Genomic DNA, 66028 nt, shown 5'->3' with positions numbered 1-66028 from the left:
ATGCCTCCCTGCAAACTGGAGTCGCATAGAGCATGATTGAGGTCACCACTCTGGCTATAAGCAACCTAGAGATATGCCGTGGCCCTCCTACGTTCGGCATCGTCCTCGCCAGGGCCATACAAGCAGTGGACAATCTATCGCAAACATACTGAACGTGTTGCTTATAGCTGAGCTTCCTGTCTATCACCACCCCCAAGTATTTGATGGTCGGCTTTGAAGTGATGATATGATTCCCGATGCTTGGCGTATTTTTTTCTTCCGGTGCTTAGTGATGAGGACCGCTTCCGTGTTTTCCTCCGCCAGTGTCAGACTTGAGCTCTCTAGCCAACTTTTAAAAGCACTGATTACTGCGCTTGAGTATAACTCAGCATCTTCGAGATGCTTTGCGACAATAACCAGTGCTATGTCGTCAGCGTGACCCACCACTGTGGCTTCCTCCGGAAGAGGAAGATTAAGTACATCGTTGTACATGATGTTCCACAGTAGTGGGCCCAATACGGAACTCTGCCGGACACCCGCGGAAACAACGTACTCCTGGGTCCGTCATCAGTGTCGTACCAGACCCTCCTTTCAGTTAAATAACTATCCACAGTTGCAGCGAGATAGGCGGGAATACCAACCTTCGCTAGGGATTTGCGTATTAGATTCCAATTAGCCGAATTGAATGCATTCTTCACGTCCAGGGTTACTACCACGCAATATTTGCTGGTACTACCCTTTCCGTGGATTGCATCTTCGGCCAAGCAAGTAACCAATTTGATGGCATCAATGGTTGATCTGGCTTTTCGGAATCCATACTACCGACCTGAAAGGCCACCTTGGCTCTCCTACCGGGAGTAATCTATTTTAGATTTCCCGCTCTAACATTTTTCCCACCGTGTCCAAAAGAGATATGCGTCTGTATGAGGATGGTTCACCTGGAGGTTTGCCAGGCTTAGGCAGAAGTACCAACTTCTGCCGCTTCCATACCGCTGGAAATATTCGCTCGGACATGGACGCTTCAAACAACTCAGCGAACATATCTGGCCTGGATTTCACGGCAAACTTAAGGGCCTTATTCGGTACACCGTCCAGGCTCGGTGCTTTATTGCCTCCTATTCAGCCGCAGATCTCCAGCAGTTCGTCTCTGGTGACCGGAGGAATTGCCGTCACATTCAGAGGTGGTTGGAATATTTCGTGCCCTCCTCTTTCTGGGGGAATAATCCCTGGATGATTTTCAGCAATCACCTTTGGACTTCGTCCCCTTGCGGCGAGAACAAGATTATCAAGCATTTGCTCGAATTAAGACAGTGTCAAACTTAATGGGGCGTAGCAGCTGTATACATATACACCACTTATTTTTATTGCAATGATTCAGGTTTATTTGAATAAACCTCATTTTCTCATTGCAGTGAGCGCAATCCTAAATTCCGGACATTTGCCACTTCCGGCAATGTGCCGGTTATCCTGTCCCTCTTTTATTTCGCACAATAGGCATTTGGGGTCTCCCCCATCCTTCTGCATCGATCGGTTCGAAGTGCCCAAACATAAGGCATTGAAAGCACCTCTTTAGTGAAGTTTTTTCTCTAAAACAGCAGAGAACCCATCCACTCCTAACCCTTCCGGCAGCTAACAGCATCTGCGCTGCCTTCGCTGGTATTCGTATTGTGGCCGTTTGAGTGCCACCATAGGCTTTTCGTAGGCCCACAACAGACTCCTCTGTAAGTCCTTTCAACTTGAATTGCTCCTTCAGAACGGTATAAATTTCTCCTTTCGATGTCACTTCATCGAGATGAGTAGATCTCATGCTTTCGGGCACGCACTGCGGCATTCTCTGAAAGTGCGTTTTTCACTTGAGTGCGAAAGTCATCAGTTTTGCCCACGCTGGATCTTTTCAGCTCGAACATGAGATCTCCTTTCTGGGTTCTTCGGATTTTGTTCAGATTTCCGCTCAGATCTTTTAGGTCGGGATCAGCTTTGATCTTTTTGAGTATATCCGCGTAGGACAGATTGCCCTTACTGGAGAGAACAATCGCATCTGAACGAGTTCGCACTTTTGCTTTTTTGTTGGTAACTTTAGTCCATCCATCGTTTTCGTTCGTCTAGGGCTTCGCAACGCTGCTCGAGTTTCCTACATTCGCTGTACGCTTTCCTCCTTCTGCGCTGTTGGTGTTGGTTTTCAGGATGTCCTGTCCGCCTTTTTTTCTCTGAGGCGCCTGCTGATTATTTATAGGATCCCCCTCTTTTTCACATACTCTTTTATTTCGCAATGATTCGATAATAGTACGGTTAGGCGTCGCTTGGGTCGCTTGTGATACTGTTGGCACAGCGGGGTTCGGCGTGGTCTTATTATTCTTTTCCTTCATCTGCGATCTATTATAGAGGACTCTAATAGCCCTAACCATATTCTTTGTGGCTTTGTGCATATTGTGCTTGTCCTTGATAAACTCGGACAGCTCAAATATTTTTGCCCCAAGCTGGGTGAAGGGTAATTCCCCCGGATCGGGACTCTGCTCCCTATAAGACCTGGCAGGATTACTCCTTTTATACGTTCCTTCACTTCTGGCATTTATTTGCCTTGCCTGTACTTTATCCTTCATCGTCTTTGGCATTGGTGGAGAGTTGACGAGCTTCTTTTGTTGTTCCTGGAGCACCTCCTGCTGTCGAGCATCTTGAACATATTCGGTGGGCGTTATTACGGTTTTTGTCGTCCAAAAATCTGCCTTCAGTTCATCTTTGTTTGGTGTTGTTACTGGTGTTCTCGGTAAGGTCGTACTTCGCTTGAACACTTCCTTCTCCAAATCCAAATCACCTGTAACATTATATGCCAAGGTGGCCAAGTTGTCCACCACCGAGGGATATCAGGATGACTACTTCGGTTTTTTCCAGTGCAAGGTTGAAACCATGAGTAGTCATCCATCTGCTTACCAGTCGCATCAATATCCCGAGTCTGCTTTGCGCCTGTTCGACAGTGCGTCCAACAACAAGCGCCGCGACATCATCTGCATAGTCCACCAAGCGCGACTCTTCTGGCATCTCGAATTTAAGTAGACTACCATAGTTGGTGTTCCAGAGGTCCGGACCTATGATGGATCCCTGCGCTACCAACGACGTGACCTCCATCCTCCTTTGACCCTCTAGTGTTTCATAGAGCAGGGAATGATTCCTCAGATAGTCCTTCGATATCCGTAACAGATAGTTCGGCACATGGAAAGTATTGTCTAGTGTGCATAGAATGTCTTTCCATCTTTCGGAATTGAAGGCATTTCTGACGTCAAGCGTTACGAGGACCAACACTCGCAGAGTTCGGCGGCTATGTGTCTCCGCTCGTGGAACGACATCCACGACTTGCATGATGGTATCAACTGTGGAACTCCCTGCTCTAAAACTAAACTGCCGGGAGGATAAACCTCCGGCAGCGTATATCGCTTCAGCGAGTCTACTTCTGATGAACTTTCCTTTTCCTTTGTGGATCAATGCAAGCCTCGCCGCCTTCCAACGAGCAGGGAAAATGCCCTCTTTCAGGCAAGCATTGAATATGTCGAGCAGTGGGTCTGGCCGATGTTGGAATATCAGTTTGTATACCTCTGCTTGAACACCATCGGGTCCTTGCGCCTTCTTGCTCTTCATAGAAAGCTGCTGTCTGCTCCAATTCTTTTATAGAGAAAAGTGGACACTCCTCTGTGCTCTCCGCGCCGAAGTCATCATCCTATACGGGGTGCGCACGGAATAGTGCCCTCACAGTACGGTTCATCTGTTCAGCCTTAAGTGATCAGGATTTACGCAGAGCCCCGATTTTTGCCGTCCGATTTTAAGATTACCAGTTTGTAACCGAGTCCGCACAGGTCCCCATTCACCTCGTCGACCAGATCCTACCAGCAGCAAGTTTTGCTCGTGTCTATTCCGCTACGAAGTCTCGTTTTGGATGATTTGTACTCCGTCACTATGGTACATGCCTCCTCTCGGTCGCTTAGATGTTGTGTTAAGCGGCGGAGCCTGTGGTACTCCTTTCGGAGCTCTGCGATTTCCGCTGTCCACCAATACATAGAAGGTTTGCCAGGTCTCGATGCTCTCCTGCGCATGGAAGCAGGCCGTCGTTGTCAGGTTCATAACTGAATTTACCACAGTGTCGGCTGCACCGCCACCGCTCCCAGGAATACCCTCCAGCGTGGCGCTACCTGTTCCAAGAGAATCGGCAAACCCGGTGTTCACTTTCGCGATATTCCGTGCACAGAAAGAGCGCCGGGCACACTGAAAGTTTGTGTCCACCACTTCGAAAGCAATGTATTGATGGTCGCTTGCCGAGAAGTTTTCCAGAACTCGCCACCCGTCCACCAATGATTCCGACCTGTTCTCGTCATGTCATTACCAGAATTCATTTCCCTCTGGAGTCTGTGTGAGGCAAGGACCCTAGCATTGAACTCACCCTCGACCAGGAACCACCCATCTGTGTCTAAGATAGCGTTGAAAGTTCAGCATCGTCTCATTCAGCGTAAGATAGACACTAAGAAACGTTATCCCAGAACACCGAATCCAGACAAAGCCATCCCCTCGGCCTTGGGTAAGAACTCTAAGGAGGGTGCCGTCTCGAACCCTGAAAGGTAAGATTATAATTAATTTCACCGTGCCGTCTCTCTAACCACTCCTTGATGGCAGGGATGAGCCTGTATGTCGACCGACCCTTTCCCGAGCATTCCAAAGCATCTTGCCATTTATGTAGAGATATCTCCCTTTCGGCGTTCTTTGTTTGCGAGAAAGGAGAGGTAGACTTGGCATTGCATATATTCGTGATCTCCTCTGCCAGACCGTCCTGAATGCCGAGCACACTCTTAGGGTTGTTCTTCTGTAGACGGAACTCAGTTTGTTAGCGTTAGATGTAACCTGCAATGCCTTTCCCCCAACTGGAACTGCATAGAGCGGGATCGGACTCACTACCCTAGCTATAAGCAACTTGGGAGCATGTCGTGGTCCTCTCACGTTCGGCATCATCCTTGCCAGGGCCAAACTTCCAGTGGGTGCTTTGTCATAAGCATACTGTACGTGCTGCTTATAGCTGAGCTTCCCGTCTATCATCACTTTCAAGTATTTGATGACAGGCTTAAAAGTGATGATATGATTCCCAAGTTGAATACGGACAAAATTTTCTTTTAAGGCGCTTGGTTATGAGGATCGCTTCCGTTTTTTTCCTCCTAAAGTGTCAGAGCAAAACTCTCTAGCCAATTCTTATGCTTTTCGACCACAACCAGCGCTATATCATCGGCGTAACCCACCACTGTGGCTTCCTCCGGAACGGGGAGAAGCTTTAGTAGACCAGCCTGACATCTTTCTCGGCTTTGAACATAATGGTCTTCTGCCAGTCTGGTAATCACTGTTGGTGTAGTCCTTGCTGATGTGCCAGGACATACCACGTGCCAGTGCAGGGCTGACAAAAGTTAGGTCTATGATTGAGGCAGACCCCTTTTTCTGAAAGGTGTTTACATAATCTTCGCTGACCAGAATTATATCCAACTGTGCAAAAGCGTCTAATAGACTGCGGCCCCTTGCATTGAAGTCACAAGCAATCACCCTTGGGCTACGACCCCTTGCGTCGAGAACAAGACTGTCTAGCGTTTCTTCGAATTCGGCTTGAGGCTTGGTGGGGCATAACAGCTGCACACATGTACCCTGTTTATTTTGGCCCAAACAAAGCCATATCGCCATTCCACCTGTCGAATCTCTAACCCATACGCCATTGTGGTGGTTTGTCTAGGGTCCGCTAATCATGGTGATTTCCACCACGGATTCCTAGGCGGTCTGCTAAGTAAATTTTAAGCGACCCTACAATGATTGAGGTTTATTTGAATAAACATGATTTCTTAAATTCCTGTCATTTAGTACATTCGGCAATATGTCGGTAATCCCGTCCCTCACTTCCTTCGCATAATAAGCATTTGGGGTCCCTACTGCACTCTTTGACAATATGGCCTTTCTTCCCACACCTTCAGCATCGATCGGACCGATCAATGCCGCAGGTGCATGCCTTTGCGAAATGACCAAACGCGAGCCACTTGAAGCACCTCTTTTGAAACATCTGCTCTCTCAGACGACAAACAACCCATCCGCTTCGAACCTTCCCGGCGGCCAATAACTTTTGCGCTGCGTCCTTTGGTAATCGTAATGTGTATTGCCATAGGCTTTTCGCGAAATCACAATGGACTCCTCGGTAAATTCCTCCAACTTGAACTGGCCCATCAAGGCAGTGCAAAAAGTTACTTCTTCGAGATCCTTACACTGTATATAGACCTCATGTTTTTGGGTCTGAGATTCTCTCCAGGTGGGTTCTTAACTTGAGTTCGGAAGTCATCAGTTTTTCCCAAGCTGGTTTGTTTCTTTCAGCTCAAACATGAGTTCACCCTCCTGGGTCCTTCAAATCTTGCTGACATTTGCGTCTAAGTCTTTTAAGTTGGGGTCAGCTTTGACCTTTTTAGGCATTTCCGCGTAGGACAAACTTCCAGTGCTGGAGATCACAATTGCTTCTGGGAGAATTCGCACTTTTGCCCTTTTCTTCGCCTTTTTATTAACTACTTTGGTCCATCCCCCATTTTCATTCCCCTTGAATTTTGCCGATTCGATTGCCGGGCTCTCCGTACTTTCTTATTTGGTGGCAGGTTGATACAATTAGGTGTCCCTTGGGTTGCCTGTGACACCGTTGGGGCAACAGATTTCGACTTGTCCTTGGAATTTCGTTCTTCGAGCTGTGATTTGTTGTAGAGGACTCGAATAGCTCTCACCATATTGTTTATGGCTTGGTGCACATTGTGCTTGTCCTTGATGAACTCACACAGCTCAACTATTTTTACATCAAGCTGTGTGAAGAGTATTTCCTCTGCTTCAGGGCTCTGCTTTTCATGAGTCCTAATCAGATTACTACTTTTAAATGGTCCTTTATATTTGGCATTGATTGACCTTCCTTCCGTTTTATCTTTTTTGATGTTTGGCATTGGCGGAGATCTCAAAGTCGACGAACTTCTTCTGAATAGGTCCTTTTCCTGGTCTCGGAGTACCTCCTGCTCTCGAATATGTGCGATCAGTGTTGTTGTTGCTTTTATGGTCCAGCGATCTGCTTTCAGTTCCCCTCCTTCGATTTTGTTACTGATGTTCTTGGCAGAGCGGTACTTCGTTTGGAGACCTCCTTTTCCAAATCTAAAACACTTGTAGCATTAGATGCCACGGTGGCCAAGTTGTCCTCCACTGAGGCACTGCGGCCGAGGGATATCGATGACTGGTTACTCCCAAAAGCCGCCGGTACTGGCGTTCCGAGACACCAGAGATGAGCAAACACTAGCCCATGCACAGTCAGAAAAGAAGGGTGCATGAACACAAATTTGCACATTAATGGGTATGCTTCAATCCGCCAGCTGGGGTCGTGCCTGATGGAAGATCGACTCGATCCTAATAAGGTTTTGTGCTTACAGTAACAAACACCAAACCCCACTTGAAACCTTCGCGGAGCTGGAAATCTTACTAGCCAACTTTGGATGCAGGCAAGGCAGAGGGTTGGGCTCAATCATCGCTCTGACTTACCACAGTTCTACGTTGGCGAAAGGGATGGTCTGGCGGGCGAGTGAACAGTACACCCCCAGTGACCACCAGGCCATCTTTCGCGACATCAGGAATGGAGGGGCATCCAGTGAGCAACAGAAGCGGAAAAACCAGGAGAGCTGGGTGGTTCATTGCAGCTTTCGAAGGAGGTTACGACCCGAAGGGGAACGGCGCTGGAAAAAGTGAGCCATCTATGTAAACGATTAACTGAAGTATGCGACTCTACAATGCCGCGTCGAAAGTTTCACCACAGTAAGAAATCAAGCAATTGGTGGAACCAATAAATCGCGCTGTTGAGGGCATCGTGTCTCCGAGCGAGGAGACTTTGCCAAAGGGCCAGAGGGAAGCCAGAACATTGGCAGACTGACAAGGAATATCGCGATCTTGGAAGTAGCTTTAAGGTGGCTATACAGGAAAGTAACCGGAATTGCTACAAGCAATTGTGCCTTGAGGCAAATACGAACTTGTGGGGGGAGAAACTACGGGAGATCTGCATACGAATTGGAGATAATAAGGCTCCGGGGTTGGGTGGGATTCCGAACAAAGTCTTACAGTCGGCGTGAGTACTTTTGAATCGTGTATAATGATAAGAGGACACTATGGGGGAAGATGTTGGAGAGGGTGATATACAACAGGCTGCTTCCGTTCGTCGTGCTAGCGGGTGGTATATTGGAGCGCCAGTACTGGTTTCGTAGAGCACGGTCCACAGTTGATGCCAATGCAACGGTCTAGACCTGGCCCGGGAGACCTGGCTAAACTAAATGTCCCTGGTTACTTAGTTCGGATAATCGGGAGTTACCTTTCGGTGAGACTACTTTCGTACGAGCAGACGACGGGCCGAAGAAATATGTTGTGACAGCAGGTGTTGCCCAACGCTCCGTACTGGGGCCCTTGCTGTGGAACATAATGTACAACGGACTGCTCGGCCTTCGCGTGCCAAAGAAAGCAACATTGATTGGTTTTGCAGACGATCGGAAGCGGAAAGTGTCATTCATAAATTTCGAACTACGAATCTTTTATTATGAGTAATTAAAGACTATTTCATTAATAAGAGTAATACTCAATTTGGTGATTCGCGGAAAAAAGGTTTTGATAAAAATGAGAAATCGAATTTCGATTTAATCTATAGTATTAATTTTGGCTAAAATACTGATACCCATGAGCAGTCATTCATTCACTTGCCCGTAGTAACAATATGCCACCACAACCAGTTGAGTCAGATTTTATGCACAACCAGACGGTCGTGGTATCGCTCATAGATTTCGTCGTTGCGTAGGCTACGGAATCGTCCAGCCTCATGTAGGAGACAAAAATTCTTCGGACGATTCTTCTCTCGAACGCGGCCAAGAGTTTGCAATTTTTCTTCTTAAGAATCCAGGTCTCCAAGGAATACATGAGGACTAGCAAGATCATAGTTTTGTATAGTAAGACCTACGATGAAACGTTCCGAGGGAAACAATGTTTGTAAGTTGAAATAGACTTTGCTGGCACGCAACTACCGTTCACGGATTTCATCGTCATAGTTGTTATCGGTTATGATTTTGGACTCTAGATAGTAGAAATTTTCAACCGTCTCAAAGTTGTAGTCGCATATCCTTACTTACTTTGATACCAAGGGCGAAATCGATGAAGTTAGATACGTTTTAGTTTTGGAGTTCTTGCAAGCGTACTTAGAACGGTGTACACTCAACGTAAGAACACAATGTAAGAGCTGTATATTTAATAGATCTGAGCTGTATATTTAATAGATCTAGAGCTGTATATTTAACCTGTTAACACCTGAGGCTCTCATCTATTTGCCGGCTTCGTTTCAAATACAGTGCGCGACAAAAATATATATCTCATGATGTCCAAAAGTTCTGGATGCAGGTCAGTAAGATATTCTACAAAGTGCGCAGGCAGAGTAAAATACACATTCCCACCTAGGTTTTTCCCAAAAATTAAATTTGTAGGAGGAATTTTATGATTTTTAGTACACATATATATATACATATACTGATTTTACATATATTAATTTTGTCTTCGCTTCTACATTAATACTTTGTTGAACCTCCTATATTTTCAGCGACATCACATGTTCTTGTTAGACAGCTTTTTTTGAAATTTTGTATTATATTTTCGGATTTCCCCATTTTTTATAATAGTTATTATAGTTTTCAAGTCCTTTACTGTTGTATACTGTTTCCACGGTGTAAAAAAGTCCAGCCAGCTGTCCCAAACAATTTTCCATGATGTAGAGATGTTTTTGTTTCTCTTAGAGGAAAGATTTTACCTCCCTGATGTTGTCCTGTTGACAAATCAGCCGAGCTTCTGATTTTTAATAAACGGTGACTTTTAACTACCCTCTATATGTTGCGGATATCCATTCTTACGCCTGTTCGTTGGTTCATATCCCCCGTAATAAGATTTGAGTTAGTGGCCTCTCAAAATTCTCGGCTCGTAGCTTGGTGTTATCACTCGTGGTCGACCAGGTGACTTTCTTTTTCCGTAGTTCGCCGAATCCGCAACCAAACTCATCACTACCTTTCGCCTCCTACCAATAGTCACACTGTAACACTTTTATGCTCTTACGGTAATTCTGAAATCTTTTCAATTTCAGCATTTTTCCACTTTATAGGAGATCTTACTGACCTGCATCCAGTAATAGGAAATCATGAGTAGTCTTCAGGTATATGATTCTATTCATAGTTGATGATTCATCATTATAGTATTTCCTGACTACGAGCTATTCCTGTTACCGCTGACAAATTAGAAGTGAAAAATTTAAGCTGTGCAGGAATTCTCAGTTTGTTTAGCCTAACATTCTGTCTGGAACACATATTTATTATATAATAATATCCTACAAGTCCTTCAAGTAGCTTCTTAAACAGAAAACACAATTTTCAACTCTTCCATTCAAATAATAAGTACATAAATGAAATGTTAAAGACTGTAATATATTTTTATTTTCAGAGTGGATATACATATGCATATTTGTTGCCTGTGCTCAAGTAATGGACGCTTCAACAGTAAGTAATTGAATATAACCGTTCTGCAAATATTACACAATACCCGACAAATGTTTAGTTTTAATTCGTTTTGCAGAATGATCAAAACTGATTATTGGTTTTAATTTTTTTGTTTTATACAATATGCCTATATATTTATATAGCGATTTAAGGATGCGTTGAAGCCAACGTGCAAAGCCTCACTTTACTACAATACGATTGCCACAAACACTTGAAAAACCGTGACGCAGAAGATTAAATCCTCAGAAACAGTTGGAAAGCATATTGTAAACAATACAAAGCACAAATTGAAAATATAGCCCGCTAGGCCAGACTGTTCGCAAAAAAAGCTTTTCGGGACTATGGCACAAGTTGCAAGCATGCTAGCCCTTCGCATTTCTCTGTATAATCCAGCCTTTAAATGGAGCGTGTTCACCGTTTTATGTAAATCGTTCGGGACTAATCCCGTCGCTGAGTATTATGTAGTCTCCATGTCTGCTTTATATGGTCCACTAAGACGTGTTGTCAACATTTTCTTGCTGCTATTAAATAATACTACGTTCCAAAAGCACGGCTACTTCGTTTTTCCCCGACATTATGACAGTGGCACTGTTATCGGTGGCAATGGCGTGGTCCCATAGTAACTTCATTCGATCACTTTCCAAGTTCTCTGCGGAGTGCAATAATACTGAGGATGGTAGTTTACCACTAAGTCACAGTTCAATCGAAGACCTGGTGTACTCGGTGTCCTGCATACGGCGCGTATCCTGCATACAGATCGTAATTATTTATTCATTCCAGCTTCATTGCTCTTTTAATTAGTATTATATAATATTAGATCTATAGTATTTAGATCTTTCGATGACAATAATTCAACTATTATTTCAATGCAGTCTATACAAACCCAATATGAGAGTATATTGTATGTGTTTCTAATACAACTTTTAAGACTAGGGTGGTGAATGTTCCCATTGGCTTATATAGCAAATATGATCGAGAGAGCATAGAGAAGGTAGGTTAGGGAATGACAATCAGCACTGACTTATAAAAAACCCTTACTTCTAGTGCTCGCAAAATAGTTTACCTCGCGCGCATGAAACGGGTGTAGCAAGAAGGATGATGATTACAAGAAGATTGTACAAGAAGATTTCACCAATTTTCTGGCTTACAATTTAAAAGAAAGGATTTGCTACATTAAGGTATAAGTTTTTATCTACTTTAATTTTTACCAGACGATAATAATAAATACAAAACATAAATTCCCTTTATTGCATACCGACATTTATACAATTTTTCCAGAATGCAGGAATTCACGTGTTATTTTTGATTCGATGAACTACGATCACTATATTTCACCAACAATCTGACTTTTGACTCCATTTCTAACAGATATTTTTATTGTTTCCAACGGCGCACGTAGGTTTACTTCTGCTTGCGGAAGCCAAAATGTCACCATGGTGAAGAAGCATATCCACAGCGGAGTAATATCTATTATATTATAGCAGCACATAGTTGATGAAAAATATATTTATCAAACAGCATCGCAGAATGAATGCTTATTGTTCGATACCATTGACGATACGGACACGATATTACAGAAAGCTTTCATACTGAAGTATTTCTGAGCATCAGTTCCATTGTCCAATGGCCCCGTGCAAGAATAGACTTTTCTTTGCCTAGAAAGTACACGCTACCTTAATATTCAATGATAATTTACCTTTCCCTCAAACATGATTATGATCGTATTAAAATATGTTTCAATCCATTATTAGTAACCAATCAGTTTTAATAACAAAAGCATTAGCGTATCTCCACAATGAAGCTGTTTAACATTACGTTAAGCTCTTGCTCGTTCAGCATTCAAATTGAGAGTAATTTTTCGCTTTAGGAACCCTATTGAAGGACGTCGTTCAAATCCCCTATAATTTCGAAACCGTTCTGCAGCCACGTTCATATAAGAAATTAAACAAGCAAGCCCCCTTTTGCCCGCCATAACGAGAACGTAGAGTAGTGCGTTGGTATCAAGGATGAAAGGTGGAAGGCGGCAAGCGGATGTGTAGATACTCTTTGCGTCTATTGACAATTCGGCAAAAATTTATCCTCTGGGGATTTTGATCACGGAATATTACAAACCTATGAAGAGTGTACAGCTGAAGAATGGATCTATTCATGCGACAATTTTTTCCGCATTTTTCCTGTACAGTCCCGGAGTAATAATTTGCATATATACATATATGTGTTCATACATGCTTATGCACATATGATTTCCCCATCATTTTTTTTTTGTTTGATTCTATGTTCTAATTCTGTAAACATTTTATTCAAAGAATACGAACACACACGTGTACATACAATAGGACTTGTTATGTACTTAGCAAGGCGGACCAGCCATTATGAATAGACTTACCAGTAGCCAATGCAAGATAAGATTCGTTCATTCGAAGGTTTTAGAGATATACGCGCAGATGGACACAGATAGTGGCATGATTTGACATTTCAAAAAACCTTGTCGAGAAGTTAAGAAACCAACAGTAAAACAACCTGCGAAACTCAACTATTCTAGCAGCCTAACTTGAGGAACTGATCGAGAAGATATGAGAAAGATATTTTTATTAAAGAAATAATGCAAGCGGGCTGCTAGGCAATGGTAGACAATATTTGTAATTAAAATGTTTTTCTACCTATTATATATGGACATATGTACGTACATACATTTGTAGATTTGCAGTCTTCCCATACGGCATTTGTGAGCTAAATTGTCGCTGTTTCTTCATTATATGCGGAAAAGACTACAAGATTAATGTGCAACCTTTGAGGCTATATTGGCCATAGTTATGCGAGGAGATTTATTAGTGATCTGTTAAACTAAACGGTACTGCGCTACCTACAAGATTATGTTGACCTACGCGATGAACTATGCTCATAGAGTCCCACTGCGGTAACAACCTAGGTTAAGATAGATATGTGTTTACGAAAAATAAAATTAAATGAAATCTTAAGATTGCCTGTTTCCATTATGTGACCGTAGAAACTTTATGGTGCGTTTATAGTTGAAGTTTTCCTCATTTCGCGTTTTATAACTTCTAATCAAATATTGCTTAGTTTGTAACTTTGCCATGTTGTCGTACGTAAATTGCCAATAATATTACAAATGCGCACAGAGGTAACGTATTCATATTGGAAACGTTAATTGCTTGCTACGCTAATATGATCAGATTCACTATTACAGAATGACCACCAATGGCTCACTCTAAAACTGTGAAGTGCGGAAAGAATGAGCATTTGTTTCTGTAATAGCTATATTGCATAATCTTTGCACAAAGAGCTAGTAAGCAGTTCCCTACATTAGGTACAGGTGATGTAGCGTATCATCAGTTCGAATGGCTCAGCTGTTCCGGATTAATATGTAGATCTTGGTTGCTTTTGTATTCGCCCAGTATTCAGAATAATAGAGGCCGACGTGGAAAACGGCGCTGCGGTAGATTCTGTATTCAAGGCATTTGTCGATACATCCATAGCGAAAACCGTCAGATTCAGTACGCGAATTCATTTAGGTTAAGTTGGTCCGCCAAGTAAATATGCTCACTTTGGGTTTTCTACTTGTCTCGCTGCCGTAAGTTTATCAGTTGTCCTATTATCCCCAAAGGAATGAACAGGGGACAATAGTTGGGTAATTCGGCTGACATCATTCATAAAGAGAACTGAGAGCAATGCCGTATCGGCAAATCCTTTGCAGAACACCGATACAACGGTTTTGATCTACCTACCACAGTTCGACCTCTGCTCTGTAAATCGCAATAGAGCAGAGTAATCCAGCAAATGAGTTCTTCTGGCACTAGATAAGTCTGTGTAGCCCGCATGAACGCATAAGGTATGGGAGCCACGCAAAATTTGCAACGGCTGGTTTCGCTTCAAATACTCCTTCAGGCATCTTCTGCCTGATCCAGATCGAGGTTATTTTCGCGGACGCGGAGTTTCTGAGATTTTTATACTCGTAGAATCCCCGTTGGTTATTGGTATTGTTTGTCCTTCGCTGAAAGCTCTTTTGATATCTACGAATGCGATTGGAGCATACCGCAAGTTTCTGCTTCAGCAGCTCGAGGATTTCTTCGATTGGCTTATCATTGGAAAGATGATAGTTTCCAATGATGTTGGCAACGCATCTGTGCACTTTTGTTGATGGATTTCCAAGAAGTGCTTGTGCGACATGGTCAATCTCCTTTCTCAATTTTTCGACTCTTTTCTTGAGCCGAATACCCAGAACGGTAAAGTCCTCCTGCGCGTACCTCTGTTATTCGCTCCAAGATGTTTATTTTTGAGACGATTAACTGTGGCAGCTGCAATATAGAGCAGGCTATGAACCTCTATCGCAGTAATCTCGATATCCAAACGATCAGCAATGATGTTAGTACTCGCCGAAGGAAACTTTAGTTTTGGGATCTTTGGCCTAGTATCTGGGAGAATCTCAGCATATTCTTTGAATGCGGTCTGGAATGCGGTCAAAGTCTCATTATGAATTGGGTCGATATCCCCAGTTGCTAAGCTTCTTCTAATTACTGGGTTTATGGAGTACCTTATAGGTGGAGTATTCCAGTTGCTACTTTGTTCAGTTCGGTAAGTTGATAACTCCACACCGAGTCCAAGTGTAACTTCGTGGATAATTTGTTGCCTAGTTAGTAAAGCAATTCCATTATTTTTCATTATCAGCCGGTATTGTTTGACGACGTTTTGCTCTGGAACATGACTTAGTTTCGGAAAGCGGGTTATGACCACGTCATGGAGTCGATGTCTGTACCCTGATGGATTCTGTTCCAAATCCGTAACACGGTAATAGGCGTGGACGATAAATTCATTGAATTGGTTCGTCCAAACCATACGACGCCTAAGTCTTCGGTCTCTGGTGGTTGACGGCATAACTGCCAAAACATCCAAGTGTGAAGAGCCGCAGTGATGTTGCTGAGCGACCCTCAATAGTGCTGTGTACTGTCTTCGTATCCCTGGGATTCCATTTAAAGCATTTAAAATATCATTGTCCCCAATTTCTTCCCACGAGTAATGGGGAGGCAGTCAACCCTGCAGCGGAGCTCCAATGCTACAGTTTTCCATAGTTACCTGCAAGGACAGGGAAGGTATTTGGAGGGGAGCCGCTGAGGTTTAGCGTTCACTCGTTTTGTGGGTAATAGGGTTTGCACATAGTCTATTTCATTTTATTTAGTTTCCAATGAGGCTGCACCAATTTCATCATCACGCTCAACATAGTACAAGTGATAAATATACCGTAGAAGGTTAGGCAACGAAAGCGCTCTACCAATTCGACCACCCCACCGTCAGGTGTAGAATAGTAACTAAACGTCGGACTTTTTTCTTTCATATTGAAATGGTTGTTGTCGAGGAAAACACCACAATTTGATTCACTGCGGACGATGCGTCCATCGTGTTGTTCACGTAATAGTTTAATATACTGCATCGAATGGCCGATTTTCAAATACTATGGCTTGTTTTATACCAGTGGTAGTGATACACTGACAACGTACAATGAGAATATATACTGCGCTTCATAACTAAAGAACCAACAGCCTTTTGCTGTAACCCAAGTTAAATAATTTTTTTTAAAAAAATATCTTCTAGAACGCTTATCGCTTATCACCCCTACGGGCGTACCCAGTCTACTGAAATGCGCTTCATCTCTCTCCCTAGGGCTTCACGAGATATTTTGAAGTGCTCTTGGGCGACCCACTCGTTGGCCATATTGAGAGAGCGGGTTCCCAACAATGCAACTGTCGCCCGCTCTTAATGTGTAGCCCATCCATTGCCAATTTTACCTTTCGATCATATCGTCTGCGGGTATCTGATCTGCACGCCTACCAGGTTCTTTGTTCGAAACACAATCAGGGTAGTGTACTCCGACAATACGTCGCAGACCACTGTTGACCGAAGGCTTAGAGCTTTTGTGTGACAGTGGGAAGAGATCTTTCCAAGTGCCACTCCCATACAGTAATACATTAAGAACATTATCACAGAACAGTTTCAACTCGATCTTGGTGTTGAGATAATTATATCTCCCCATTTTAGATAAGGCAGCGACACCGGATCTAGACCTGTTAATGTGTCAAACCACGTCTAGTTAGGTGCCACTAGGTATACAAATTGATCGACGTATTCGATGCTCTGCCCATTAACGTAGATAGGGATATTGCTATGATCCGTCCCACTGAGAAACTTGATTTTGTAGGTGTTTATCTTCAGCTCAACTCAGCTTGCCCCTCTTTTCAAATCCGGAATCGTCCGCAGCTCGTTGATATATGTCATCAGCGTAGTCGAGGTGTTTGCGAATGTCAGTTCCCCAGAAATACTCTCCGTTACGATATCTGCTCAAATAAAGTTAACAATAGCATATTAGTATATTTTAAAAATTTACTGCGGACCCTCTTTAAGTTCATCCTAAATCTTAGTTTGTTGGAAATCCCACTATTATTACCAAAGTTATATTCGTTTTAGGAATGATGGGGTCCTAAGTCCGCATCAACTTAATGCAGGACCGGACCAAATGGGAAGCAACTTACTCCCTCTTTCCTGGTCCACGGACCTTCACTTTCGCTTCACTTTTTTTGAGAAGTTTGGGTGCAAGCCCTAAGCGCATAATTAACACCTGCAAAATTGTTTGCTTTAGTTAGTAATATAGAATTAAAAGCTTTTTGGTTTCAGGTCAAAATTAAAGTCCCTACACATCCCGGAGTTGGGGAACTATAGTTACGACCTTCAATCGACTAATGCCGCTTAACTTTGTTATTTTTCCCTTGAATTCGAGGTCCTTGCGTAAGAAAACATTAAACCTAGCTTCCGGTTCCTCTACCTATCTATTTTGTTTACTACAGTCAATCAAGATACTTGAACTACGAGAAACTACTAAACAATCTGTTTTTTTGTACTTCGTACAACAAAGTTAACCATTCAGCAAACCATGAAAGTGAAAGTTTCCACTATGAAACAATCATTATTATTATGTTATACATTTGCACATTCATCATCATCAACGGCGCAACAACCGGTATCCGGTCTAGGCCTGCCTTAATAGGGAGCTCCAGACATCCCGGTTTTGCGCCGAGGTCCACCAATGCGATATTCCTAAAAGCTGTCTGGCATTTGCACATTAATGTTAACTAAATTAGGTAGGTAGAAGGCAAATAATGGGGGAGACTTTTTTCAATTGTGCTGCATATTGTGAAAAAAATATTTCAATAAAGTTAGCATTCACAGGTGAAAACGCCTCCTCAGAAACCAATTTTAGATGCTCAGTTTAGCTCAGCATGCACATAGTATTCCTTTTCGGATGTATAGAAACATCAACATCCCAGTTGATTAATGATATTTGCATAGCGGACTTATCCTATGAGCTATCCCTTATGAAACTATAACCAGAAGATGGATAGGCAAACTGGCATTAGAAGAATGCTACTCAGTCTGCAAATGTAATTATGCGTTATAAAGTACTCCGAGAGAAATTCTGTTATAAGACGACAAGCTGAATAATACCGCACTGGAGTGAAACTTGGACCTTTCACATTGTTTTTGTAGTATGCCTACACGATTATACCAAACTCTTTCCGCGTGATAGATGCAAGATACGGGCGTTACAAGGATCTCCGCCGAACGATAAATCGCATCAATAAGATCTTTGTGACCCGAAATTTTTAGCTATTACTCAGCAAGCGAAAACCATGCAAGCAAAAGAGGTTGCTTACCATGCTGTATTCACAAGTATTCTTGCTCATATACATATACACACAGTTATGGATGCACAAGTTGTGTGTTGTCTGAAATGGAATGTTATCTTACTCAAATCTTTCTTAGTGAGCATTGCAGTGAAACGCATGAAATATGTAGTCTGCGCTGCTGGCTAGATACACCTGCAATCAAAGCCATTCATGTTGGTAATCTTGCCTAGCAACAGAGTCAAGCCGCCTATGATATCTTAAGTAGTAAATCCATTGCATTAAAGAGGCACACCATATATACATACAGCTAAATAGCTAAATAATTTCACTGAGGTTGAGTCAATCACTATTCATAAATTCCATCAATACATTAAGGAAAATTAACATAATAACTACCATACCTAATTAAAATTTTGAGAAGAAAGCATTCACTGAATTCTACACACTAGAATGCAGTTTAGCTACAGAAAATGGCAGTGCATCCTATTCATAAGAATATATCACTTTTACGGATACAATACTACAATGCTGCGGTTATGCACAAAAGATATCTTAATTTGTAAGGCTGCGACCATAATTTTCTTGCATTGCAACGAAGATACATTATAGGCTCATATAATTTGCAGTTTATATATATATATATATACAGTTGTAACTATTCGTAAACGCATTGGTATGGAAGGGCTTGGCATCAAGTTAAACGAGTGTATGTACATATGTATGTAGCTGTAAAACACCATGCACACCATTTCTAACGAAAAGCGTAAGGCAACAGGCTTATTCTCTTCCAATTCTTTGCTAGTGACTGCATGAAACGTATACATTTCCATGGTTATTCCAATGTCGTATGATTACTTCTCAATATATAATTCATATATATGTATCTTTGAAGCAATACTCTCCGAAATATTTGCGGTAAATCAGTTAGTTTGGCAGATCCAACACTCAGATTGTAAATTTGCATGAAACGCTCCATCCTTCAAATGCATAGAGCGGACATGTTTGCAACTTAGTCATAAAATATAGAGATAATCATAATTACTGAAACTAATGACCATTTAGAATACAAATGAGACGTTGATCGTTATTTAAGCCGAAAGCGTATTCAAAATCTTCCTATTGCCTTCCATGGCAACTTGAAGTCGAGTTCTGGTTAGCCAGAGTTAACTGACCATTGTTTTTCTGTGGCATTTACATGGGACAGATTTACGATTATCGATGGGAATGAACTTCTCTCAATGGATATCCCGCTGATGAGGTGCACGAGACCCTCATCAAGGTGATTTATTCCGATTTGATGGCATCTTGCATTTCATCTAGTCGTGAAGACTTGTTGATGAGGATGTTCTCGTCCAAGTTGTAAATGCAACATTTTGTCCATTCAATTACAGCCCGCAGACCACAACGTTGATAGCTGCATGAAAGGTTAACACAGGTGTTAAAATCTTTTTCCGGGGTACCTGTGACTTAATCTTCATTCTATAAAGTTAATTGTGAGTGTAAAATTGAGTTGATTTGAAAATCGTCTGAAAATAATGACTTTCAGAGGGTCAATGAAACTCCAAAACATTAAAACTTTTTTTGGATATATATACTATTTACTTATATAGATTGTAACAGATTTTGAAACATTTTAATATATAAATGTGACTTCACTACATTGGAGTTACAGTGAGAAACGTACTTTAGCGTTTGAAATTTTATTTACTGCCTTCTCCTCTTGTTATTTAAGGTCATTTAAAATTCTTATTTTTCTTATGAAAATGTTGAGCATAGTGGCAATTTTTAGTCAGCACTGAAAATCAGGAGAGCATGTGCAGGATATAATATGCAACCTGGTAACTTCTTGAGAAATTGAGGCTGAACTAAAATACAAAGGTGCAAGAACTGCTTGCTTTTATTATATTAATGCATTTGAAGGTTAAGGAGTTAGGCTCACCTCACAATCTACAAATATTTGTTTGTTTAAAAAGTATTTTATATTCCAAAGATGTAATTGAGGCACAATGCCTGAGATTTCTTGTCACTTTTGACATCATGTCTCTTTATGCATTCGAGAAATTCTTGGTGAAGAAGGAGGTGAAAATAAACTAAATTTTCACGTTTATTATTACATTATTGCTAGTTGATAGTTAAATATGTAACCCACCGTAATAAAAATTATTTAGTTCAGTATAATATAGTCTCAAAGTAATTAATTGTGTTATTACTCCATTATTCGTCGTGAGCAGAGATAGACACACATGCTCCCGTGAAAAGATTAGCATTCAGATATCGTCGAGCTTTTTGTCATTATATGGAATTTTAAAGTAATCTTTAATTCCTTGGCCCCGCCCAGTTTGAAGTCCTCTAGAAATTCTGGTCAGAAATAAGAGACTCCTCTAAATGGTCGATGCACCTAAATTACGTTGCCGTCACGGAAGAGTTCGCTACCAAGAGCATTCACTTCTGTCAACCTGCATATATAATTTCCAGCCGGGCCTGTTGTTGAATTTCCGGGTAATCTAGCCGTAACTCTTCTTTGCACTTGTTACATATGCAAAATCAGGAAATACGAGAAAAGGGAAACAAAGCAAGGCAAAAAAATATGAAATAAAAACTAAAAATGCTGTTGAGTCCAAGGTCCAAATACCGGCGTAATTTGCTACCACTGTTTTCAAGATCGGTCGATTTGGGTTTTCTGTCATATTTTTAATCCTCAAGCGCTAAAAGCTCAAATCGGCATCTTGGATGAATTGGCATCCATAACAGTAGTTTCCGTTTAGGGAATTGTTTCATAGCATGTTTTTCTAAGTTTTGTGTTTTTGCCTGTGCCGCCTCTTTTCACTTCACAGATTCGTTTCTTGTGACTCACCGATTTAACCGCCATATTTTTCTTGACGTGCTTTTTTCCTTCATTTTCCAACAAGTAACGGAAAGGTTTTGCAGCTTGAAGTTGTACTGGTTATTCTATTTTCTAGCACGATCCAAGTGTTCTTTCCAGAAAATTGATTTCTAGAGTATGTCCAACCCCGGTTCGCACAACTATAGGAGGTGAAGTACCTGCTAAGAGAGATTGTGGTCCCTTCATTCAAGTAAGCATGCTTTGTAGACACTACAATCATGGCAAGATGCAGCAGTCGGGATTGATGGCCATCCCGACTAAAATCCGGATTCTGAATAAATATTAATGCAAAACAAGCCGGAAACCGAAAGCTTGTTTTGTGTATTCCATATCTGAGAATATTTCGTTACATCACAGTTCCATTTGAACGTAGCTAGTGTAAGTGAATTTTAATACCCATCACCCATTTAATGTGATACTCGCATTCTTTGATGTGTTGGAGTACAATGAATTCGAACGAAAGGGACAATTATTAAAGGGAGCTTTCCTGTAAGATTCGAATATGCAGTGATACACTATTATTAACTTAATTTGGCCAGACAGCATGATATGTATTAGAAGCACCAACATATTTTTTTTGCCATTTTTTCCGTTAAGTAGTTCTAGAGAAAAAGTTTTCAAACTCACTCTACTATTTCTCACGTCAGACACCTCGTGAAGTAATAATCGAGAGCTTCCATTAGATACTCCACACGGCTATATTCGGGAAAAAAATTACAATCAGTCTTCGTTTATATTAGACTTCGAATCATGCTTTCCATTGAATGCGTGGGACTTCATAGTCTTCACAGGTTCACTAAATTTCGTGAATTACAGTTAAATACAAAAGGGTTTGTGCACCTCTAATATTTTATCAATTATTAAAGAAATTAACAATGTGAAATGAAAAGTTCGAGTAGTTTGAAACCCACTTTTACTGGGAAAGTCTAAAACAGAACTCATTTTTATCCATATTGACTCGAACGTTAAAAAATAATGATATTTCACTTGGAACAAAAGTGTTCGTACAAAAAGATATATATAGTATAAAAATATTGAAAAAATGATATGAAGACCTCCTTAATGCTTTTCTATTATGTATAAGAAGTTTTTTTGATAGCTTTGATGTGCTGAGTTTTTGGCAGACAATTCCTTCATTATCACTTTTGAAGAAATTGGGTTAGGTTTAATCCGCCGATAATACTTTTTTTAAAAACTCTCCACCCTTTTAGTTGTAGCAGTTATTCTCTGATTTTCGTTCACCATACCCAGACTACAAAGTTCATTTTGTCGAGCGCTTATCGGTTCACTTCCCACAAATCCTTTATTTTCATATTTTTTAATGATATGTTACGTGGTTGAATGTGATTTTATCAACTAAACAACCAACTTCAGGATGAGATTTCCCTATTTTATATTGTTGACGAATGAAATCTTTAATTTCCATATTGATTTCTTTATGAGCATTTATTTTCAACGTTTTCAACTCACAATTTCACAGAAGACTAAATATGTATATCTAGTGGGATATCAGTAAGCATTGGCAAGATAACGGTATTTCAGTAAAAAATCCCCTCTTCCAACTAAGTAGGAAGCTATCTATTACACATTAAGTGGTGTACAAACACTTTTGTCTATAGCAAAATATTGCTATTTTTATTTCTTTTAAATTTTATTTATGAATATTGTGTCGTGTTATATATTTTTCTAATAAAACTACATTTCAATTACAAATACAATAAGCAATCAATCAATCACAAATATTACCAAACTTTTGGGTCAGTACCGGAAATTTAGTAAATGTTTAAAGAAAATAAAGTATGGACACTTCTGTCCTTAACGGTAGAGGTTTATAGATGAATAGACAGTAAACTGGTTTTTAATTTTTTTCTACCCAAAATCTTAAAAGCAGTTGGAAACATTAACGAGCCTTCAATGAATTTCTGAAGGTTTTGAAACAATTCACTGTTGGGGTTGTTGTTTTAGGCGGCAGGGAGGTTGAGCTAAGCGAGGGCAGGAATGGCATTTGTTATAATTTTACACCAAACACTCCTTCGGTGCAGCAGATTCCCAGAACTCGAAGCACTTCGCAACTTTAGAAGTGGTCTTACCAAGCCCCACCTGAATTTATCTTATATGACGATATTCACTGGATTCTATTGTGCTAATTTTCTTTAGATAGAACTGGATGAATTCCAATACGATTAGCTGGCGCGTATTGGCTGATATGATTGCTGTTACATTTGTGAACGATGGCATCTGTCGTTTTACAATAGATAATGTGATCCCTTGTGATTTCCTGAAAAGTTGATAATATTTTTCAGTGGCGTAGTGAGCGAGCCAATTAACTTTGAAGTCAGTTATGCTGGTCCTTTAAACGTATAGCATCATGATGCTGCCACCGTCGTGTTCAACTATTGGTTGAAAGTTACGATCAAGTCATCGGAGCCGAAAATGTTGTATTTAGACTCGTTAGAAAGAGAAAAAAAACGGTTTGAAAAACCGTGTGCTGTCTTATTAAGAAACTCTTGAGTAAATTCAACTCGTTTTTTAAATATTTCTATGGCAAAGTGAGTATAGGTCGTTAATCTCTCTCTGTGAAGAAAATTGCGAACGATTTTAGGAAGACCTGTTACTATACCTTTGGGCCAAAATTCTTTGCAATAAATACTGCAGTTGGCTTAGAGTTACATTTTATGTTTCACAAATTCTGTCATTTTGTTCGCTCCGACTTGACTTTCACGGTTCGATCACCACTTGTTTCGCGAGAAACGGAGCCACTTTCTTTAAAGTTTTTTAGCTATTTTCTGAACGCTTTTATAATATTTAATGATTAACCCATCGGAGTCGTCGGAGAGCTGCTTATTGTTTATTTTCGGCCTTTTACGCGCAATGCAATTAATCGTTGTCCTATCGCCAGGGAGCCCAGAAGTTTTAAATACAACAAGAAACATAACGTCACTTGTGAGCATCAACCGAATTATGTGTTGCAATATAAAAATATAACTGCCAAAAAGAATTGGCCACTCTTTTTGGCTGTGAAAATATTTCTTGTAACATAGAATTAATAAAATAATAATAACGGTAGAAAACATCCATAACGAATTATTGTTTTTTTCTTTCAAAACTCATTCAAAAATATCATATGGTTTTCGAGATATTTTACTTTAAATTGTACTGCAGTAACTGTCCAACTATTACTTGGTTGGCTGTACGTATTAATGCGGGGAGGTGTTATAGACAGCGAGGGTGAGATTAAAGATTCCATGGGTAGATAGGTAGGCACCAGTGGCCGCTCCGAGGAGCCCAATTATTCCGCGACTCTTATGGAGGAGGCAGATTCCAGTCGGCTTAGATCTTCAACGCCAGCCCGTAGCATTCTGAAGGAAAGCGGCTCTCCCACCTCGGAGCCAGAGATATCTCTGAGGTTTCCAAAGAGTGGTTTACCTAGTGGCCGTAGCTTGACTCTAGCTAGAGCTGGGCAATCGCAAAGGAAGCGCCTGAGGGTTTCCCCTCTTCTCCACAGCTTCGACAATACGAATTGTAGGGTGTGCCCAGTCTGGCGGCATGAGCCCCTATATGCGACTGCCCTGTACAGACCGCCTTAATATTGTATGCATTCACAGGCGTCTGGCACAAGAGCTCTCACGATCGGATTTTGTTATAAGTCAAATCCTCATTGACTTGGTTCAGGTGAGATTTCGCCATCTGATCTCCGCGGCTGCTAAGTAGTGTGAGTAGATTCCACCCTTAACAATCGCCAGCTGGACACAAACTGTACCCGCCGAAGTACTATCAGCCCGCCTGCTCGCTCATTCCTCTCTGTGTTCCTATGACCGAGAAGTTAGAGGAGGGGACTTTGAGGACGTCCCCTAGCTTGTTCAGCGCGTTTGTGCACTGTGCCGCCAGCCTGGAAGATGCCGCCGCTGAGTACACGGCATTAATGGCCGCTTGGCTATCGATCTCGGACTCGGATATATTGTGTGTATTCGAGAAAACTCCCGCACCGACTCCACAGATCATCTTTGATCCGCCGGTGAAAATTCGATGAATCTCAATAATATTTTCTGGTCCTAATTCTAATCTCTGATGTAATGAACTTTATGTTAGAACATTCCATCAGCAAAATTAACTGACTGTTGAATAGAAATGGGGACGTTCTTAAAAACAAAAATCAGAGAGGGAAAAGTTGACACATAAGTTTGAACGACTGCGTTTCAATGCCCCATTTTCTCAATATAACAGGAAAAAATTCTAAATGACTAAATTTTTCCTAGATCACTGGAATCCAGGGAAATTTTTGAGTATATGAGCCGATAGAATAATAGTTAATATGGAAGGAACTTGCAACTGAGAAATATCAAATATTACTATATTGTTAGGCCATAGTCTATGCAGCATCGGTACAATACAACCCAGTCTATGAAAACAATACTTTTTGTTCGCCACTTTGTTGTCTTCGCCGTCAGTACCAATGGCCGAACAATTCGGCCTTCTCCCTCTATGATACGTTGAGTAATTAGGCTTTGTAACAATTTACCAACTGTTCACTTCTTACTCTGAATACTTTCTTGTTATGTCTGGATAGCTTTTTTTATCCACTCTGCATAGCCAACCGCTGTTTGCGATGTTTTATGAGGATCGATAATCTTAGTGGACATTAAAAAGTAGCTCTATCATGGTGTTGTCGATATTTTCCTAAAGACATACTACATGTGTTTCTTATTTTGGAATACCAGAGACCCGTCGAAAGTGATAATTTCATTAACAGACTCATTCTCAGAAACTACTAAACCGAAAAATTTGGGGAAAATCATATCGACGTTTGCTCAAATTTTAGTATATTACTATGTTTTTCGATTGAATTGACTGGAAACCCTGCTACAGTAGATATCCCCAAGTTTGGTCAAAATCCTATTATTGCTGATAAAATTACAGTCGCTTAAAATTGTCTTTTCCGTATAAATTTACTACAGCTCCAAATAGTAAATATCAATATCACACTAATGTGAGTAGTTTGACATGCTAAATATACATACACATTAAGGACAAATGGGATATTTCTGCACTCAAATATACTTAGACTAGCTGACCCGGCAGACTTCGAACTGCCTCAATCGATTTGTCAGCTCGAACGATAATATTATGGCTATCAGATGGCATCCGATCCTATGCTATTTTGAACATGTTTACTAAATTGTTATTCTGATGCAGAAACATTTGTAATTCATGGACAATGGTTCTCTTCACTGTTGGATTGTGAGCACAACGATTATCAACTTCCGCATCTGAATTGCCCATAAAATAAATTTGTAAAAATTGATAATCTGCATCAGGTACTGGTAACAGTGTCCCCCATAAGTGATAAATTTGTCCTTGTATCTGTAATTTTTAAAAATTTGTCGATTAATTATTTCTGATACATACATTTTAGTGCATATTGAATATTATAAAAAAATATTATAGACCAGAACCTTGAAAGTGGGCATGAAATTGTCCTGGATAATATGTATAGCGCCAAATGATATCATCTGGAAACAGCTGTTATATTTCTGAATGTTGGCCAAGAAGTGCTTAGAAACATTTCCAATCCCAGAAACTAAAGATCGTAAAGGATCTGGTGGTGAGAGCAATTGTGGCAATTTTACTTTGCCTCCAGCACAACATAATCCAGTAGATTCATGAATGTATCTTAACGCCTTACAATATTTACAAATTATTTTCATTTCCCCAATTGTTACTGATTGGTCAGCACTATAATCAATTGCCGTATCATAGTGCAATGCAGCTCGTTCAAGGATCACAGGTGCATTCCGTCTGCGGATTCGATCAATTTCATTATGTCGTGATTGCTGTTGTTATGTTTGATGTGCACGAACTCGTTGCATTCTAAGCCTATTTACTTCATTATCACTCACTAAATAACACAATTCTGACATAGCAATACGACTATTTTCTTGATCTGTCTCTCTCTGGTCATCAGTGCGGTTAGCACGTGAGGTAGCTCTTCGCACATTTGATTCACTGCGACAACCTAAGTCAGGTCGTCTTCTCCTCGGCATCCTAAATTGTAAATAATCAAAGTGAGAAAATTTTTCGCTCACTTAGCAGTAAAGTGTCACAATCGCAAAATATCAACAAAAAGAGCACATTTACTGGAATGTCACTATCACAAAGGATCGCCAAAGTAAAGAAAGTTCTCGCGCACTCATAGATATCGTAACACAATATCGTAATACTTCTTTCCGTGTTCTAAAGTGCAAGAGGATGGATTGGCATATTAATTGGTTGTCAAATCTAATGTGAAATATTATCGTTGCGTTCAGAAATTTAATTTGTAACAAAACTTAATATCTAGTCTAGGTCTAGGTAGTCTAGTTTGGTCTTGAAATATTTATGGGAATTCAGAGAAGGTTTAAACGGTGAGAAACAAAAATACTAAAAACAGAAATTCTATTTTCCAATACAACATGTTCTGAGCTGTGAAACATTTGATGTCTTTTGTCTTTTTAGAAATAAAAGATTGTCACTTGGTTGTAATATGAGGTCCGATGAACATAGTGAGTGATTGAACTTTATTGAATATCAATAAAGTTCAAATTGACTCTAAATTTTATTTAGAAAAAAACATTTATATGGGAAGAAGAAAAGTGCTGTTTTTAGGGTTTTACCAGCAATTATTCGAATTTTTCTCACCTTTTAAACCTTCCCTAAACCTCCACGGACATTTCAAAACCAAGATAACATAAATCCGTTCAGCCGTTCTCGAGTTTTAGCGAGACAAACGAACAGCAATTGATTTTTATATATCATATAAGAAGAAGAGAAGATAAGAACCAGTTAAACTCTTTCATATCTGAAGCGCCGGTTTTTGATTTCCGACTTGTTATTTTTTAGAATTGGCAGCACGAGGTAAATTGTTTTGTTAGCAGGCATGGTACAGCTAAGGATTTCGTCTGTTTCACTGTTATCCTTTATAAGCTTTGTGCCTAAATACACAAAACTGCTACCTTGTTCGAAGTTCTAATCATTTCATGTCATGTTTTATCTGATTGGCGACTATTTCTGCTTCGTGCCATTATTACGATTTTTCTTTTCTTTTACTTTTAAGACAATTTTCTTCATTGCATCGTTAATTTTCGACAGGGTCTCTTTCGCGTTTTCTTTCGATCTTGCTCGGATATTTATATCATCTGCCCAAGCCACTACCTGAAATCATTTGCACAGTACCACACCATTTAGAACTATTGGCATCTTTCGGTTTATATACATACTATAAAGTGATGTTAGCTAATGTTGGGACTAGCCGCTTTGCTCCTATTCGGAGCTTATGGCGAAACATCTTGTTAAAGAGTGTTATGTCTTTACTTGAGCGCCAGACTAGCTCATTGTCACGAACATTTCAAATTCGGGCAATCTTGTATTATAAAAAATTGAAGTGGTTTTTATACATATCCGTTTGATATCGATAGACTCTGATTTAATGCAGGAGGTTCTTACGCTATATAAGTTGAAATAATTCGTCGATAGATGGCGCTCCGGTAGATGAACTTCTAAGTCGCTATGAAAATTGGGGTATATGTGTATTTTTCCATGCAAAACATTTTGGTCCAATCCACGTTGTTGGAGGTTGCCCTAGACAGCCCTGCAACAGACCAACTTCTTCACCATTCTTCTGATCGGCACGAAAATTGAAGGTTGAGTTTTCAACCACATCCTCCTGGGGGGTGAGAATTTTTTGCAGATGGAGAGAAGCGGTCACCGCTTCATAAAAAGTTATGGCCCTTTCAAGTGGATTTTTGTTATGTGATCATGGTAAACCCACCGCGTTAAGGAGAAAGGATGGAGGGGTATGAAAGAGAAACTGGAAGGCCCCGATCTCTAACGAAGAATTATGGGGGCCATTCACCGTTGAAACATTATGGTGTCTTGAAGTGGGGTTATTTTCGTAACGTTAATATGCTTCTTGATAGGTCAATCATCTTCGTGATGTGTAAGGACTGTTACTGCGAGGGCCATGAGTTTGGTGGTATCGTTTCAGTGTATGCAGGAGGAGCAAAGCAAGTTTCTGGGCCGCGAGGAATATGATGACATGATGACATATATGCGGGTTATGTGCAAGGTAGCTAACTTGCGCTTTTCTTTCCCCATACCATGCACGACATACACTACACCAACCCTATCAAAACGATAGGCAGAGCTTTTCATGCGCAAGTGAAGAACGTCGAATATATATAATCCTTTTCTTCCACCAAACAATTTTAAGCAATGCGGGGGAGATGAATCTCCTGTATGTAGTCTTCTTGGCTCCGATATTTTTCGATGTCATTTCTTCATCTTGAAACTTTTAAATATCTGCTGATGCTAGTTGCAGGTCGTTTCGCAATGAAGACGTGATCATTCTGGAAAGATCGTCATCCCATCTAGTGTGGCCGATATTCCCTTGTGGATTCTGGTGAAGGAAACAATTCAATATGATGTGTCTTGTACAAGGGCTACAAGGGAATCTGACACCCAGTCGTTCCACGGTGGACCAGCTCTTTACGGATCTTTGGGTTGAAATCGACAAACACTGCCTTCACGCCCTTCGTCCCTTCCTTCCTTCATCCTGTACTCGAGTCCTCCCTGTCTTCCGAAGGAGCATATACAAAGCAAAGCACTTCTTCCATTGATTGGTATAAAGTCTGTGATGCTGCAGACCAAATTCTTGTGGATGACAAAATGTATACCGTATTCTTCGTTCCAGACTTTTTTCCGCATTTCTCGCACTCTAAAAGGCCGGACGCAAGTTGAGACAGAGCTTAGTGAGGTGAGGAAATGAATCCAATGCAAATGTTCGCACGCAAGGTGTGATGTCGTAGCCTAAGAGCGTCCTTGAACTGTGAAGGTTTTTGTTCATGCCTCAGTTTTCGCTACTGTAAAGTAAAAACTAGCAACTATTGACTCCTTGAGGAATCCTGGTAATTCAATAAACTGTTCATAGATTGCTTAGTAGTTCCTAGTCTTACTTGTGTGAATAATTATTTTTCCAAATGCTGCTAAGGGCTATTGTTTTTTCGGTATTCGTAATAGGAATCATATTTCAAACTTAAATAACAATCAATATAGCAGAATCCCGTATATGACACAGTGGCGATAGAACTGCGCCTCCATTTTCGATCCACCTGCTTTCCTGCGTCATTTTGCACCACCCTGCGTCGCATTACTCCTCAACTTGCCCCCACCTAAAATACTCGGCATTTCCACATATCCTCTCACTGCCGGGTTTTTAATATTTTGCCACTTTATATGCATCAAACGTAATGTCTTTCCATAACTATAACCAGACAGAAGTTAAAATTATATTTTTAAAAAACAAAACCTAATGATCAAGTGTTACAGAGATGTAATCAAAGCCTATCATCGAAAATGTATTCTATATTGTACTGGCTCTTGGATCGCGAAAATATTACTTCCGACTATTTTTATCTTCAACCACGAATACCTATGACACAGATGCGCACTCATAAGCATAACTGATTTATAACAGAAACCCTCTTCCGTCTAATATGGTGTAATAAACAAAGGTATGAGAAATTGCATAAAATTTTTCGATTATCTCTCACGGATCATTGAATATAAAAACAACTGCAACGCGACATGAACCCTTACAAAAGGCTCATAGGAAAATTAATAGCACCGTGAAATTTTATCCGATGTGTTCCCTGAGGGTTGTCGATCCTTTAAGAGAATGTGGTCTCTATCTCCTTAGGTCCTGGGCGGGCACATCTTAACATCGAAGATGATCCTTTTTTATCCATTCTGTAGAGTTTGAAAGTAGCGATCTTGGCGAGTTTATTCCCAGCATTTGAACTCATTAAATGAAGTCAAGGCTCAAAGAAAGAAAGGACAAACGAAAGGGTTAGAGGGAATTCTTTCCACGTAACATTACAAAGATAAATTCAAATAACTTTTAAAAAGGGATCGAAAAACCGAACGGTATTGATGGTGTGACATCATGCGTAAATTTATGAATATATTTATAACTATTGAATTTCCAGGGGTAGCGATTTCATAACCTCTAGTAGATCAGATCTCTGGATCGCTACGATATTTTTTAAATTGAGGAACTGGTTGTAATCCACATAGATATATATATACGAGTAAGAACAGGGCTTCGCGTTATGAGTATCTGCATTTTCCGTGAAAATGCAGTAGTAAAGTATATTTGGGAAGAAAATACGACATGCTGCTATGCAGCAATGTGGTAGCTTAGCCGCAATACCCACACAGTAAAATATTATTGTAATAACACTAAGCCAATGTAAACATCACGGAAGCTTTTTTATAAAAAAATAAAGCATTAAAGACGTGAATTCTCAACCAAGGAACCCGGTACATTGAAAAACCTATTAAAGCTTCGCTGCGTTTTTACATACGAACATTTTAATTCCAAAAGTGCTGTTTTTCCACAAATCGAACATCGATATTAATTTATAGTCTAATCTGGAATATTGGTTTTCGAGACAAGTAGGAAGAGGAAATCACGAAAAGAAATCACGTAAGCTCCTGTAAGTCGATTCAAGTATATGTGATTTGTTCACTCTATCTGTGCCGCCATGATCTCGCGTTACGAACAAAGCAGGATAAAAGCAATGGGGCCAATTGAAAAAGACAATTACATTAGCAGAAATCACATTGGAACAAGAAGGCGTCTTGCTTATCCTCTTGTACATTATTTTGTTAGTGATGTTTTTCCTGCCATTGCCTCTGTTACGAGCTTTTCTTCTACAAATTGGTTTTACTCGATGTCACAATGATTTCTCGCGCAGAAGAAGGGTTGCATGTTGCCTGCTGTGCCATAGTGGGGAAGGTAGAAAAAACATAGACTCCAAATTGAAAGATATGAGTGTCGCAAATGGAATTTTATTTATTGATATTAGATTGGACATTTCAATTGACAATTCTCTCAAAAGTTCTACGTTATTACAGTCTCTGCTCCTTTTCTGTGCACTGTCGTTTTGACGAATTCCATCAGCATGAATTAAAGGATTATCGAGTTACCTTTATCATATTGTATCTTACAATTTTGAGCATAACCTTAAATGCTGTTGCAAATAGTTTTTCAGGATAACAGTCTATTACGTAAGCCAAAATATTATTTGTGCAAGCAGAAACCTAACAAATTTTCTTTCAACTAAACGACTTTTTACACCATTACTCATAAAACAGCGTAAAACATAGCAATTTTGTTTTAAAAAGAGTGTTACAATCATCTTTCAATACATTGGACGTTTCTTTCAATCTTAAGCTTGGTTAATAGATTTTTAGATAGCTGATTATTATGATAATCAATTATAATAATTCCATCCCAGATAGATGGAATTTTCAATTCCTCTGGTTCCTTAAATACCATCGAACACTGGTTACCGTGCGCAAAATTATCATCTTTAAGGTTAGGACATAGCCATTCGGTTCAATATTGTGGATGGACAAGCTTTTTCTATCCACCCTGCTGGTGAATTAGCGCTCAATCCTCTGTGGCTTCTGGACTGAAATGAGTGGTCGGAAATGCTACATTTTCAGAGAATGTCGAAATTGTCAGGCTGCTTCTGGTGAACAAGTTAGTACTGAGTTAACACGGGCCTTCGGACCACTTATGCTTTGGCGCGATGTGTCTGAGATATCACGTTTTAGTATTCCCTCATTGAGTAAGAAAGAGTTCTTTATAGATTAGGCCTTCGTGTCATACCTTAACGAATGATTGTACAATCTAAAAACCTAAGCTTGCTATTTTTTTAGAATAACTTCAATTTATCAATTTAGACATATGCACGTGTATATTCTCCAGGAATAGTTTCTTGGATACGAATGATGAGATTAGGAACGCACCTATTGACCTGAGGAAGTTTTTTAGATTTCGTTTTCCAAGCCATTTTGGAAACTCCTTAAATTTGTTATGGCGCTTTGGAAACGTAATACAGCCAGTACATCATACTTGGCAGATTTTTAATGATTCTCCCAATAACTAAGTCATATCAACTGATTTTAACTGCAAAGCAGCATTCATATAATATCGGTGATTTGTTTTCTCTCAAAAGAAGTGAATTTTTGGAGTTTCCGAGAAATTATAATACTATATTTGCATTTGATAAAGTATTAGATCTCTTGTGTTGCAAATATCGTTTCTTTTTCCACTTCTCTTCTTGTCTCAGTACCATATTCCAGTTTCTTAGGTAATAGGTCGTCAGTTCGTGAAAGAAATTCTTCCTCAACTTCTATCAACTGGCCCTCGATGACACTTCTGTCATGATAACCTACATTTCTGATGTTCCCTTCTGATTTGGCACTTGTCGATTGGAACTTCTAAGATTTGATCAGATGTTTTAATTATTGGCTGAACTTTATTGCTCTTCTGTGAACTAGCGTGCAATGCTATGCTCTTATGCCAAGTGGGTACAAATTTTCGAAGATAGACTTGAATTAATGTATTCGGCTACCTATTCAGTACGTCGGTTGCCCGTTGAAGACAAAGTCAAATCATTGCTCCATTCATTACATTACACAATTACTTTTTTCCCGGCACTACAAGCCCTGATGCTCAATGTGTCAATGTCTTTTGCCATATAATCTTTGAAAGTAAGGAAATTGTGTTATACCGTACATACACAAGCCAATATATCAAAAAATTAACTGTTTAGTGCGATGTTTATTTGGAAAGTGTCATTGGATATTCTCTTTTGAGATCATGTCAATGTACCTTTAAAAGCCACTTCACGATTATCACATGCTTAGTTGTATCTTTGATATAATTTGAAACTGGATCACTTGTAAGGATATGCGATGTTTACGTATGTTACCTGATTTTTAGGAAATTAGGTTCGGCGACAATTTTTTTGCCGGTTGGCCATTTTATCCACGTCATTTTCCTTTGTATGTTCAATCTCTTGTATGTGCTAACATTTGTCGCACACTATATGGAAGCTAATAATAATCGTTGGCGCAACAACCCATATTTGATCAGGGCCTTGAAGTGTGTTAGAGTATTTTATTCAAGACAACAACTGTAGGAGGCAATGTAGTCCCCGAGATTATTACCCTGATTTGATTCGCCGCTGAGTCGACTGGTATCCGACATCCAGTCACGACAACAAATTCCTCTGCCACCTGTGAGATTTGAACCGCGGCCTTCAGTTACGACAGCCCAGCGCTCTAAACACTTGAGACCTCCTATACGGAAGATAGGGAGAAATCTTTATACAGGGTGCGGCAGCATAACTTCCTTTTTTAAAATGCGCGCCACTCAGTTAGTTGATGTCATAGCGGAGCGCTAGTGGTCTCGTTCAAGAGGGGATACTGTAAAGTTTTGTCCCGACACGGTTCAGTCGCCATCATGCTTTGGAATAGTGAGGTTTTTTGCGGAAAATGAGGTTATAGTGACAGTGAATTCGGACCAGTATGTAAATATGCTACAGAATTTTTTTCCCACGGCTAGAAAATTTGGATTTGGGGGACACTTGGTTCCAACAAGCACCGTCTTGTCACTTCAAGAGCATCGATGGGTGAGGGAACACTTTCCAGAGCGCCTTATCTCAATTAGAGGCGATTTGGAATGGCCGGCGCGCTCTCCCGATCTGTCCCCTTGTGATTTTTTTCTATGGGGTTTTTTGAAATCCCGTGTTTATGTGAACCGTCCAAGAAGCCTACAAGATTTGAAGACCAACATCCAAGAAGAAATTGCCAACATAACACCTGCTATGCTAACAAGAGTCATGACAAACGCCAGAAATCGGTTTACGCAATGTATGGAGAATGGGGGACGTCACCTAACAGATTTGATCTTGAAAACAATGTAAATAAAAACTTTAGACATGTACCTACATTATAAAAAATAAATAAATATGTTGCGATGCATACAATAGTTTTTATTGAGTTTTGAAAAAAGGAAGTTATACTGCCGCACCCTGTATAATACACGTCATGAAAAATGTTGATAAGGTTTGCAGAATGTGAATAAAAGCGAGGGTAACTTTGGAGGGATCGCATGTTCCTTTGATACTATTCTGAGACACAGTCTACGGGGTTCATGCTCCTCTTTCGTCTTACGGAAATTGAGATGAGAACGATAATTCCTTAAACCAAAGAGGCTTTTATTCATTATAATTGACAGAGCCAAAAACAAAAACCTTGAACAATTGAAAGGCGAATAAAAAATTGTAGTTTGGGTAAAGTTACTCCCTTGGAATGTAAAAGAAAATTCGGTAAGGGAGTCTACCTATCGACTTGTAGATGGTTCTCAAGATTTTGGAAAACTGCTTACAAGTACTACATATTTAATAACGTTATTCGGCTTGAAGTTATTCTGCGGGTCTTAAATGGTCTCTACAGTCTGATATAATGAAGGCGTGATTCAACATAGTCTGTATCCTCTGCAATTGTCTTGCATATCGACCGTATAGGGAGTGGTCTTACCCAAAGTGATAGGGCGACATGGAGCCGCCGTGCTCACTTAGGAATTGTTTTAGGTGATAGTTAATTTTTTCATGTTGTCGTTTAATTCAATTTGAAACATCAGGAATCGTCCCGTTTATTTCGTCACTATATTATGTTCAATCCATGCTAACTGCCGACGATAGATATGGGACTACCTAATTGTACATGCTGGGTCATATATATGCGGACCATGTTTGCTGTCTAATACGCGGTTTTGTCGTATGTACGATAAGCATACGATGTAGAGTTCTTCTTTTTCTTGTAAGTTTTTTTCTTCAACGCCAAGATCGAGCTAATAACTTTCGATAAGGATTCGAAGACTGTTTTAGGCCACCTATATTTGACACGATTATCACCAGCAATGTACTCACCTAAATACTACTGTTGGTAAACTGCCACAGATTCGCTTGAATTTTAGTTATTGTTCAATCATGACTCTTAGATATTTGGGTGCCGGTTGCGATTACCTTTGAATTAATTTCATTTCCTTGCTTTACGAGAAAAACCATGCCAGGATCTAATTCCCCGAAATGCCTCGTTTGTGAGGTTTTCGTTTGCCTTGATGCCTTTTCGAATAATAGTTACTCCGATATTAGTTACAAAGCCAATAACAGTTCCCTCTTTGTGAAGCTGTAACGTCAGAATGCCGTTAAATATTATTATCCATAGAAAAGGAGGACGGATCCGGAACACCACAAGTTGTCTCATACATTTTAAGTCCATCGTTTGAATCGTACTACTACAATCTTCCGAAAAGGAATTCGATAACGATATACACGAGATATTTAGCAGTGGCTTAAGAGGAAGAGTGCGGGGGTCGGAAATGTGTCAGTTACTTGAAGGACCCGTTCTCAGAAACTACCCACCCCAAAAATCTGAAAAATATGGTGGTCCATGCACATGGTATCTAGGTCTCAAAATACTCTCCATATCGATACCTGCTTAAACCTACCCGTTATAACTACATTTTTTAAAAATTTGTCCTAAAATCATCAAATGAAAATCATACTATAGAGCATAATACTACCAAGTTTGGTGGAAATCGTACTATTACTAACAGAATTATAAGGAGTGAAAATTGTCCCTTTTGTGCAAATTCATTGCGTTTTAACACTTTGAATGTCAGTATCATACTAAAGTGAAAGGTCTGACGTTTTTATACTTTCCTAAAAATGTCATTTTCCTCAAGCCTTATGAAATTTGAATATTTATCAAAACTTGGAAATAGCCCGTAAAACCATAACATCTTATCCCGAAGCGAGATGTTAGCTAGGAGCGCATAGGGTGTCAATATATATTGCATTTTATTTTCAGCTTTCGCTCAAAGCACAGATCCATTTTCAAATAGATGTTTGAATGAAACTACATATAACCAAAAAATATTTTTTTCGTTTTTCCCAACGTTTCCAATGAAAAAAAAACCTTTTCCATATCAAATCTATTTCAGTCATTTTTTAGCATTTCCCCTCCTATTACTATGACTTATCTAAAGAACATGCAACTGTCCAATATTTTCCGTTACGCACATCCCGAAAGAAATCATTTATGACGTAAGTGTCCTGCGAGCTTTTCTCCTTTATAGCGCCATAATGTTTGCATTTTCCATCGAATGCCAGATGGCGCTGGATAGCAAGGACTCAATGCTGGTAAGGCAGTATCGAAAGAAATCCTCGCTCATTGCTTCGAGTGAAATTCTCTTTTCGAATGTGTCTTTACTAAACTTGAGAGATCCAGAGTAGATGATAAGGACTTCTGTGGCTTTATCGTCCTTCGAAGGCAAAGCAGTTTTGCATGACTGGATAGTTTCGCCGCATGAAAGTATGCCTTGCGATTGAGTGGATGTTTACATAGATAAACTGTATAATAACGATACTCGTGCAGAAGGGTTAGAGTAGACAACACAATTAGCATAGGAGCCTTGCTGAAATGTCGTATACACGAATCCAATTCAAATGAATAGAGTAGTAAAATTAATTTAAATTATTTTAAAATTAAGACACCTTTATTATGAAGTACTCCTGCTGACATATATGTAACTGTAACCTTTCTTGTTGATTTTAAATTATTTGTTAAAATTGCAGTTGATATTATTTTATGTATATTGAGTGTAACGGAACAAGAATTGACCTCCTTCATAAAGTGCATCTTCTCAAGACTTCTTCCTCGGAAAAGGCGTTCAGTTTCATCTAAACCTCTCAACCCCTTCTCAATTGGATTCAGTGAATAAACATACACGGCCCCAATTTCGACAACCATTAATTTCAAAACATGATTCAACAAAGTGTGAGACAATTTCCGTGGCTAAAATTTAAAGCCAAGTCATCGTTTGTCGTAACTGAATAGCAATAGTCACAATAGGAGCCAGGTATATTGTCGTAAAGCCAAACAAGCCTTAAATACTAAATCCTGACGGCGGGGTTTAGAAGTTCTACCATTAATCGGATGATTCAATTCCAACGCAATTTTATTAAGACACACTGAATTCGTAATGCGCTCCGCTCTGTTCGCTACTCATTATAGCTGTGTCATTCATTACGGGAGGCATTACTATGTCGTCGCCGCTGTCGCCCTTTGCATTTCCCAATAAAATCTCGACTAATATCGAAGGCAAAGTGAAGACACAAACGATAACGGTAAGACATTACAATCAGTAGGTGGTATCCCTTGACTAATGACTTCCAGTAAATCGTGAAAGTTTCCATTTGCCATTTAGAGGATTAAAGAGCTTAAGAGAACTTTTCAAAATGTTGAAATGCTAAGAGAACAGAGAAAACACTAAATGGGGTGTTGTGAGCCAGCGTCTGATTTTAAACATAAACATAAAAACAACAACTGTATCTGACGTTAGATATTAATCAAATTCCAATCTTGATTATTCGCAGGAAATAGTGACAAGTCAAAAACTCTGAAATTTAAACTCAACTGTGAAGACATGGTAAACGGAACTCAAGATTACTCCAAGCCACAATATACCAATATTTTTAAAATGATAACTGCTTTCAAGTTAACCCAATTATCATATATATTAATAAATTAAACATCTTTTCTCATCAGTAATCACATTCTCGCCTGGCATTATGTTGCTAACCGTCGCATACCAGGGTAATAAGTGGCACAGAGAAACAGCAATTTGGCCATGGCTATTACAAGTACGATAAAAAGGGCTTTGCTGTTCAAAAAGTAAGTTGATCTTTGCCATAAAATAAAAAATCGTTATTTATTCATTCAAATCAATTTCACCCCTTGAAAGTAATCCCCTGCGATGCAATGGACTTATGCTAATCGCAAGTTTTCATGAATTTTCAATAAAAGAAAGAGGAGGTTTTGGCTATTTTAGTAATTTCAGAATATTTTTCTAAAATTGATGAATTATTTTAAAGACAAATTACCAATAATTTAGAGGAATTTTATAGCAGGAAATCAGGAGGGATTTTGTGAAATATTGAGATGCAATAATAAAACTCATTTCGTTGTTTCTTGAACATACATATCTCTATTCCTCAGTATTCAAATGGATCCATCCCACTTTTTAGTAACATATCGATGACACAGAAAGTCACATAAATGTAAATCCAAGTTTCCAGTTTTGAATCCACCCTTAAAGAAATTCATTTTGACAGCCAATGACAGGATTAACAATATTTTTGCTGCAATTCACACTTTTGTGGGTATATCCATGATTAACCAGTTTCGAATAGCGTTTCCAGTAATCGTAAAAAACATTCATCCCAGCATCATATGTTTCTTTTTAATATTGAGTAGAGTTTCGGAATCACGAAGTCCATAGGGGCATATTTTAATATGGTAATTGTTATAATTTCTTTTACTCATACCGACAATCCAGTGTCAACCGCACGTCCGTGCTCTTACCTTCTTTTACCACATCTAAAATTTCACCAGTACCGCCAATTTGTCTTTTTTGTTCATGTAATTGGTCCAAAACGGTCTTGGCATGGTGAATTGTAAAAAAGTTTGTTAGTCCAAATGAACGTTACAAAATTCTCAAATGAGGACATACCAAGAGAGAAATTTAGGACCCATAATCCTCATTACTACCAACTGCCCAATACTTAAGGATGTGAAATTAACCGTTCTCAGATATAACGGAAAAAGCGGAAATTGAAAAACAACGTCTTTTGTGTATATTCTGTACATTTTTTGGAGAATAGAGATGTGTTGCTAATAATGAAATTAGCTTTAACGCTTTCTCAGAAAATTTTATACAAATCCTCTTAATTTTCTTTCTTCAAAGTATAATTACTGGTAATTTGCCTTTTACTAAACGTTACTCACATTTTGATTTGATTGATTTGTCGCTTTTTAAATACTGTAAAGGATTGGTAATGGTTTCCCTTTGCAGCGTGTGGAAACGATGTTTTTTTTTGAGTAACTTTTCACCGTCAGCAAATTCTTAAAAAAAAACATACCAAAAGTATTATACTATGAACTGACAAACTTTTAAGGATATGGAATCAATCAACTATAATCCAAATATAAAAAATCGGAAAAATGTATGGTTTCATTTTTTGGGGCACATATTTTGTGTCTTCATTCCCACGTCTCTCAACCAATATGAACAATAAAATCAGTTTCGAAAAGTACTAATCAAACCCTTTCATTTGATGGCTATATTTGGTGAAAAAAATTACACCTCCTTTCGCATATATGGCGAGCACCCTTTAATTCCAACGCAAAATTATGCAACTCGCTGCATGTAAAGGAACACACAGACCACACGTCTTCACTAAATTTCATGACAACCGATTTAGCCGTTTCCGGGTAAATCGGGTGTGACAACTGTGAAACTGATATTAGATCGATTTTAATAAGGTATTGTTTCACCGAAAACCTTAAAAATGGGAAGTTTGAAGGAAATGGATAATAATTATAATAATAATCGGTGGAGCAACAATCCATATTGTTTCAAGGCTTTGAAGTATGTTAGAGCACTTCATTCAAGACCGTAACGGTACACTACAGTACACTGTAGGAGGCAATGTGGTCAGCATTGCGTTAGCCCGAGATCATTACCTTGATTTGACGCAGGTACTCATTCACAGCGGTGTCAACTAGTATCCGACATCCAGTCACGATAACAAATTCCTCTGCCACCTGTGCGATTTGAACCGCGACCTTCCGCTACGACAGCCCAGTGTTCTAACCACTTGAGCCATCCGGAAGAAAATTAAACCACCATTAACAACGTTATGAAGCGTGAAGGTTTTGTATTTTATATGAAGTGATTGCACTCCGGACGTGTATGACATCATTATCATATAAAGTGGGTTCATCTGAACAGCAGGAAGCGTGGTATTTTTACTTGTTTAATTAAAACAAGTCGGAATACCGGAGGCCGGGTACTTCAGTTATAAAGGCTGTGAGGCACTTTCTATGCCTGTTGCCCGTTATGCTCACCCTATACATATATATATATGCGCACATACCTATCTAATTTAATAGCTTGCAGTAACTTTTAAGGTTCATATATATGCTGAATTTGAGGTCATTGGACATTACCGTTATGAAGTTACATGCAAAAAAACGCGATTTTCCCAGAACTTTGTACCGTTATTTCACCCTTTATAACCCCGAGTCGCTAAATACCACATATAGTTTTGCAACCAACATACTATACTTAACATTTGCCAAACACTTCTATTTAGATAGATTTAGATTGTAAAACACTTCTATTTAGATAATCGCAAGAACACTCAAAATATGTGTTTGATATTTGACTTTGAATGCTATGAATTTTTTTCAACTGATTCAATGGAAACGCCATATTGATAAAGGCTCGTCAATCGTCGATTTTCAAGAACAAATTCTTTAATTTTCTCGACGTGTTGCTCATCACTTAATGTTGATGATCGCCCGGGGCCTTCCAAGTTATCAATACTTTCTCTGCTTCCTATGAAGCCTTTGAACAAGTTTTAAAAATTGTCTGCAATATTACCAATTTGCCGAGAGCCTTTTGCTAACTTATTCCTGCAACCCATGGCTATGTGACGTACCGACCTACTGCCTCCAACCTATTCTGCTTTACCAACTTTAGCGCTAGGTTAACTATGTCAATTTCCGTCAAATCTTTGTTTGCATCAACCACAGTATAGTTCTTTGCAAACTCTCGTTAGTCAGCACAAATAATGACATGTAGCTGACAACTTATCACTTATTTGACGCGGCCATCCTCAAAATTTACCCAACCAAAAAATCTGAAATCACGAAGCTGTCCCAATATGGTGTCTAGGCCTTAAAATAACCCCATGCCGATATCAGTTCAAATAAGTTAATAATAGTATAATTGAATGGAAACCTCCCTTAGGTTCACCCTATAATCATTTCCTAGTAATATAGGATATGATATAAAACATAACATAATATAAAACCCTACTATTACCGACAAAGTTATAGTAGCTTCTAGTTGTACCTTTTGTGTCAATTTACCGCAACCCAATACCACACTGTGAGTAGTCTGACATGCTAAATGAGCTGCATGCATGCATGCATCTTCCGCTCGAAACGTCTCACCATAGGGTCAAAGCTCTTACTGTACAAGACAATGATCTTGCCAGTCCTCATGTATTCCTCGGAAACTTGGGTTTTTAGCAAGAAAAATTGCGAACTCTTGGCCGCGTTCGAGAGAAGAATCCTCCGAAGAATTTTTGGCCCCCTATATGAGGATGGACGATTCCGTAACCTACACAATGACGAAATCTTTGAGCGATACCATGACCGTCCGGTTGTGGATAAAATCCGGCTCAATAGGTTACGGTGGGCGGGTCACTTAATCTGCAAGGATGAGGATGATCCCACCCGAAAAGTCTATAAGGGCAATATCTATGGTAGAAAAAGAAGACGAGGCAGACCCTGCCTAAGATGGAGCGATGGCGTAGGCCAGGACGCCAGACAGCTTTTAGGAATATCGAATTGGTGGACCTGGGATGCAAAACCGGGATGTCTGGAGTTGCTTATTAGGGCAGGCCTAGACCGGATACCGGTTGTTGCGCCGTTGATGATGATGCAAATGGAAGAGTTCTGCACTCTTCTTACAAAAGAAATGCACAAAACCTTTCATAGCCGAAGCGCCAAATTTCTGGTTTTCAAGTTGCCTTGTCTTTCAATTGCAAGACATGCCAGTGCACTGTTGTTCGAACAAGAAAAGTGTTTACGAAAAAATGACTTTAATCTGGTCCGACGGTCGTGCAGCGCTAAACAGCAACGACATATCAAGTCAAGTGCGACCAGTTACTGCTGACACATTGGCCGACTGAACAAAACGTTCCTGTTGTGCGTACCAAGGCATTCAAACCACGTTGGGTATGAGGTAACTGACAGAGAAAGTACACACTCTCTCAGTAAGTAGCCGATTGTCGGGATAGTACAATGGGGCTAACAAAAGACCGGGCGCTTGTAACTGTGGCTTCCTCCACTAAAATAAACTAAAATATAATTGGTCGTATGAGGGATTTGTAGGGAGTCATTTTAGTTTTGTGTGAAGACCTATCCTTTATCTAACTGACAGCGAGCTCAAGGAAGGGATTGAGTTTTAGGACTTAATTTATTTTAACTCCTAGGTATCCGATCGATTTTCATCTACTCGATATGCTGTTCTCGAGGTTGAGCCTGAAGCCGTTAGCATCCTTGTGGGTGGATCTAGAGGCAAAGTATGTAGACTTTCCTCGAAAATTACAAATAGATCAGGGCCTCGAAGCGTGTTATGGGCTGCAAAGGTTCAATCTGGGAGACATTGTGGTCATCATTGCTAAGTCGATTGGTATCCGACTTCCAATCCCGATAAAAATCCCTCTGTCTCCAGGGACAGCGCGGCGCTCTAGCCACTGAGCCACGCCGGCCCGGACACCGGTGGGAAAATAGCGTTGATTATGCAATTATTAAAAGGTACAAGTAGAAAGCTGTGTGATTCCTAATAATCGCGTTCGGAATTTCGTCAAAAAATTTCGCGAGTCCGTGGCTTTAGTAGAAGGACTCCTTGGGGGAAGGTGCTGAATCTTTACGAATTTATGGAAATGAAATATTTGACTGTTAATTCAACAATCCAAGTTATAGCCGCTTTGGTTTCTAGTATCACTTCAGATGGGTTCCCTGGCCTTTATGGAAACGAAGCTGTGGGAGTTGTATTTCCTATTAATAAACTAAACACATTTGGCTCGGGCTTAACATCTGCTAGTTTGCGGGTCAATTCTTTGTTGCGGGATTTCGTCATCATGTCGCGGATTATTGTACTCAGACAATTAAGTGCAACTATTTATAGTTGGTGTTAGCTTTATTACCGTTTTTTTTATGAAAATTCAACATGCGCCAGATCTGTCTGACTTTCAAATGCAACATGATATCATGTGAAAATCATTGTATGTCGTTTTTTCGGTTTATTTAATAGAGGGAAAAAAGACAAAATTGTGTTTTCTAAATGCCGAATAAAGAGTTTATATTGCTCTTATACCGGACAACCACTTCTCGGAAGACCAGTATAAGACAAAACTCACTAGGGAAGAGGAAAACTGGTCCTCGAAATGTCGGTTAATGAGCAATAAAAACTCTTTATTCGGCAATTAGAAAATAAAATTTTACCTTTTTTCCTTCTATACCATCGTCCAAAATAATAGCTTCGTCCATTTCTTTGTCCGATAAGTTAGCGGTGGTAGCTATTATTTAAAAAAATTTTGCCTTATTGTCAATTCTGATTTAAATACGTCCCAATTACTGTGAGGTGAGGAGGTAGACAACGATGGATTCATTTGTGAGTCTTTTTGGTGAATCCGGAAAAACCAAGGTAGGGTGGTGTATAAGGGTCCGCGATTCCTGAGTTAAGCCCCGAAGGTGAAGTATTTGCATTTAAACTGGAGATTCCATAAACTTTTTTTTGTCGCGGCCCAGTTGCTCAGTAAAGAATCTACATTTGATAAAGATGGAGACTATAAAAATCCGCCTATTATTATTGGTTTTAATAATTGGCGTGGAGTTGAATACTACGACATTTGACTCCATAAATTCATAATAAGTTTGATATTAGCGAATTGTCGCTGTTCATTATTTTCAGCTGAAGCGATAGCTGGTTCTACACTTAACACACTTGTCTCCGCCAAGAGTAATTTTTTAGTATACTATGTACTTCACTTTGGGAACCGTGTTGACCTCCTGAGGAGGCTCGAAAATCGCAATGTTCTGTGGTGGAGCGATATTCGAGTTGACATGTAAATTTCAAGTGAGCTGTGAGATTTTTCAACTAAGTAGCCGAATCAAAATGGAACGTTTCACCGTCGTTTTTAGAGTGGAAACGAATACGGAATATTTTGGTACAGATTTAGCAAAAATAAGGATTCTATTCGTTTTTGTATCTTTTAAGGTTTCTCTTTAAGGGTTTTCAGAAATCATTGAACCTTTTTTTAGTCGCAGGTTTTTTTCTTTTTGTGGTAGGGCAGGTGAATGCGTACAGAGTGTAGAACTTCCGCAACGATATGCTATCGGATTATCAACTAAACACCTCCTCGTCATTAAAGAACTAGCCTGGAACCATTTGGCACGTTACTTCGCGCTATCCCCTCGCTCTTTAGGGAGCCTTCCTTTCACCAATGGGATCTTCCCTCTCGGAGAGAGGAACACTTGCCGTCCGGTCCAACAGTCAAGCTCAATCTTTTCCGCTCAAGGAGACCCCGAACGTAATGCGGAACACGACTCCATCTACAATCAGGAGATCGTGCCCATCGAATTCAGAAGTTGGATAAGAAAATAATCAATCTCATCATGCTTTCCATTCCATGGATCTAAATTACCGATGAGTCGAACAGTCCATCTACCTCTTGACTCATTTTGCTAAGAGAGTTGCCTCTCGGCTAGCGTGCTTCGCCATTCTTCACGGGCGACGATAGATGGGTTTACATTCGTTAGCAAAGAGGGAAAGGGAGATCACCATCACAGTTGGTTCTGAGACAGCAATCAGATGCCACTCGCAAAGCTCTCCGTGAGTGCACTTAGACAAGCGGTTACGATATATCTTTTTACCAAGGGCATCAGCCCATACCTCCAGGAAGTATAAGAGAACAATTGTGTCGCTCCCATAAGAAGGCGTCCCTCTGGTAGAAATAAGACTCCAGTTGCAGCCTCGTCCTCTACTTTTTTGATTTACTTGCAGAAGCTCATCTTCGAATCGGTATTTGACCGTTGGTTTTCACTCTATAATCAACTCACCGATCGATATTAGACGAAGGGTCGAGAATTCCATTCTGGTCATGTCTTAGTTGGGAAGGGACAGGTACTTATAATTTTAGTATTAGCCTTCTTTTATTTTTTTCGTCGGATAACCAAGTTGAACGTCTCTTCGCAAGAATACAAATCGTTTTCCCTTCTGAATTGACAAAAGGTCGTGTGATAAAGGTTATTATAAAACATAGAAATACTTAACTTCGGTTGAATAGCAAAGCCTGGGCGTAGTATTGCAGAGTAGCGCAAGAGAAACCCGGTCGGTGCAAAAAAATAGAACATAATTTCATTCCCCTGCGAGGATATGAAAAAATTGTGCACCCAAAGCTTATTCGCTTAGCATAAAACTTTTCATTATTGAAGCTTTCAACTTTTGGGTAGAGACTTCCGAATACAGAAAAAATAGCTGACAAACGTGAAGACCTTGCAGGGATTTATAGTAACTGATAAGACGATGAGTGGTGAAACCGGTGAAGAATTAGGAAAATACTAGTGGTGAAGAACGAAAAATAATGATTTAAAAATTAGATAGATTCAAAAGAACATATTCCCTTCCCCAGTGCAGGAAGCGTAAGGTACCGACATTTTCCAGCGGTTACACTAATGAGAGAAACGACGCTCTTTGTTTTATTTTTTGAATATTCCGCTTTTTTCAAATAAGGAAATGTGTTAGCCACCAACCCAAATTAACAACTCGTGTGGTTCTTCCTACAGTCTTCGGCCCCTTAAAGTCATCGTTGCCATTCTTTCGCGTGCTAGGGGGGAGCAATGGATGAGTTAGTTTCTTGTCAGCCTCTCGATCTCTTACCTCGGTTCGTCATGGATGCTTGTGTCCTTCTTTGTGCTTTCCCGTTGCTTTAGACCTATCATTTGCGGAGCAATATATGTGATGATAAAGAAATTGGAGCACAGTCTCACTGAAAATCAAATAAGGAAAATAACAATATGAAAACGAGAGGATATCTTATACTCCACAAAGGGGAATTGGTTACTCATTTGATAGCAACAAGTGTCTTTTTTCCTCAACCTTTCTCTCTTTGTAGCATATTCACCAGTTCCTTCCTGAATCAAACTTCATAAAAGGCTGATGTCATAGGTAGGTGGCCGTTAGTTAACAGAGTAGGATCTTTTGAAACACTGACGGTCCTGGCCGTTTAACGTAAGTATCTTCTGTGTAGGCATAATTCTATGGTCCTCTTCAGGTACGCATTGGTAATGGAGACCATAATCAGAGCCCTGCCGTGACAGGCACAGCGATGAGGGTGTAGGTGCAGGCACAACATTCATACAACTCGATGCGAGGTCTAAGCGACTTGTACAACGAAACTCCCGACTTGAGCCCACAAAGAGCTCTGCCCGTAATATTGGCCCAAACTCAACCGTCATAAAACTCCTGCAAGGGGTTCTCACGGAACAGTTGTTCTCCGGGACCCATCCCGGTTCACATGGTACCAGATAAGCTTCGCGGTAAGAATCGCATCGCAGACTCGAGTCTGATTAGCCACACCGAGAGAAGTTCCGTTTAAATTCGGTGGCGATATGAGGTCAATTTGGAACGACTGGAAAAAGTTGGATCGGCAATGCGAACGTTTCCAGGTATTAGTCAATCGCCAAATCGCCAATCCGCGACAGAATCGATGGCTTGATTTTAAGCTATTTAAATACCTTTCTGGCAACGACTGCGCTAATGTTCATCCGTGTGGGTGGTGGTGCCCGCTGAAATTAGATTCACCCGAGAGCCCGAACCCCCTAATAGGGATCTGAAAGTGGCAACTTCCCGTTGGGAGCATTGACCCGAATAATGGCATAGGCTAACAGCACGTAACAATCTAGTGGATTGGCTGCGTGTGCTGCAGCAGTTTTATTTTTTTCGGGGGAGCTAGTAAGCAAGTTTCCGCAGTTGGAATCATGGAGGTAGATGCTGGTGATGGAATTGAAAGCGGTTTTAGTGCGTTGTGCTTAGCGCATTTTTTACATCCTCCCGTGTATTGTGTAGAAGCGTTGCCTTACCTTGCGTACCTTGGCACAAGGAAAGGGTTGATCTACCATCACCTGGGTGCCTTTCCGATAAACCGCCTAGACTCGTAGTAGTTTCTACCGAGATAATATCTTAAATTTAAAATAAAACACTTCGTCCTCGCTAATCAATGTTTTATTATCAAAAGGTCATTCTACATCATTTACTTTATATCTTTGTATTTACATGCGCCTTCGAAATTCACACGAAAAATTGCTGAATGCCAATCGAGTTTCCCACAGCAAAATGCAAGATAGTTTTCTATTTCACTGCGCACTTAAGCCTTGTTTGTTTAACATACTTTGTTCCTATTATTCTGCGCTTGTGTTACTTACAAAAGTCCCGAAAATGTCGTTTAGGCAACCAATTAACCCATACGACGCATTTTTTTGTATTTATATTTCCACATTTTGCGGGTTTTGGGCACATTTTAATTCGCTTCATACAGAGGAATGTGAATTTCTCGAAATTCGTCTTCCTTAGGCTGAATGATGTTTTGTTGATTGTCAACTTGCCGATTGAACGTTTTCCTTCTTAGGTATACAAGACTTGTTGAAGATTTTTGCCGTTCAACGGAATTCAATTTTTTGCTACGCTGCTATTTGGAAATGGTGCGATGACGACCAATTCACAATTGGCGAGTTCATCGGAAATGTGTCTTTGTTTGTTCTAAAACGTATCCGAGACACACTGCCGTGAATCGGGAACAGTTCATTTTGCTTAGAAATCTCACCGACAATTCATTCGCAATTGTTCTATTCGCCACTAGGTGGCTGCTGGATGGGAATTTAAAAATCGGGGCGGAGTTGTTTTTTTCATGTCCGGACTGAGTGGGTTGGGAGCTCCCGAGTGGTCTAGGCGTTTTTTCTTGGAATCCACCTCACACCACGCGCCGGCTGCCGACGGGAATGTGGGAACTTCTTGAAGGAGGAAGGAGACCTTGGCCAAGTAAGTGACGCCTTGCACGCACCCGAGCGCCTCAACTGCTCGGGCCGGGGGCAGGTACGCGGCACGCACCCGAGCCTTCCTTGCACGCGGAAGTCCTTTGGCCGCTGGCGTCCGCTCGGCAGTTTCGGTTCGGCTCAGTGTGGTGCGTGTGGGCCTTTTCGTTGGCGGTTCTGCGAGCGGCGACTTGCACTTGTGAGATCGAGCGGCGCGCGGGAGTCGTTAGTAAGTGAAGCGGGGAGGGACGCCGGCGACGCAGTTTTTGCAATGGCAGTGGCGGCTCGAAGTGCACGGAAGTGACTGAGCGGTGATTGATGGCGCGCAGGCGTTGCTCATAGGCGGAGTTTTTTCCTTGGCTGGAATTGAGGCAGAAAACATTTTTGCGGACAGACATTTTTCTGTTTCTTTGTGTTTCTTTTCGGTTTGCGAAGGACTCGGTTGCACCACCCAGCGGAGTAGCGAGCGTGTGCCGAGGGGTCGTGTGGGTGGCGGTGGGTGGACGGCGTGGTGCCGCGCTGGGCCTGGGTTGCTCATCGCCCGAACTTCTTCGACTCGGCTTAGCTTGGCGCCCTTGAGAACGAGATGGCGTCTTCTTCGTGGCGGAATGAAAATAGCGCGAAGTGGACCCGCAAGGACGCGGAAGTTGCGGGCGGGTGATGCGATTCGGTGTCGATTACGACGACGCGGGCCAGCGGGCGCCGCGAGGGGTGGCGAGGACCCGGTTGTTTGGCATTCGTCGTGGTGAAATGATGTGGAAGCAGGCGGCGGCGGGCGCCGTCTTATTTGCATCTCCTTCCGCTTGTCAGCGGCTCCGTGCAGTTGCCTTCGACGACGACGGGCCGGGTTCGACTCGTAGTTGTCCTTCGTTAGTAAACCGGTTCGCATCAGGTGCGCTGGCCGGCTCCTGCCTGACTTTGGGGTGACTTTGACTCGGCTGTGGAGCTGTGCGCCTCCGGACACTTGCACTTATTACTGTGCCTCTGAGACGAAAGTGCTTCCAATTGCCGCCTCGAAAATCGCAAGCAATTACAAGTTGCCGCCTAACCACATCAGCGGCCCATGCCTGCCGGCGAAACGTGGCGAGATCGAGTGTTGCCAGTGAGTTGACCGTGTGCCATAATTCAGTGAGTTTTGTGGATTTTTGACAAAGTCGGGCCGAGTTGACGAGATCACAGTCGCGGTCCGGTGCCGCCTGAAACTTAGGTGAAAATCGCGTTTCGGAGTGAAGTGTGACTCGCAAAGTGTGTGTTGTGGCCGCTGACCTGCTCTCCTGCACTGCACGGTAATTATGAAATTCATTCAAATTGATTTGGGCAAGACACTTGAAGCCAGGTGCACTTGATTTAATCACGGAATCCGCTTCCTGTTATTCGCTCTTAAATCTTCAATCTGAGCGGTTACCTGTCGCCTGCTGCTTTGCGAAGATGTCGTGCGGCCAGTGACCCACTTTTAGGTCGTCTGAACGTCCATTCACCGGGCATGGGCGCAAAGCGTCTTCCTCGAGGGCTCCGCGGATCAGGGATCGCAGAAAGCCCCATTGTGTTGTGGCCAGTTGGCCGCCACTTTCATTGCTTCTTAGCTTCTGTTGTTCTTTTACTGGTCTCGGCCGCAAGGAAGAAACGGATGTTTTTCTCGGCATCAACATGCAGCCCGGAGACCTCGACTTGGTGAGATTTCCTCACATTGTTTTTTTCGTTCCGGCCAGTCTCAGCGGTTCTTTTGAGATTTTCATGGTTTTGCACTACCTCAGTGGGAACAGAAGGTTGCAAGGCTGCTACTGCAGTTCGCCAAGTTCGACTGCTTTTCTGGGCCCCCCGCATCTCAACAAGGGGTCGGAGAACAGTAGCCTCGAAATGGTTGATTGCATTGTGAAGTTATTGATGAAATAACGGCAGGGAGTGTAGTACCCTTTTTGAGACGACACTTTTCGTTTAGGCTCTTCGCAGGATTTTAGTGAGCTTAGAACTTCTGGAATAGTCAAATCAACCCGTCCTCAAAAAATATGATGACTGGGAATCTGCGTGCAAAATTTTCGTGAATTGTCTAAGACTGTGTTGTCGTTGGTAAATTTGGTGCGTTTTGGACTGCTTTGCGGAATTGTGCGTTTAGTTGAGGTAGACTCGGCATCTTGCACTTTATCAACCTCTTGCTTGGAGGATGCTCGAGTTGCTAGCACTTTGGCATTTTATTCTCGAGATACAAGTCAAGCTTTTGCGAGTTATGTGAGGCATCTCTAGTTCACTTTTGTTCGTTTTGAAGGCTTTGTGTAAAATGAAACCTTATTGAAATTGGTCAGTCACTATTCAACTAAAAGCTTTTAAATTTAAGGGTGGCATTAAACACAAATAATTGGCTACATATTCGACAGAATTGGTTAAGTGTCAGCCTGTCCCGCTTGTCATTTACACAGCATTAAGTGCGATGAAATATAGTAGGAAAAAAACAATCCGAAAAGCAGATTGCGAATAATCTATCTCCACAAAGGAGTGAACCGAAGGCATACATATTCTCATATGGTTTTTTTTAACTCTCAAGTTACTTCTAACGATCAAAATAGTTAGGAAAATAAAACAGTAACATCGTTTCTTCCATAATAATAATAATAATAATCGTTGACGCGAAAGTCGAATCCCTTCATTCAAGACCGTATAGGTACCCTTCAGGACTACAGGTTTTCTTCGTTAGCAAAATATTTAATTTTATTTTTTTGAATACCGATATTTCACGGTCAGCTGAATCCGGCTTCATCGCTCTATCAATCTAGTTGCTCAAGCACTAGATAACTGATTGCTGGAATATTACGTAAAATTAGCATTTTACTAGTGAAGGAAACGATGTTGGTGTTTTACTCTTCCAGTTTATTAAAATATGCTTTAGCGGATGTTTTTGAAATAAAGTATGAACATAAACAGAGTTTGGGAAGGCATTGAGCAGAATCCTTATATATCACGAAAAACTCTCTTCATAAATAGGTGGAATGTATAAAACATTTCCAGCAATAATATGCGCAAACTTTTCTTTTCGATCACCGAATCAGCTTCCAGAAGAGATTTCTAAACCGGAAGCAGGATCTCAGAAGTGTGCGGACTATGTAACTTTGGGCTATAATAATGATAAGACTAACAATGTTTTGGGACAATGTTCGAAGAATAAGTGAAATTATATGGGGGAACCTTGTAGATATGTATTTTTAAGAAAAATAATTTTGCCACTTGAAAAAATTTCAAATTGGGACTTCCGTTTTTAGAAGGTGTTTTTTTCAGAGCTTAAAAGTGGTTGCTTTTAAAGTTCAAGCTGATTTCCGCTAAACCCTTCAATATTGAGGAGCATTTTCTCCACAAAGTGTCAATTTTGTTCTTTAATGCCTTTTCTGTTCCGATTTTTCTGTGGTTTGATTACCTTTCTAGGTTTGCTTTATTTTGTGTTATTGTCGAATCTCTGTTTTCTCATTTTTTCCATAGTTTCCTATTTCCACAATGAATACTGATAATACTTTGAAATTCACCCTAAAAGTTGTTCATGTTTTCTAATAATTAAACTTATAAAATTATTCAGTTGTTAGTTCAGAGTAACATCCATTTATTACTGACCATTCTGTCTAGCATCATTTTGTGTCTGTGTTTCACGTTTTGCACAAAACTATATTCACGCCCAAATTTAGCAAAATTCCTCAAGTGATTAGGTTGAAACGTTGTGGGTGTCGAGGAATTTTAACTTTACAAATAATTAGCAGAACCTATTTAGAAATGTGTTCAAAAGTTTACAAGGCAATTATTTTCCATCTAGAATTTCACTATCGGTAAGCGCCCATACTGCGACGGTCTAGTTTCCATTATTATTTGTATTAAGAAAGCACAAATATGATTAAGAGAAATCAGTGAACTGGAATAAAGTAAAAGTCAATCCAACGGTAGCTACACGCGAGCGACTTCTACGAAATATATGATAATAATTCTTCTTGCATTTATTAATAATTTTTACTTATAACCAGCGAAAGAAATACTGATAGTATGCACAATTTATTTGTGGAGTAAATATTCCTTGGAACGAACACCAAATATATCCATAATGAATTTTGTTTTCTTTGAAATTTGACTGAAAAGATGGCAAATATTTTGATATGTCTTTGAAATTTGCAAGCACCGAAAATGGAATTCTCTCGCTCGTTCAAGGTATTTTTTGATTAAAAGACAAGGTTAGAACCCGGAACACGTTCATTGATGTGGATTAAGCAACACTTTTCTATAACATTCTAAACTTCTATCTATTAACATGAAATTGAATAAAAAAATACTCAATTTTTGTCTCAAATCATTTAAAAATTCAAATTTACGATAATTTTTCCGAAACTCACAAAAACTTTCATTGGTTAATTCTGTTGGTGGTGGTGGCGCTTTATTGATAAGACATGAAATTTACCATCAAAGCCCATGGACCATATTCGCAACAAATACGACGCATCTCTACAATGATTATTTGGATTTTTGAACCGTCAAAAGAAGTAAGGGGTGCAAGGAGCGATAAAAATATCAAAAGGAATATGAAAAAACAGTTTGAATGCTTCTTATACTTAATTCGATGAGCGGTTTATACTTTAATACCAGGAAGAAAGTCCATCGCCTTGATAAAGCCTTTAGTTTCTATCTATTAATGATTTCGTGATTCTGCCAACTACCAAATAGCGCCCACTAGACATTTATAATTCATATAATATAGCATGACTAAGAATTATATAATCATATCACTAAACAAAATCGTTTTTCTCTAAATTAAATTACTGGAAGTTTTGAACCCGCAGTTCAGAGAAATTTCCTTTTCCCGTGGGCGCAGCAACCGGTATCGGGTCTGGGCCTGGCTTAGTAAGGAATTCCAGACATCCCGGTTTTGCGCCGAGGTCCACCAATTTGATTAGGTGACCCGCCCACCCCTACCTGTTGAGCCGGATTTTATCCACAACCAGCCGTCGTATCGCTCATAGATTTCATCGTTATAGAGGCTACGGAATCGTCCATCCTCATGTAGGGGCCGAAAATTCTCCGGAGGATTGTTCTCTGGAACACGTCCAAGAGTTCGCAATTTTTCAGCTTGCCTCTAAGGAATACATAAGGAATAGCAAGATCACTGTCTTGTACAGTAAGAGCTTTGGAACCATGGTGAGCGGAACACTTTTTGCAAGGTGAATAGGGTCTATTGGCTGCTAGAACCATGCGCGGATTTCATCGTCATAGCTGTTATTGGTTGTGATTTTCGACCCTAGATAGAAGAAATTTTCAATGGTCTCAAAGTTGCAGTTTCCTATTTTTATTATTTTCATTTGACCAGTGCGATTCGATGTTGTCCATTCTTTGGTTTTTGGCGCTGACGTTGTCACCATGTACTTCGTCTTGCCCTCATTAATGTCCAGTCCAAGATCTAGCGCCGCCTGCTCGGATGAAGGTAGACTGTACATCTCGGGTTGTTCTTCATATAATGTCAATATCGTCAGCGTAGGCCAGTATTTGGGTGGACTTAAAGAGGATGGTGCCTCTGGCATTAACATATGCTTCGCGGATCACATTTTCCAGCTGCAGGTTGAAGAGGACGCATGATAAGGCATCCCTTTGTCTTAGACCGTTGTTGATGTTGAATGGTCTCGAAAGTGATCTTGCTGCTTTTATCTGGCCTCGTACATTGGTCAGGTTCAGCCTAATTTTAGGATTCTATACATATTTTTAATCATCTTCTTATTTCTTAGCCTTAGTCTCGTTCGGTAGCTGGGGGCTTATCGCGATCAAGTTCACCACGTTTCTCGATCAAAGGCCTGGACCAAATGGTGTCGAAAAGCTAGGAAATCATTAGTAATGAAAATCCCGTAGCTTTTCCTCATTCAAATATATTTACGTCGGAATATATTTCCGAAACTACTCCTTTTTCAGTACTTTGGGAGCCGAGGTGCTGAAGGTCGGACGTAAAGTAGTTTTGTAAAAGGAGGGACTACGAAATTTTTTGTTTTATTATTAGAATAAAAAAGACAAGCGTGGTACAATTTTGTCTTGGCACGAGCTTTTCCTGGTTTTACTCTCATCTTACACTTGCCATTAAGAAAAGTGATCCTGAACAGCCATGGTAATTACAATATGTATTTCAAATTATTTTATTACTGAGTTTATATACCAAACTTGTGCCTTAGCATTACGTACATTATTCTCCTTGCTGCCTGGTATTTCAGGGCTAGAGTTAATTTTTGCTCGCACATTTGAGCTGGGTCTCATTTGGAATAAAGCTTAACTGTGTCTGCTGTGTGCTTCTTTTCCGCTGGTAATTGATTCACTAATCGTTGAACGTATTGTAAGAAAATTTTGTTCAACATCGTACCAGTGGCTGCTAGGACTACTTTGGTCTGTCGACGAACTACAAAAGAAGCGGTGGCAGCGGAACACCAACCATTTTTTATATTACTTTCGGTACTAGCAGTATTAGTGAGAAACCAGTTACCGGAATCCTAATCCGTATGAAATGCTAGTTATTCGTGTACAATCAATGTTTTCCAAATTTATTTTTCGTGTTCACTATGTTTATTTTAGTTTTGATGTATGGAAAACTCATGACCTGAATAAGACACATTTCATGAAAAATTAAAAAATTAAAGTACACTTTAAATTTCTCACCGCTTTTTTGACGAGTGAAGGCAATAGTAACTTTTTTAGGAATTTTAATGCCAACATTTAAACGAAAAAAAAACTAAATACCTAAAATTAAATGTTTAAAATTAGCTGATAAGATATCGTCTCGGTTCTAAAACATAAAAGCTTATCGTTTAGCTTTAGCGAGTTTGAAACGTCTGAATGAACGAAACAGTATAACATGATTATAAATCATGAGAAGCTTGCAGCTAATATCGGATGATGAATTTAATGGTTTTCCTTAATTTATTTATTCATTATTTCATACATTATTTAAAAAAAATCGTATGCGTGTAAGATGTATTTTATATGAACGAAAACAGTGTATTTGTTTTTCTTTGGCATATATAAGTAATTATTTATTAAGAACAACAAAATAATTCCAAAATTAAAACAATGATAATCTTTCCTTGTTGCAAAACTATAAGCAAATTACTGAAAGCGTTCTAGTCATGTTTTGTATACTTTACAACATAAATTAAAATTAATTAATATATTTGAATTTGTAATTTGCTCTGCATTTGTTGTTTTTAGCCAGTTGACTATCAAATCGACTTCTACACTGCTTAGGAAGTTTGGATTATATTGTCTTTAAAACATTGTTCCGATTTGCAATTAAAAATTTTATCAATGTTATTGGTTCTTTAGTTTGGACAATGATCATTTTTTCCGACAGTTCCTAGGCTATTTGTTTGGAATAATTATGTCCAAAATTATAGAAATTCTAAAAGCGGTAAACAGAAAATCAACCTTTAAGATTTCCTATTATGGGGCCATCCCGTCTGTCGGATTCCAGGAATCGATTTTTTTTTTGTATTTAGGGAAACATTTTTTTCCCTTAGTGTTTTGTCCTTACCGGTCTAGGTAGACTAAGCAAAGAAACCCCTTCGTTTTCTTTCCACGTAAAATTAAAACATTTAAGATACCGCCGTGCTGCAAAACTATGAAGAAATTTGTCAATCCGATATGTGTACTTTTATTTTGATGTAAATTAAAAAAGCATAAAATTCAAACATTTTTATGAATTTCATATTTTTATGATGATAATTGGTAATTTTTCGAAACTACTCTGAAAGAGACATTGTCTAACACTGACACTTACACGATGCTACTGACGTTTCTTGAACTTTGAAGACCAAATTTGCAATAGAATTTCCAATCGCACTTAACTTATCATTTCTTTATCAATTTCTCAGATCAGCAATGTTTTTCTTTGGAATTATAGTATTAAAATCTTGAAGAAACTCCAAAAACTCTAAGCGTTATATAGTACACCTCCGAATTAACTCTCCCATAATCTACTTACGTTGATGGACCCTTTTTGCATTTGTTCATCTGCATATTTGCCCAAATAAATAAATAAAATAAAAGAAATAAAATGATAATAATTTAAAAGTGACATGTGTGTCATGCCTTAATCGAAATTATCAACGAAAATTAACTTAATTGAACAATTTCAAATGCAAATGGCTCTCCCAACTTCAGAGCTTCCAACAAACACGATTGGGAAAAATAAAACTTTGAAAAATGTATACGTAAATAATACTCTAATCGGATATTACTGTGAATTTATTTGAAAATTCATTAGGTATAAATAAATTCATGGATGGAGAGAGAAGTTTTTAATGGCATAAACATTTTATCCCTCAAAATGTAATTAAGATAATATTAAAAAGGGTACTTTGGAGTGTTCTTCGCCCAAACCTTAGCATTATAAAATGTGAATTCATCTCAACTATATTCTTATATACTTTTTTCGTTCAATTGGATGGTAACTGCCTGGCTCAATTAAATAATTAAAATTAGAAATGTACGATAATAGTCCCATAACCAATCTCCTGGACAATTATTATAAAAAGAACAATTTTCTATCTATTACCACCACCTTTAGTCGTAATATTTCTGAAAGTGAAAAATATGTCCATAAAATATTAGATCTTGGAAATGGGGATATAAAAAAACCGAATAATAAACTAAATGCACTTAATTTTTGTGTAATTTGTAGTGTTACATTAGAGGAAGATAACCTGCTCAAAGAATATAGAATTGCTTTATTACTGTATCAGAAATCAAGTTGTTTAGAGAAACATTAAATTGTTGACACTTAGAATTTAAATGGTAGTTATAGTGCAATTCACATTCACAATCAGATTGAGACCGGAATATAAATTTCCTTAAAGAACAATAAAAAACTCGATTTATTTGAAACATAATCGTGTGAAATAAATTCAAATATTAGTCAAATAAATTGACTGGCGAAACAAAATGTCGATATATAATATATTGAAGGAAATATAGAAATCGAGTGCCCCTTTATTCAAAAGTGTCAGTGTTTAGAGGGTTTATAAACATTTCCGAGTTGTTAGAAACATCTAGATATCTGATCTATCTAAATATATACATATTTTTTTACGGCAGAAAAAAATCGAAAGTGATTGATTAGTTAAAAATTTATTTTTATATTATTATTTCGATGAAACGAGTTTAGTTTCAATCTTAAAATCTATTTTAGAAACTATAACAATTAACTTTCATTCCACTTGTTAGAGTTACCAGTTTTATGGGATTAAAATTAAAGATTTGGAGACTTGTCGGAGCATTCCTTCAGAGACATAATCAAATTGCTACAGAATCTCTACGTTATATCTATTTCATTTGGTTTCTTAAAGATTTCTTCATAATGCTACCACGAACCGCATTAAATAGCTGTTCCAGATCAAGTTTGATTTTAGATCCACTAAGTTCAGGAAAAAGGGCCAACCAAACCAGCTGGGCAAATCTTAATTATTATGCCTGCATATTTTGCACTTGTAATAATGTGCCGATTTTTATATCTTATCTAACTTTACTACTATTATAACGCATCTCTTAAGCGGGCCTTTTTTGTTCCATTTCGTTTGTCAAAAAAGTTAGCCCGAACCAATCATGAAATATTCCCGTATTGCCTCTCATATGCCTATATTCTCAGCCTCATTCATCTTAAGTGCGAATAGATATCAATATGAATAACCAGAACGTGATGTTTGTAGGGTGTCCACTAGGTACGGGTATTTTGTTTTTCAAATAGTGCCGTGAGCACAAGCACGGCATCAGAAACTTGTTGACCTTCATTTCAGCGACATTCTTAACAGATTGGTACGCGAATGTACTTTATTTTGTTTTTCTAAATTTCACGTGCATAGCTAAAAAATGAACAATGCTATTAAAAATATTTAAAAGCCTTTGGTACTGATTTTGGTGCTAGAAGAGTTCGGAGAACCTTTATTGCACTTTTCAGATTTTGTCCAAGGCATTGGAAAATTGTATATCTTTGTACGCTATCCATGACCAAGAGCAGCATGCAACCGAGGATTTATGTCAGTCGATAATGCAACATTGTAGCTAGTTTCTATATATATTTCTGCGCAATTAATTTTGAGTTTGACACTTTTATATTGTGTGCATACATACTCTATCAATATTATTGGAACTGTGGGCTGCAGTGCAGCAACGCTTGTTGAGATTGAAGTTTATGAGGTGGGATTTGGTTCAAAAAGTAAAAATAATTCATATACATCAAGAATGAAAAAGTCACGTAAACAAGAAATTGTTAGTGATAGATTTTGAGAGTTTGTTTGTAATTAATTTTAAATTTGTAGGAGTGCTTATTAATATAATGCATAGTCTTTAGTAACATTAGATCAGTCGAAGTTTAAAATTAATTAAACCAACAGAAATGTAATTCTTATCAATTATGGACATGTCTGCGCATTTGCATGTATCTAAATTTTATACTGTGGTCGAATACTTTCCGTTGCGTATTCATTCTTCTCTGGATGTCATTGCAAGGAATATGTGATCTGTTCAGAACTAAGTATATGTTACAAACATGCTAAACAGTTGGTTTGTTTGGCACATGACTCATATATTCCTCCAAGTCAATTCGGGCGGGCCTGGGCAGAAAGTGGTGATTATATTTTGACCTTTTAATGGTGATTGCAACTGAACTTACTTTCGAGTTCAGTCTCTGCCCCATCCAGAATCACGCTGTTTAGGAGTGCAACCAGTATTTAAAAGGTAGTAGAGTTTTTAATCGTATACGTCCTTAAATGAATTAAGTCAGTTTCTAGATCAAGGGTTAGCAATCTTGTAGTGATGCATAAATTGTATTTGACGAATGATGGTATACGGAGTGGTCAAATCTTCTCTCTCTAATTCGTTTTGTTCGTGCCCAAAAAAAAGAGTGAGGGATGATAAATGGGAACCTGGATAACATTTTGGTAAGGTAAAACTGACATTTTATTAAGTAAGGGCTTCTTAAATTTTATCGTCAATTACTATAGGAAATGCGGCACTTGTAATGTTCGTGGGGAAAAAAGAATCTAAATCTATATGTAATTTCTTGTTTTAAGGCTAGTATGGATAAATAACAAGGCATTCGAATTCGCAATCTGTGTTTCTCTATTATTTATACTTATCGACAAAACAGTGGAAGAATAAATTCCATTTCTCTTCAGAAACTGTTTTGCCAAATTTCCCATTATCTATTTATGGCATTCAAATAAAGAAGATGACAACTCTATGTAGAACAAGTCGGGAAACCGGAAGCTGGACGCTTCAGGTACGAAAGGTTTTGTGTATTTCTTAATACGTAGCACGTAATATATCCATATATTATGTGAGAATATCCACTTTCGCATGATATTGACAGTGATAGTCTTGAATTTGCGAAGAAGCCAGAACTTTGACGTATTATAACTTTGTTAGTAATAGTGCGATTTCCACCAAACTTGGTAAGATCATGCTCTATGTTATACTCTATATTGTTGTGAGATTTTGTCGTGCTATCATGAACTTAAGGGGGGTTTTGCAGTCAATTATTAAAAATTATGGTAATATACTATTATTAACTTTATTTGTACAGATATCACTATGGAAGGTATTTCGGAGCCCAGGCACCATATAGTAGCAGCCCCGTGATTTTTTTCAGATTTTTCGGTTGGGTAGTTTCTGAGAATGGCCCCCTTAAAGGAATGAGCACTTTCAACCCTCCGCAATCCCCACCTTTCAACAAATGTCAAAACTAAGATCGGCTTCGAAAAGTACTAATCTAGACCTTTCATTTGATACCCCACATGACTATATTTGATGAAAAAAAAATTTACACCCCCCTTTTGCATGTATGGGGACCCCCCCCTTAAAAGGAGGTAACTCACTGTATGCGTGAGCGTTCACAGTTCCCACCTTTCTACCAAATTTAGTGTCAATCGCTACAACCGTCTCCGAGAAAAATGTGTGTGACGGACAGACAGACAGACAGACAGACGGACAGACAGACAGACAGACAGTAAACCGATTTTAATAAGGTTTTGTGTTTACACAAAACCTTAAAAATGGCAATTACATTTATTCGTATGGCTCTGTATTGAAAAAAGAAAGATATGACATCTGCGCATAAATATAAAATAAATCAGTTGATATAAAAAAGAAGTGTTTTTTGCATATAATCAACATAACTTTAGAAAAACAACATTTTAATTATCTTCCTACCTACTGTTGAACACTATTTAATATTGGCAACTAAACAAGTACATTTTCCTGGCAGCATCGGGGGGATTTGCTTCGTAAAGCCAATCAGTTCTAATCGATTTACTTTTCCTATTTCCAGCTAAGATATTATTGCTGTCATATGTATATTTTGCTACTACTAGCCGGTCCCAGATTTCTTATTTCTTTCTCATTTTATGGAAATGATTTTGTACCTCTTATGCGTAACCAATGAATTTTTAAACTCTTTAAATTTTATTGATTTCGCATCGAATTCCGGTTGACTCACAAGGAGGGGTGGAAACGGAAAAGATCCAAATATGTATTTAAATTTGAATCGTAAATGAGATTCAAGTGTTGCCTAATTTTGTAGCTTGGTCATTCTTTAGGAATATATTATTTCCTTTTATATACTTACCTTTAAATAGATTTCTCATTCTCGGAGCATTCTGTGGTAAAGTTTTTTGAAAGTTGATTCAGTATAATATCATCATAAATCATCATTATACTTATTGGATAGTTTTTTTAACAGTTTTTTTTTTCGATTAAATCCGATCAATATTCCATCATAAATTTCATTTCATGTGACAGTGAGAAAATAACTGAAGATCAACCTACTGGTTGATAATAAATTTAGGATCATAGCAGATCAATATCCTTTGGTATTCGCCTAATAAACGAAGCCGGAATCAAGGTACAAGGAAGTTCGCGATAGCCAAGAGATACCCATATAATTTGTAACATGATTTTTTCGTACAAATTCAATTTTTTGATATAAGTCTGCGATTATTTATTTTGAAAAAAAAACGAACTATCCCAATTTAATTTTCTACTGAATTAGAAAACGGTAGCTGCTCAGGTGAAATAAATACGAGTAATTGCAAACTTGTGGATTATCATTCTTTGATTAGAGGGATTAGATAGAAGTAACAAAACTAGATATAAACAGCTTGACTAGTTTGAAGTCTTTGGTAAATTCGAAAATTAATTGTTTAATATGTGGTGGGCAGAGAAGAGTTTCTTACAACATTAGATGATATAGTTCTCATCCTCTTTTAAATTTGCAAGTATAAATAGTTGAGGTTAAAAAATGGAAAACGTATCATTGCTAAAATGTTCAATTTGCTTCCTCTTTAATGAAAACTTTTGTTCTCTCCTCTGTCAGTATACGTCATGGCATATTATTCTAAACGGAAATGAATAGAACAAAAAAAGACGCGATCGCGATCTGTTGTAAAACCATATGTAAAGGATGCGGTGATATTCTTAAGGTATTACCATTTGAATACTTGAAAAATTACCAAACGACTTTTGGAACTGCAATTTTAGTTTAGATGTCAAAAAGAATTCACTGGGGTTCGCAGGAATTCATTCCTTAAGCGTTGCGGTTCCATCAGCTGGGATTAACTAGCTGATAATTCTTTAATAAACGATAAATAAATATCGTATATATATATAATTTAATCAACAGATTCTACTCTACACAACCCTTCAAATTTACTCGTTCTTATTTTTGGAGTCGATTCGTTGTTTTTTTCTCTCAGAATGCTCTGCAATGCATGGTTTGGTTTCCCCTGGTCGACAAATTGGGTTTACAACTAGTCTTGATCGCTGCGTACAGGATGCCTTAAATTGTCTTCTCAAGCCAATCTTAGAAAATAGAATGATATTAATAAATCAGGTTTTTAAGGTTTTTGTTTTGTTTTATTTATTATTTTGTTCAATTGGAGGAATTTAGTTTACGATTGGCGCTGATTGTTGCGTGCTAGAAAAAAGTATCTTATTATTTTCAAAGACGTTTAGATCATTGTTAAGTTCTCTGCTTACTTAACAATGATCCAAACACCTTCGAAAATAATAAGATATTACAAGGGGAAGGAATGTCGCTATTTGTTTCAGTCAACTTTCCTAAAAATTGCCAGGCCACGAAAGTGTGTGTTTGATCGTCTTGGGACGTGTTCGCTCATTGAAATTATTTTAAAATTGATTTAGCTAACCTTTATGAAAGCTTCGTCCGCTCAGTGTAATGAAAGTACATATAGCCAGTTTTTTCGCAAATTGTTTGGGATGAGATGCGCTTGCGTTTATAGTGATGTGTAAAAGGGCTTGGATGACAGTTTTTGCCAGATATCCCAATTGGGACATGGGCCTATAAGCCGCTCTGGTCACAGTAATTAAAATTAAGTCTAAAGCTTCTTCAACAAATTTCGTTATGGAAGGAAGTTAGATTTTTCCTTGTTTCTAGATTGAGGGTAAATAGTGATCATTTCTCTTAAGTTAATTAGACATCAAAATTTCTAGGCTTTCACAAGGATTTTTCAATTTTCATTATATAATATTAGTTCATATCCGTAGGTAAAGTTGGTCTGAATATCTGAGTTGATGGAAAATGATCCAAAGGCGGACTGAAACAACGATGACCTAATACACTGGATGATGATTTAAGAAGCTAGCTGATCTAGATAAGCCGAACTTGCTTCCGAATGGAACATAAACTAAAGAAGAACAAAACCTTAAAAAGGTAATACTGTTCACATCTGAAATCTTATGGCTCAATTTAAGCGCATTCTTTGCACAATTGAGTATCTTAACCAATAACAGGAAGCCCATGCACAAAATGAGGAGCAGAAAAGTTCACCTTAGTTACTTGAATTTGTACATACGCAATTTATTAATTCAATAACATCAATAGCGGTTGTCAATTGAAATGGCTACCATTGCCAAAGTTTCTTTGTCTAACAAAGAATTTCTGGGACTTCCCATTACTCGTATCAAGTATCACTGTAGATTTTTTTTTTGTTATTTAGATGGTTTAATTCAATTTTCTCTTGCATTATTAGTCAAGAACGAGCTACATTCAAAAGCACCATTTTTGGGAGGAACTTCCCAGCAACTTCTTACCGAAAGCCACCAATAGTTGCCTGATTTGTTGGGTAATGAATGAAATATAAGTAACACTCCGCACACTTTCGGGCGCTAAAGTTTTTCTGTCCCTCTTCTATCGCTTCTACTTACATAATTTTCTTTTCTAATATTTGCTTTGTGCAGGTGATTTCTTAAATTACTTAACTATGAATATGAGGATAAGTGTTTACACTAATGTCAAAATCATGAATTCCTTTGGATAAGCTGGCAGGAAATAATAATTCAATAAAACGAATTTGAAGTGATATTGTCGCAACTAAAATAAAAAACAATTGAAAATAGATAGAAAAATTATCAAATATACAAGCAATTTGTTATCAAAGTCAAAAGTCAAACAAACTCCAAAAGCAATATTTGCCATAAACATGCTCAATCCAAAAGCGGAATTCCGACATGAAAATGAACGAAAATTAATTCTCTTTCAACGCCCAGGTGAAAACCTGACCCACGTCAAGCTATCGCAAAGCATCAATTAACGCCGAAAATTACTTTCGATTAAAATGTTGACTCCTTGCCCGGATCCGTCTCGTCTGGGCTGCGACCCAGCCCGCCCTGTGTCCTTGTCCCCTATTCATCTCGTGATGCCATCCGCACTGTTCGGGGCTGCGTGCATCTTTCATTAAATGCAACATTACGCAGAAACGCAACTGACGCATCGTAAGTTGAACACACGGCGCGACCTCCCCTGGCAAAGGTCGCTCTTCAGTTGCTCTCCATAGAAAAACTTGAAAAAATTATTTACTTGATCCCGATGACGAATGACGACTTATACGTGGCTTCTCGTGCACATGTAGTCGGATATGGGTGGAAGGAAATATGTAGGGATGTATGGGTTGGAATTGTACATAGCAACCCCATTTCGCAAGGAAATATTTAAACTCTCTTTCCCCAGTCACCTCCTGGTTAGGGGCATGCCTCATGACTTTGTCATTATCTTGTGTGACGCGCAACTGGGCGCCCCTTGTTCGAACCTTGAGTAGTCACCACTCACTACCAGAAGAAGTTTTTCCGCCCAACGAATGGCTCGGGCTGAAATGCGCAATCGTAAGACATCGCAGCGGGAGCCATTGAATCTTGAACTTTTAGGAGTCGTGGCGGGACGAGGCGACATTGGAGAATGTCGTTGTTCTCAAGAAGAAGTGAATCAAGTTGTGAGCTCGAGAGAAGGGGAGACCACTCCTCCCACCACTATCTCGAACGGGCTGGATGGGTGGTCTGTGCTAAGGGGTTGAATCTTTCCAACTCCCTTAGAAAGCTTCAATGCATTGAACTTCTGGTGTGAGACGGGATTCATGAGGGGTGCGCTTCTCGCAAAAAACGCAAACAACATGTCTACTTATAACAGCCCCAGTTGGACTGAAAGGAGCTTATACATATATACTCAAGTAACTGTGTTTAGCCTTGTACTGAAACAAATGCTCTCCCCTTGAGGAAAAGTTGAAAAGGGGCAGGTGGAAAATTGCATTTCCTCAACCGAGGTGGGGAGCAAATACAAGCCCAGAAGCCAGCACATACATACATACTTTAGGGGAAGCTCCCGCCTCCCTTGTCTCATCCCCAAGCGGCACACATAGCCAGTGCGCGCCCGACTCCCCATCGGAGTACGAGCATTTGAAGTGAATATTTTCAGAGGGATCAATCAAGCTTGTGTGGTAGTAATGTGCGACTTGTTTTCTATATATTTTCAGATAAACGCCGACGGAAAAGTGGCGGAAAAGTTCTGAGTGTTTGCAGCACACAGCGAAAAGTGAATAGGCACGAGTTCGTGGACGAGAAGAGGGAAAATTCACCACGTCAGAAAACACCGGTCTAGAAGGTAGTTAGCCGCCGTGGAAGGTGAGGCTCGATTCTTTCACCGCACACCTACTTAGGCGCAGATACCATAGAGGGTTGCGAGTCTCAATCCGGACTTGTGCCGCCAAACTTCTAGAATGGAGTGTAAGCTCGCTGCGAACTTTGTGAGGCGTCCACCGCACGGACTGGCGGTGGCAGCTCCGGCAGCAACGGCTAGAGTTCGGAACGGGAAAACAACGAGTCGAGTTGTGGCCACTCCGCTCCACACTACCAGAACAGTGGTTCCCTAGCTTTTGCCAACGTTCCGCAGTTCACATTCGTTATTTGACTCCCGGACAGTGTGG

At 39.4% G+C, this 66028-nt stretch overlaps 1 protein-coding gene and 1 long non-coding RNA gene across 2 annotated transcripts; one reads left to right on the top strand and one right to left on the bottom strand.

Annotated features, from left to right (window-relative positions):
- Positions 1–26294: 26294 nt before the first annotated feature.
- On the bottom strand, positions 26295–46685 carry LOC119648503. Its single transcript, XM_038050272.1, has 3 exons — positions 46624–46685; positions 26600–26942; positions 26295–26507 (listed from the first exon to the last, which is right to left on the bottom strand). Exons 1-3 carry the CDS (start codon positions 46683–46685, stop codon positions 26295–26297), a joined length of 618 nt encoding a protein of 205 aa, XP_037906200.1.
- Positions 46686–59002: 12317 nt separating this feature from the next.
- LOC119649681 lies at positions 59003–59871 on the top strand. Its single transcript, XR_005249174.1, has 3 exons — positions 59003–59495; positions 59549–59698; positions 59762–59871. It is a non-coding gene; the product is annotated as an uncharacterized LOC119649681 (long non-coding RNA).
- The last annotated feature ends 6157 nt before the right edge of the window (positions 59872–66028 follow it).

The sequence above is a fragment of the Hermetia illucens genome, chromosome 2 (genome assembly GCF_905115235.1).
Source record: "Hermetia illucens chromosome 2, iHerIll2.2.curated.20191125, whole genome shotgun sequence".
Classification (NCBI taxonomy): Eukaryota; Metazoa; Arthropoda; class Insecta; order Diptera; family Stratiomyidae; genus Hermetia; species Hermetia illucens.
Note: the sequence above shows the minus strand (reverse complement) of the source record. Positions and strands in the feature narration are given on the sequence as shown.

Excerpts from the sequence above, each read along its gene's own strand:
- LOC119648503 (XM_038050272.1), bottom strand. The coding sequence starts at position 46,685 with ATGATAGGTCTAAAGCAACGGGAAAGCACAAAGAAGGACACAAGCATC. Across the intron at positions 26,943-46,623 it reads AGCATCCATGACGAACCGAG|ACGGAATGCACCTGTGATCC; the intron begins GTAAGAGATCGA and ends TCGAATCCGCAG. Across the intron at positions 26,508-26,599 it reads ATTTCATGCCCACTTTCAAG|ATACAAGGACAAATTTATCA; the intron begins GTTCTGGTCTAT and ends TAAAAATTACAG.